Raw genomic sequence first — 72,089 nt, forward strand, 5'->3', positions numbered from 1 at the left:
TCTAACACACTCCTCCTTCTTTTATCTAGGTGTGGATCTTTGTGATTACCAGTTGAAGTTTCCACAGGGCTTCTTCCCCCCCCAGTAAAGGTGCCTGTCAGCAGTATCTGCAGGGCCACCATTCAATTTGTTTCCAATAAAAATGCACGTAAAAAGCTTTCTATTACTTTTGGCACCATCCAAAGATACCACAGAGACAAACTTTCATATCTGGTCACCTATGCCACAGTGGGCTGGTGAGGCATGCAGAAGAAAGTACCATGCTCATTCATCTCTGTCAAGAAAAGAAAATGGATCACATCTGCATGAAGGAATGCCCCATAGGTGTCATAAACCTAAACGCAGATGCTAGAACAAGGGAGCTCAACCTTTGCCCAAATGAGAATGTATTGGCCCGGGGTTGTCGACCGGGGGGTACTTGAGAAGGCCCTATGGGATACGCGTGGGTGGGCGGGGACAGAGTGCCATCATGCACCATCCTGCACTGCTGCGCAGGTGCTGCCCACCCGGCTGGATGTGGGGGGCGAGTGAAGCTTGCCCGTGGCAGTTGCCGCCACTCCGAATTTTGGCTGTGCGCCATCCCTTCCCCTGCTCCTCCCCACTCCACATCCAGCCATGTCCCCTCCACTCTGCATCCAGCTGCATGCCAATCCCCAGCGCCGCTCCACATCCAGCTGCTGGGGGTACGCTGCTCCATGTCTGGCTGCCGGGGATACCCTGATCCAAAAAGGTTGAAAACTCTTGTGTTAGTCACTTAGGAAAATCGAGGCCACGTCTTATTTGTGTTCACTTGAGCAGCTGTGTTCATCAAGAGTTTGGCCAATAGAGGCTAATAGTCCAGCCGGTTATGCTCCAGTCAGAGGCTCAAAGGTCTCAAAACAAAATCAAACATGGAAGGAACTAATGTAGTAAAGTTTGAGGACAACTTCAGGGCTGTTTGGCGGAAATTCACGTGCCTCATCTGACCTATGGATAGGGTGACCAGGACAGTCCCAGGTTTTATAGGCCATCCATGCATCCAGGCTGGTTGGTGAGAATTGAAGCAAAAGTCATGGATTGGCATCACTCTGCCTGCACATTTCTGGTCCAGCTCCTCCTGAGCAGCAGCAGGAGGCTGGGGAGGGGGAAGACTGGACTGTGCACCCCTCCTGTTTGGGGCAGGGATGGTTCCAGGGTGAGGCAAGCAGGGCTGGGGGTGCTGGGACCAAGGCTTGGGCACTTGGACAGGGTGAGTTGGGATGTCTGGCTGCTGCTGGCAGCCTCATGTCTTGCCACCGCCAAGGCCCTGGCTGCAGCGTGGTGGTCCCAAGCAGCTGCTGGCAGCAGTGGGGAGGTGCTGTGTGGTTGCACAGGGGCCACTCCCAGTCAGGTCCAGCCTCTGCACATGGGGAATGGAGCCTGGCTATGGCTCCATTATCAGGGCTCTTGGGAGCCATGGGTTTGGGGTTATATGTGTGTGCATCTGCACAGGGAAGGGTGTGTGGAGACACTGGTGGGGGAGGTGGGTGTGTGTTTGTCACAAGCCTCAGTGCACCGCAGCTTCTGCCCTCCCCAGGTGTGAGCAGCCCGGGCTCAGCTACCCCCTGTGCCAACCCCAGCCCTGGCACAGAGTGGCTGCCCTTGGAGGAGCCTGGTGGTGCCCCTTGAGCCTGCAGCACCCTGGCCCCTCCTGTCCCCTGTGGAGCACATCCCAGGGAAGCGCCAACCCCTGCACTGTGGAGGCAGCCACCAAGCTGAGTGGCCCCAGGCTACAGCACCTGCCCCTTCCAGCTCTGTACAGCTCAGGGCTGGGCTGGGTCCTGGGCGGGTTCCTCGAGAGCAATCAAATCACAACAGGGGGTCTGCTGTCTCCTCTCCCCCACCCCGAGCCCCAGCCCAGTCCCCAAGCCATGACTTCAGCAGTGGTATATGCTCTTGCAAGTGGGGTTGCAAGCACACCCTGAGACTGCTGTGCCCTCTGGGGCTGCACCAGGCTCAGTCCCTCCAGGGGGCTTCCACATGACTTCCTACACTAAACCCCCACCTCTTCTTCAGCCCTGCTCTGCTCCTTTCTGCCCGCGGGCCCATCTCCAGGACACCGATCATCATGGGGTGAGTGCTGTGCTGTCTACCCCATACTGTTTGCAGCAGAGAGGCTGAGCCCCAAGTGGCTGCTTTCTGGGCATAACCCAGGCATGCATGCACATGTGCACACACAGACAGATGGACAGATGCACACGCACATGCACATGCTTGCTCGCTCTCGCTCTCTCTCTCTCTCTCCCAGCAGGACCAACAGCTCCCTTCTGCATGCATGGTTTGCAAAGTGGTTTGGGATCCTTGCCTCTTCTCACATGTGTATGCACACCCGCCCCCACCCTGCAATTCTGGATTTCCTTACCCCCGTCCTGGATTTTCCTAAACATATGGTCATCCTACATATGGGCAGTACTTGGATCCAACTCCAAACTAGAAACACATCAGCAAGTGCAGGAAGACTTAAAAGAAGTTTAATTTTCTTTGAGAATTATGTGATGCCCAGCACATTACCAACTCTTATACACACTACCTAGAGGGACTAGGATTAGGACATACAGTCCTAATATGTTTCTCACCTGCCAAATATATGTATTTATAGTGGGGATCTGAGTCACATGCTGGAGTCAACGTGTGGAAAAAGTGCAGTAGTTTAGGGGAAAAAAGTCTGTATAGAAGTACTGTCATAATTATTATATAATATCATGGCCAAATCTTTACAGCTGGATACCATCAAACCAAAATTAAAAACTCATTGGAAGAAAAGGACAGTACTCGCACAGATTGCCTATAAATCTACAATAACTAGTTCTCCCTGGGCGTAACATCAAAAACATTTTTAGTGTCTCATTAGCAAGAAAATTTATTGCTCAACTGTTGAACTATGTCAATTTTTGAAAACATTGTGTGAATAATTCCAGAAAGCATGTGTTTGATTTGTATTAGTTTTGTGCCGCTGGATAGATAGAGTGGCTTTTTTCTTTCTGATGAAATGACACTAATCATGAAATTAAAGGGTGAAGCATGTCTACAGTTTTAACATAAGGTAAATTTTTATAAAAATGCTAATGCCCTCCCCCTTCAGTGAGCCAAACTAACATTAAGGAGCTCATATCCCATATGAGTTTGTTTTTTAATAAGTGGCTGCATGATGATTACAAAGCAATAAAAGCATTATTTTTCTTTTGTGCTGTTGTGTATTTTCCAGCTGTACCTGTTGGCTAGTTTTGCCATGGGAATAAATAGTCTGAAAAAGCCCCCCAAAGGAGGGTGGAGAGCTAACAATTCAGTGAAGTACATGGAGGACCAGAGCGTGACATGTCACAAGTATTGGCACTGTCATGCATATATCGATAACAATAAATGGATAGTTTTGGAGCCTCTGAGAAGTAGGTTGCTGCCTATGAAAGCCCATGCTCTCTGAACCAGTTAGTCCCCAAAGTGCCACTGTGCCCTGCCTTGTGCTTAATGGAAATAAATACACCTGGATTGCATTAACACTTATGCACTACTCAGCATTTTCTACTACAATTTCCCTAACAAATAGATAGGCTTGGATCTCATACCAATCAACAGTATCAGCTGAACTGTACAGCCTTTACTTTAGTTGGCTAGTATTTCTTCAGGCAAAATAGTCATAATCCCTAGCTGAGCTAGTGACTTCCATATGACTACCTACGTAAGTATTTACTAGCAAGTGACATCCATTCTTCCACAGAACACCAGCACAAAGCATGTATCTTGACTATCCATTTAAGTCCTCAAAAAAGTTTTTCTAAATTTTAAGAGTGACAACCAACCCATTAGTTGTAACACACAATATATTACAACACCTACATGAGGAAGAAGAGCAAATACTGCCGCCATTTTACAGCTTCAAAAACTGAGCTAATCCAGGAGATGAGTTGTCCAAAATCTAAGAATTGCAAGATTGACTTCTTTTTTTCTTTCAAGGAAAGGATCTTCTTCCCATAATGTGGCCCAAGTCAAGATGGAACGGCAGTAATTAATGTGACATGACTTGTGCTAGACTCTGCCCCTTCCAGAGGGGGATGAACACCTCAACTGCAACGAGGTGGTCAGTTATTCTGCAGGTTTGGGCCAGAAGTTCCCAAGGGAGAACCAGTGAGTACAGCAGGGACACCTCCCCCCTACACCCATCCAGCTGTACTGACCAACAAAGAGAGTGACCAATCCCCAGGCCATTTCAGTCCAGCTGGGTCCAGTGATTAGTATGCAAGTTTTGCCCATTATTTGGTGCATTTTTAAATGATATCGTTGCCCGTAACTTCTCAGTGTCAGCTATCAGGGGACATTATCATGACCTCGAGAACAGACTCCGATATGAACAAGTTTTCCACTATTCCTGAATAAGCATCAACACACTTTTATTATAGCCCCCATTACTGTAGAGCTTTTAGGCAAAAGCTTTATGCTCAACACTCGTTGCTTGAGAAATCCCTCTTTTTTGGTTCACGTGGGCGAGGTGAAGAAAAGAATTATCCGTCTTTAAGAGGGGAGGTGAGCTCCTGCCTGCAACAAAACTTTCCAGAGAACCTCCCTCCCTAGCTTGTTAACAACACAGGCCCCTGAGAACGGCTCTACATGACACCAGCACTACTCCTCCACTCCCTTCCAGGTGCGCAGAAAAAAATCTCTTCTGAATGCTCACACATAATGAGAAGCTACAGCCCTGCCTCTGGCCTTCACTTCAATGAAAGGGCCTAAGTTTTATGCTCCCTCTGATGTGGTTCTCTGAAATTAAGCCACTCAATACCAGTGGCAGAGCGAGGAAAATCCAAAAGCTGCAGTTGCTACTGTATGGAGAGACAGCTATGTAGTGTGTAGTATCAAACGTAGGTATGCACACTTTGTATGCATAATCTGGAGATCCTTGAAAATAGCCTACATACCTCCCCACACGCACTTAATTGCATATGTAGAGATAATATATATTGCGTGTGTTAATATAATATATACACACACATACCACAGTTTATAGATATACATGATTTGGTCAGTAGAGTTGCATTCTATACTTGATGTTTATAGTATATAGCATATTATATCGGGGTTTCCAAACTGTGGTATGTGTAGCTCTGGGGGTATGCAAGACAACTCTGGGGTGCATGCAGGAGAAATTGTGTAATGTCAGATTTAATTTCCTTATAACAACAATTGGCCTTTAAAGGGTTAAAATATAAAACATGCTGGTAGGGGTACATAGGCGGCTGGTAAATCTGGAGGGGGTACACAGTATGAAAAAGGTTGGGAACCTCTCCATAGATAATGGAAGGCAATGTGATATAGGAGGACGGGGCATTGACTTTGAATTCAGGAAACGTAAATTCTATTCCTGGTTTTGCCGTTCACCCATGGACTTGCCACCTCACCTCCACTCTCTTCTACCTTTTGCTAGGAACTAAGAATGGGAATTTGTTTGCAAATAATATTTAAAGGCAATTAAATCAGCAATGGAAAAATGTCCCGGCAAAGCAGCCTGCAACATATATTCTCAGCCACAGGGTGGCATCTGGCAGATAGGTTTGTGACAAATTGCTGCCGTTTCAATGAATTCAAAGCTGCTTTTGAAAACTTAAACTTAATTAGGAAATCTAGACCTCAAAGAATGCATTTTTGTTATGCTTTACCTTTGTGTGTTTTTTAAATTGGGCAGAAGTAATAGAGTAGTCATTTACGGAAAGGAGATAGCCAGCCAGTACTAGAGATCTGATACTCATCCATTACAATATGATAGCAAATGCATTAAAATTAATAGGAAACTTTATTACTAGGTAATGCTTAGCATCTACATACCTGAGTTTTCCCGAGATTGTTAAATTAAGTATTGTAACACATGCATAAATGAGGCAGCTCTCATTATGAATACTATACAGATGGGCAAACTGAGGCAGAAATAACTGATTTGATTGAACTTATGCAGCAAGCTACTGCCAATGCTTTGTGACTACGTACCTTTGGTCTTATAACCACTACCAAAGCATGCCTGCTGAATGTTTATTTAGTGTTTATCCAAAATTTACTAGCAGTAATTAAAACAGTTGGAAAAACTTACTTGAAGAACAACAGAAGCATTCTTATAGCCATATGCAAATGTTAAAGCTGGATCAGTCCAGGAGTCTGTCTAGCCCAGTGCTGAGAACCAGGTGCTTTGGACAAAAGTGAAAGAAATGCCTTAGTTCCTATCCGTTGTCTCTGAATACAACTGCAATCTTAGTTTAGAAAATACACCCCTTCCTTTGCACTCACACATCTGATTTTGCAACAGATGGCCTGAATTGGCCATTGGTTGGGTCACTCACTTAATCAGATATAATCATTTTTTAGAAATGGATGAAAAACAAGATAGTATGTTGAATCATTCTTACCATATTCTTCATAAGTCACTTTGCTAGCTTTTGTTGTAAACTCTTTGGGGCAGAGGATCTTATCTTACATAGCACAATTCTGTTTGTTGCTAATCAATAATCAATGAATTAACTCACAGGTAACACGCACTGGGGGCGTCTACACATGTGCTTTACTGCTGAGTTGACAAATTAGCTCTTCTGTAAAGCATCACCATCTACATGCGTGGTGCTATTGGGCTAGAGTAAACTAATTAACTCCTCTGTAGGATAGTATTGCCTAACACAAGTACTGTCCTATGGGAGAGTTGCTTACTCCACCACAACGCATGTGCAGATGGTGACCGGGCTGGCTGGGGCATGAGGGTGCTACAGTATAGAGGCTGGCATGTTGATCCGGGGCAGAGCAGCTCCGGGCTGGGAGGCTGAAAGCAATAAACTCTGGAGCGAACTGCACTGGAGTTTATTCAGGCACACTAACTGCATGTGTAGATGTGTCCACTGTAACCTAATCTCAGTTTCGCACATAATTTTTATAGGGACAGGTGAGGAAAAAATACAGCAAGACCAGTGACTAGAAACAGCTTGTTATTAAAGATGTCAGTAAAGTTTAGTATGGAATTTATTGCTGGGTTTTCATGGCAACTTCTGGATACGTTTCTTTATATTCTAACGATGATCTTCAGAGATCCAGCGAACAGCAATATCCTGACATTCACAATTGGGGCAGGGGGGAGTCTACTATTTGGAGTTATTCGTGTTTGTTATTCCGAATGAAGGTGATTTAAAGAAACCCACTTAGACATTCATGAGTATAATGAAGAGAGAGATAAATGTGCCATGCAGGGCTGTAACGAGCACTGGATTAACCTTGGGATGCGGTATGCTAGCTAACAGTGGTGGTTTTCTTTCTCTACATCACAGCAGAGGTTGGGTTTGGGCCTGCAGACCGTGCAGTTAGGAAGGAGTCGACACACGATGAACCGGGCTGCCAGAGCATACTGCAGTGTGTCACCTTTCCCCTCCCCACATGCCGTGGATCAGCCCTCTAAGCTATTCTCTCTCCTTTCCTAAAAATCTCATCCCTCTGGTCCTGGCGACTTCTCTAAACTAGTGCTCACTGAGCCAGCAGCCTCAGAGTCTGATGAAAACCTTTTTTAGCTGAAATGCTTCAGTACTGCACAGAAGTTTCACAGCACGGAATAAAAATCCTTGCAAATAGTTCAAGTCCAAATAGGCTAAGTAACCCCTATGTTAGCTTTTCTGTCTTGGCTCCCTGTAATTTAGAATTGCTTTACTGAAGCACTGACTAGACAGGTTTGTGGTGGAGGACAGTGCTCTTCACCACCCAAGTAAGGATTTATCTCAGCTGGCTGCCTCTCAAACACAGTGTCACCTTCTCTCTCTGCCAGAAGATGGAGTGTAGACATTTTCACCATTAAAGAATCTAAACCTTGCATCGTATTCGCTGCTTTTTCCACTCTTCCTACACTCGGAGGGAGGGGATGGTTGGGGGGGTGGGAATGTGGTGGGGGGGCAGGGAAGGATTTATAACCCTAGAAAACAAGGTCTTCTCATTTAGTTTAGGGTTCAGGAAACAACTGATTTATCCTAAAAACACTGGTCAGGAACAGACATTACACATATGCTGGTTTAAATGATCAGAAACTGGTTTAAACCTGTAACAGAACACAAGGTCACTGCAAATAAACCTGTTTATAAATGGCTGAAACTGGTTTAAGGTAGTATCAGGCTTAACTGATTTGGGTCAAACCACCAGTTTATGCAATGTCTGTCCCAGACCCTTCTGGTTTAAGTTAAACCAGAATCCCCCAGCATCCCAGATGCTTTGCAGCCCTGGGCTGGGCTGGGCTGTTTTCTCCACAGACCAGAGCTGGCCCTGCCCCTCAGCACTGCAGGCACAGTAGTGTTGGCCTGGCTTTCGCCTGACCCCTCCCCCTGCTGCTTGCTGCTCAAGTGGCAATTCCCCACTCCCTCCCCTGTCCCACAGCACGGACCCTAGGCATGCGGTATGCTAGCTAATACTAAGAGGTGTATGCATCTCCAATTTCATTGGGACAGGCAGACAGAACAGTGTCCACTTAAGGCTCTTTGGAGCTAGTCAACAGGTGAGCTGGTAATGCCCTTCTGTTCCTTCCTTGGAAAAAGCTGTGAAAGAGCTTGAACTAATGAAAGAGGCTTTTATTTTGTCGATGGGCTGTTAAATGCTGTGTTATCAGCCCCCTGCTGGCTCCCTTGCCTGTCAGGTTTGCAGACAGTATGAAGAAGCAGGGAGAGGGAGACTGAAAAGCTCAGTATCATCAACAGATGCATGCACTACACCCCTCCCCTCTTTGCATCAGAGTGGTAGCTGGGGGCTGGCAACACTCCCACCCTTTGAGCAGCTAGCAGGGAAAAGTCTCAGACAGTGCAGCATCTTGCCCCATGGGACCTGGCCATGCCCCCTTCAGTTCAGCGCTGTCAAAGGGAGGGCTGCTCTAGCACCCCCCCAGCTTCTAGCCTGAGCCACTGCAGGCATGCGCCTGCATTTCCCCAGTCCAGAGGGAATGTCTAGCCAGTTGCAAACTGGTTTAACCTAGGCAGGTTAGACTAACCCGCAAAGATTGAATCAATTCAGGCCCAGGCTTTTTCAATGTCTGTCCCTAGCCCCTCTGAGGCCTGACACAGTTATTAGAGTATTCACAACCATACTGACCTGTCAGTCTCATTTGCTTAGTTGCTCTGACTTGGACAGGCCTATTCTTGCACTAAAGTTGTTTCTCCCACTGATCACTATTGCTTATGACTGAGCTTCTAAGATTACCACCCTGATTGTCAGCAGGTTCCAGGGACCACGTACAACTCTTCCCAATGCTGGTTCCTGAGGGTACTTTTTTCCTATTTCATAGTCAGACCTGCAGCATCTGCCCACTTGCATTTGAGTAGTGTTCCAGTCCAAAATGTCTACTGGGAACTCAAGCAAATGTCAGTGGGAACTAGGCAGCACTTTCCACTATCAAAATTTGACTGTGCTTCAAACTGCATGTATAGCGGCAATAGTCATTGTTTTTACAGAAGGTAGACATTTTGGATTTTTCTGGACCAGATCTGCAGCCTCCTTGAAGCCATATAACTCCCATCGACTTTAATGGAACTACTCCAGTTTTCATCACTTGAAGGTCTGTAACCTTGAAAAAAGAATATTGTCTTGAAGTAACAGCCTTTATAGAGAGAGATGAAGAATAGGCATGCACAGACTGTAGTCACAAGGCATGCCGCTGAATGTGGTATAAAGCTGCTTGCCAAAGACGTCATATATAAGGTTGTTCCTCTCACAAGAGCAATGTGGAGATCACAGTCGTACTTTATCGTTATTGGCCTTGTAAGGGACATATTTTTCTTTCTTTTTCTTCTCCTCAGTACGCTTCTCTTTTGTCAATTCAGTTATTCCTATTTCTGGGTTTACTGAAGCAGTGTTGAATGGCAATGCTGCTGTTTGGTGCGAGTCCAAGAAGTCATTTTTCAATGTAATTAGCTTGGGAAGTAAAAACACTATGGACCTGTGTGTTTTTGGGTTGTTTTTTTTTTTTTCAGGCACTGGCAGGTTAGGTTACCCAATGAGTTAGGTTACCTGCAGGAAACCGGCTTTCAATTGTAGACCTGTGATAGCCTGGGAAAACTTGCCTGGATAGAAAACCCTTCAAAAATACAACCTCCAGTAACCCCCACCTTACTAAGATTGTGAGCCCAAAGGCAGGTTTAATTAAAAGTTCCTTCAAAATATACTCCCTACTGCTTTAAGCTACTGAGTTTCAAAAACTCTGGTGCTGAGCCAAAGTGGAAGCAGGCATATATTAAAGTGACGGGTACAAAAGATACTGTTCTCCCTTCCCCACCGATCCTTGCTCGTCAAGATTTGGGCCCCAAGTTACAGGAATGCTTACAAGGAAATCCCAGATCTTTAGCACAGCTGAAACCCAGCCCTGTGGAACAAGTCTTACACTACTGCCTGCTCAGAGCAGGTCTAACTACAGGGCTTTGATACCAATGGCTACTTGATCGCTTGCAGCTGAAGGTAATTAGCAATCCCTTGTTGTGGGGTTTGTTTTTTTTAATTTTGCTGGATTCTTATGGATAAAGATGCAGACCTGGACTTAGTCCTCAGAGGTGTTGGGTACCTGCAGTTCTGTCTTCTGTGGGAGCTGGAAGAGCTTGGTACCGGTCAGGATTTTATCACATGGATACTAAATGTAGCAAAATGGCAAAGTACTGCTCATCTTCTTCCGTGTGTGGCTTTTCTCTCCCCTAGCCTTGAGAGAGAAGGGTGGGAAGTCCTTTCTATCTCCCAGTTCCTTCACCCTGTTCCAGGTTGCACAGGACTGTAGCAATTATCAAAACACAGGGCAGTTTTTACAGGTGCTCCAGGGGTAGGGGATGGGGAGCTTTAATTACAGCAGCTCCAAGAGCCCCTCTAATTAAAGTGCCCACAGCATGCATCAGCATCCCCTGTGCTTCAGAAAGGTGGTGGCAGTGCTTGAACTAAAGGTCATCAAATGAGCTTTGGTTAGTGCCCCTGCTGCCATGTTGAAGTGCATGAGATGCATAGGCCGGCTGGAGTGTACTAATTATCATGCTCCAGCAGACCCGATTAATCGAGTCTGCTCTGATGCACCGTGATTATAGCCTGGCGGAGCAGCCTCCTGGCATGCCTACAGGCATCCACAGTGCCTATTGGCTAGCAATATACCCCTTCTTGGCACCAATTATTCCAGCAAGAAGGTGGAATCATCATATTTCTGGGCTCTGATTTAAATGCCACTGCAATGTAATCATCACTGCATAATTGGAAGATATAACCTACTATGCCTTAACTCCAACTAAAATTTGAAGTGAAGGCCACATTAAAAATGAATGTAAGGTAGGTTGTCCTCAGGTTAGCCTCACAGCCTAATAGGTACCAGCTATCAGCTTTGCTTATAAATGGGGTCATACTCTGCTCTATGCTGTTAATATGTTGTGGATTTTATTTCTATAGATTCATAATCACAGGTTCTGGAGTACCCTGTAATTACATGAGTTTACACTTGCAGGGACAAAGGCTGAGTAAATATTTTATTAGGCAAATTTTTATCTTATTGAAACTGAATACACATGTGATAATTCGCCTGGCAAGTGGGGTGTTGGATAGCGAAATAAATAAGAGAGTTTACAGAGTCTTGTTTGCAGATTTGCCCTTTTGAAAAAGTATTACATGTAGAATTACTGCAAATAAATTGCACTACTTTAATTATAGGTGCAATGCATATGACTTATGGGGGCCTGACACTCTACTTACCTCAAAGCATACCGAAACTCATGGATTAGAAACAGGCTCAAGGCGAGAAAACAATGAGTGAATATAAATGGTCAGGTTTTGGGATGCAAAGAAGTAAACAACTGGGTCCTCTAGAGGTCTGTGCTGAGATGAGTGCTGCTTAACATATTCATAAATGATCTTGAACAAGGGGTAAGTACTGAAGTGGCCAAATTTGTGGATGACAATTAGTCAAAGGGATAAAGACCAAGGTGGACTTTGAGAACTACAGAAAGGATCTTGCACTATTGAGTGAAGGGGCAACTAAATGGCAAACGAAATGCAATGTGAAGAAGTGTAAAGTGATGTACGTAACTGCACCTGTACCTACACTATGATGGGCTCTACGTTAGCTGTTGCCACACAGGAAAGAGATCTGGGAGTCATTGTGGACCATTTACTAAAAACATTGTGCTCAGCAGCCATCAAAATGGCAAACAAAATGTTAAGGATTATTAAGCAGGGAATTGTAAACAAAACAGAGTTTAATTTTGTCCCTTTATAAATCCATGATGTGTCCATACCTTAAATACTGTGCCCAGTTTTGGCTCCCCACACCACAGAAAAGATATACAAGAACTAAAGACTGTACAAAGTAGGGCAATAAGGAGGGGCTTCCATATACTAAAGAGGCTAGGCCTATTCAGTTTAGGAAAGAGACACTGGGGGAGGAACATGATAAGGGTTTACAAAATACTAAGTGGCAAAGAAAAGTAAGTAGGGACTTATTATTTATGTATCATCACAATACAGGAACTAGGTGTCACAAAATGAAACTAGTAGGTACTAAGTTTAAAACTTAACAAAAGGAAGTTTAGTTTCACACAGTGTGTAATTACCATGTGGAACTCATTGCCACAAGATGTTGTGGAAGCTAACAGTTTAACCTGATTTGAAAAGGAATTGGACAAATTATTGGAGGAAAGGGGCATTAGTAGCTAGGAAAGCTATGGGAGTAAAGGATACAGCCTCTGAACCAGAACTTTCTGGATCTTCGATGCTGGAGGCGGCTAGTGAGAGAGGAGCAGGGAAAAACCTCATCACTCGCTTTCAGCATCCCCTGTGCCAGTGTGTAACACAAGGGACTGGGCAAGACACCCCAGCGACTGGCTCTTCTTGTCATGAATGCCGCATGCCCCCAGAGGCTGGGGCGGCACAGTGAGCTCCCGCAGGCAGCCACAGTGCTGTTGGAGCTGGCGAGTACAGACCAGCGGTCAGCATCCACCCACAGATGCTGGTGGCAGCCAGTGGTGATCAGGGACTGCCTGTTGATGCCGCTGGCAGTGTCGGTGGTGGGGGGTGGCAAGCGGCAATTGCCTGCAAATGCTGCTGGCAGTGTTGGCAGCGCCTTTTTGTGGGGGGTACATGTGCACCCCCTATGCATCGCCAATGCTTCTTGTGTTTTGTGTTTGTATCATGTGCATATTTCACTTTGGTAAGAGTAGTCTGGAACAGCCTGCCAGCGGAGGTGTTTCAAGTACCTACACTGAACACCTTCAAGAGTAAATTGGATGCTTATCTTGCTGGGATCCTATGACCCCAGCTGACTTCCTGCCCTTTGGGCGGGGGGCTGGACTCGATGATCTCCCGAGGTCCCTTCCAGCCCCAATGTCTATGAATCTATGATGTTCTAAGCCTCCACTTCCAGTGAGGCTCTCACTGATCTTTCTTTTCTTGTTGTCAGGAGCTTCTGAATTGGTCTTCAGTTTCCTCCAAAAGGCTGTTCAGGTTCATATGCACAGTATTTATTCTGTCATCACTCATTTCCCTGCTCAGATGCTTGGAATCATTTCTACATATGCAAAGCAAGAAACCCTGGCATTTAGGTCGGGGGACCGCAGGGGACAATGTGAAATCCAGGACACTGCTCCACTTACCCCACCTCTCAAGTCAGCGGTGCTGCTGCAGACAGACAGATGCAGGGGCAGGGCAGCATGATGCAGCACTGGTATTACTATTGAGGCACCTAAGGAAGTTAATGGCCTGTTAATGACCCATTTATTGTTCTTCACAGGTGTTAGCAATCATCTCCCCTTTTTAATGATTATGCCACTAATCAAATGAACCTGTTTTAGGGAAATATTGTCTGCTAGGGCTTTTTATTTCACAGCTCCTGCTCTTCTTCCTCCCTGCCCTGCGCCTGGGAGGCTTGTTTGAATTTGCACAGGCTGGCCAGGACTAGCCTCCAAAATCCAGGTCTGTCCTCACCAAATTGGGATGAATGGTCACCCTACATATAGGGCTCTGTCCAATGAAACAAGCCTGTAGCCTCATCTACATTATCAAGTAACTGCATCAAATTCTGTTTTTAATTTAAACCATTAAAATGTAATGACCATTAAGCAAGACCATGGATGATGCTATACATACCAAATTCTCAGATCGCTGATCATGTGTTCTTATATTTTCAACTGAAACCTAAATATATCTGCTTTAAGAGTGGTATTTCTGTTGCATGGGGTTGCTGATCCATCTGTTTTCCAAGGTTGGGGTCTCTAGCTTGAAATATAAAACTTCTTCACTAAAGAATCCGTAAATGGAGAAGTTAAGACAGTAGAATGAAGATAAGGACTGGGGACCTATGTATACCTTTATGGACTTGTCCATACCACCGTAAGATTTCTTGCACATGCCTATTGGCACATGCCCAGCGCTGTTCCCAAAGTTGACATGTTCCATGTTTGCAGAGGTATCATGTGCACGGAGGGTGTGCCTGGCATCACTGTGGCAGTCTTTTGTGTGGTCAGGAAGCGGTGGGACATGCCCTCTGTGGTGAAAAGTAGGCCACATAGGCTGTGTTTAGCTGATCCTGGAGCCAGTGAGTCAAAGGGTGCTTTGGGATGCTGTTTATGACCTGCATCTGTGGAAAAGCTGTGAAGAGAGCAAGTTGGAGGTCAGGTCCATGAGACCTTAGAATAGCTGCCTTCTTTTTCAAGTGGATGGAAGCTTTTTCAAACAATGGGGAATCATGAAATGCAGCAATAATAAAAGCAGTACTTTCCCGCACCCACTATAAAACTTCTTGCAGAAGTTGTTTGAATCAAATGGCTGTCCTTGTCAGCCAGATAAATGGCCTTTGTATGGCATAACAGACAGAGCTGCCTGGAATCACTGCCCCCTGCAATGTAGCCAGTGCTTTCTAGAGAGAGCCTATTGGGAGCCAGGGACTGCAGAATAAGCAGGTCTCTTGCTGTCATTTTTGACTTTGTGAGGCAGCAAATGTCAGGAGGAGCTATCTCCAGCCAAAAAAAAATGTGCTTGCACTGCCACCCTATGGCCAAGTAGCTGAAAGCATGTCTTTTCATTCATCTGTGGTTAGGAGAACCCAGGTGGCTGTTTTCTTGCTATTATAATGTCTTGGTATATTGGTTGAAGGAGGCACTGTTAATCTCCAGTCTTCCTAGGAGAATGGACCATCTAAAGCAAAGAGTGGGTAAGATATTCAAATCTTCCATAACAGCTGTAAGCATCTATCTATAGGTGGTGCTAGTAGGTAGCAACAAAGCTAACAGTAAAAGATGTCAGGATGTATAATTATGAGGGGGTTGTGGCAGGAGGGAGGCAAAATGTCATGTAGAGGTGAAATTCTGCACTCTGGCTGCAGTGAAAAGGCAAGGGGGCACTACGTTTGGTTTATTAGCGTTTGGTGAACCCATGGACTCCCACACAGCACAAGATACAAAGACTTCACAGAGACAGATGCCCAAATGCAGAGCTAGACTCTTTTCTAGGTATAGCATGTGAAACAAGATCAAGGTCTCCAGCATAAGAGGCATGACCCTGCAGCCGTTCATCTACCTGATCATATGGGCAGTACAGCAAATGTCTCTCAAACTCCAGTGAGTCTATTCCCACTAGTTGGTGATGAGATAAGTGTTTACTATCATACCTTTACACTTATTAGCACTACAATTGAGATCAATTACATGAGTTTCCCAAGGCATACCAGGAGTCTGGCAGAGCCAGGAATTGAATGATTATCTTCAATGCGTTCCTTCTCTCGAGTGGAAATGCTGTTTTGACTTAGACATTGTAAGGTGCACACTTGATTCCTTGTGTACAGATATAGGACTGAAGATATGTCAAACTGCAGCATCAAGTACTCCACAGCATTCCCCCACCAGGCCTAAGCCTACCTTTAGTTGATTATACCCATACAATCCCAATGGAGGCAAAAACAGAAGGAGAACAGTGAAGAACTTAGGTGTAGGCTAGGACATGGTGAGGGAAATGGTGAAGGTGCCTCTTCCAGAAGGAAGAACCAGTATAGCCCAGGAGAGGGCACTTAGCCAGAAGTGGAGGACGTCGTTAGGACCATGAATAGGACCAAAGCCGAATCTTCTAGTGTACTCGCTTACAATAAATAGACCGTTATCCAGCCAGGAAGGGCTTTATTGCCTCAAAGGATAATATTTATAATCCAGACATAAAAACATGGTCAAAAGAAATGGCAAAAAATTCCCCCATTCTGGCTTTCAAATCTATCTTAGGACCCACCATCTTGCCATACCTTCCTATCAGCTGCCAAGCAGCCAATGCAACTTCTTATCCTTTACCAGCTCTGGGAATCAAGGAGAATACTGAGTTCTCATGTTGTGGCCTGATATCATGATCTAATATTATATAGTTCTGCCGCAACCTGAGATTTACAAAAGGTTAACAGCTTATTTTTCTCCCCAGTGAACACACTTACACGTGGATGGTTATTCCCTGTCCCTTCACTGTTCTTTGCCACTGACATGCTAGAGCATGCAGCTCAGCTAGATTTCACAATCTGCTTCTTAGTCAACATAAATCAGTTGTTGTCTCCTCTATTCTTTAGTCCTTGGAAATTGTCTTATAGATTTCATAGACATTAGGGCTGGAAGGGACCTCAGAAGATCTTCAAGTCCAGCCCCCTGCCCCAGGGGCAAAAAGTCAGCAGGGGCTGTGTGAAGTCTTCTGCTGCTAGTAAAATGTCAAAGCAAGGCCTCAGCATTTATGGAAAATATGTATTGGGATGAAGCGGAGCTTTTGGGGAGGCCAGTTCATGTGGACACTGTTACTATTATTCTAAATGACTGGTATGTAAAATAAAATAACAGTAGCTTGGCTGGCAAGAGAAAACCCAGGTGTTACTGACTTTTGATTGAAAAATCTGGATTCTGGGTTTCTATGCCCTAGGTCCTCCTCCAATCATCAGCACGTATACTGTGGCAGCACAGATAGGTCTTCAACCAGGGATCAGGTCCTAAGGTATACGCACAGACATATAATGAAAAGAGGTCCTAGTCCCAAAGACTATATAATCAAAGTAATTAATTTATCACATATATCTCAGTGCAGTCAGGGCACTTTTTTGCCCCTATGGTGTCCTAATTTCTGTTGGGTGGAGTTAAAAACATATGCAAACTTTTTGCAGGTGTTGGGACTGGATGGGCTGGAGAATTTTGTATGAGAGACAACACCTTTCCCTTGGTTCTAGTCTGGCTGTAACCAAGATTGCTGGCAGAGAATAGCAATGTTTGGCCCAAGAATTTGAATTGTGCCTAAGTCTTGCTAGGTACCATTCTACTACCCTGATTTCTAAGGCTGGTTAGAGCTGGTAAGACACAATTGTAACTTAGAGCAGCCTTTGATAAGCATCATGTACAGGTACCTGATAGCAGGCTCATGAAGCAATAACATTGCCTGAGGATGAAGTGCATCACAGTGATGCTCTGACATGCCTTGATGCATTCCCTGGGTTGGGGCTTGTGTGGGGAGATGGCCACACAAGAGGAATCCCTCAGGTCCTTCCAGGCCAGAGTTACCACCTGTTTGCATCACCATCTCTATGAACAGTACCCTTCAAATAAAAGGACATGGTTGGACTAGATGAGGTCCTCCTGAGGTCCCTTCCAGCCCCAATTTTCTATGATTTTGTGACATGAGTAAATTGACTTTAGATCTGGAATTATTGAAATGTGAGTGAGCTCCATGTCACAAAATCATAGAATTTGCCTCCTAGTGTGCTGTTCTGATAAATGTAGCTTGTTGGAGCTAATCTCTCGGATAAGATATGTTGACTTGTTTCTAGTCATGATTGTTGCCACTTTGGTTGTAAGCCACAGGTGCAAGTTGAGAGAGAGAAACTCCAGATATGCCCCGAGCGTGATCTAACTCTTGTTAATGTCAACAGGCCAAATACCGCTTTCAATGAGCTCACAGTTGAATTGAGAGCATGCCCCTTGACTTGAATGGGGCTCCTATGAATAGAGGGCTTCCAGTAGTTCAGTGATGTGTCGCCAATAAAGAACAGGTTGTGCTCTCCTCACTTTCAGCTGTACCCTTAAAATGAAGAGCTGTGTGAAGAAGAGAGAGAGCAGCTGCATTCTAGCACCTAAGTAATTTTGTAAACATTTTCCTACTTATGCATCTAATTAAAAAAAAATTAGCACTTGCAATATTATTTCATCAATTCATATTATTATTCTATTTGCAAACAATAAGCATTCATTATGAGAAGTCCCACTGCACAGAAAATACTGAGAATAGTTAAGAAAACTCAGAATTAATTTATGTGATTTGGTAATCGTTTTCAACTTCATTAAATACTCAGAAGCCTAATAATACATTATCCTTATCTTGATGCTAAATTTTAATTGCATGAAGTTTGGTCCCTCAATAATTAACACATTGTATATCCCACCTAATTCACAAACTAATTGTCATTTCCCAGATCTTTGTTACTTGCTAATTCTGCCAAGGATAAAGAATTTTACTGTCAAAACTCCAGACTAAGTGACATTCTACAGGCACAATAATGACAAAACAAGTTAATTTACTGCAAAGTCGCTGAAAGATGAGGCTTTTTTAATTGCATATTTGCTACCTTCATTAAAAAGGTAAATGGCGCTTCCGTTACATATTTGCCCATTTCTAACACATTAAAAAAGTGTTAACGAACCTGATTAAAATTAATTGAAAAGGTCCAAGATCTGCAAAGAGATCCTAACACCAGCAAACTTCTAATTGAAGCCAAGAGAGGGAGATCTGAAAGGGGTTTTTGAGTGAAAAGGAATTGAAGTTGTAGCTCTACTATGAAACCGAATGAGTCAAGAAATATAAGTATATATAAGTAAGAAACCAAATGAGTCAAGAAATATCAGTAAGCACCAAAACACATGGATCTAGATATAGAAAAATGCTTTCTCTTTGCATTCTTTGTTGCTGATTGTTTTATTCTTCCATCCTCCACCCCTACTCTGAAGAGCCAGCTTATGTCACCATTGCTCAAAAGGGAGAAGAGCACTTGGGTACAAAGAAGGAGATGGAGAGCAGCCCAGTTGTCTCTTTGGGGGGTAGAGGAAGGGAATGCATGTTTGTTAAGAATACAGGCTCCTGATGTGTTAGAAAAAGAAAGAAATGGGTCTTGACAGAAACAAAGGAGTGAAGAGCATAGGGATGCAAGAACAGAAGGAATAAAATAGGGGCTGAAGAGAAGAGACAGAAAAGGAGTCCATGCTGCAGAGAGTACAAACAATCTCCTGAAGCGGGCTTAGAAGCATCTGCAAATGAACTAGGAAATATTATTAATGAGCTGGGTTAGGCCTAGGAGAAAAGTCGAAGGAAATTAAGCAAATCTTGTTTGAGCTAATGTTGCACATGCCTGTAAATTGCCTCTGTTTTAATGATCATTCACAGGTACATGGTTCTGGACTAGTGGATCCCTGGTCTGATCCATTGTATCTGTGCATAGGTTTATACATATTGGCTTGCTTGTGCACTGAGATTTTGGCACAGTTGTAACAACCAACCTGCGCTATAATTTTTGGCGATCGGCTACTTCTAAAATCCAGGACTCCACTAGAGTGCACTCAGTTCTCCACGCTGTGCCAGTTTGCAGTATGTGCCTGTGTGTGTGTCTAAGTTGGGGAGAGGGTAAGTTTATGTGTACATTGGGAGGATGGGATTTGCTTTAGATAAAGGTATCTCTCAAACTTAATAGAATATTACATTATTCTGACTGTGGTGTTTAAACTCTCTCATCCCTCTGCCTGACTACCAACCCCACTATTTCAGGATAGTCTAATCTTATTAGAACTATTTGTTTCATCTTTGTTAATGACATACACTAGTTATCTTGTTGCCACTATATAAATGTAAAATGAGAGAGAAACATTATGAGCCATTTTAATTTTTTTTTGTTTTGATTTAATTTAAATGGCTGAATGAAAAATAGCTTCTTCTAGTAATTCTGCTGAAACTAACTCATTTTGATATTGGTTCTATTAGCCTTCTAATAGCATGAAAGCTAAAAAATTAAATCGTTCCACTTCCACATTCATAATTATGTGCAATTAAAATCTTTACATACCCAAAAGTCTTATATGAAGCCCTGAACCCTTCAACTGTCACTCTTCATTATCTCCAAGCCCAACAATTTTACAGTGACACACTGTACACAATGAGATGTGCTAAAGAGGAAATATTATATTTTACTGATGTATGTGTTCTTTAATTTCTCTGAATTAGCTTTTTGATATGGATGCTAATTGTTTTCTTTGAAAAGAGTCGCCGCGGATATGTGATTTCTCTATGCCTGTTGCTCTTCAAAAAAAATATAGTTAATTGCAGGGAAACAGGAATTTCTCTCTCTCTCTCTCTCTATATATATATATATATCAGCTGCCTATCAAAGGAATGAATCTTAATCCAACTTTCTGACTGCACATTAAAAAGAAACCTTCACTGTTTGTGATCAGCACAGGCTAGTCAGGGACTTTAGATGTTTCCCCCTCTTCATTTATTCATGAGGTGAAATGATTAATTAAAACGGGACATTTGGTGGTACAAGTCACAATTCTTCTTTCCCTCTCCCCATGAACTTCTAGGATATTCAGAGAGACCCATTACTAAAGTACAGCCTCAACTATATGGCACTGGCAACTTATCTCCCATTGCAACCAGGGACCTTGGGACTCAGCCGTTATTGTTTGGCAGCCATCTCAGTTATATTCAAGTAAATATAGTACTCGTACAAGATGAGGTCACCCCCCCCCAAATCAGCATGGGGGAAAAGCCTCTTGTCTTTTATTTGCATACGAAGTGGAGGGGGGGGCAGGCAGCTGATGCAGCTCTGACTCTGGCCTTGAGCCTTGGTTGGGGCCAGAGTCAGACCTACAGCAGTCTCCTGTCCACCCACTTCCCACCCCCTTACTGTCAGGCACAGCTTGGCTCTGGCTGGGGCTAGGGTCTCTCCTGGGAGAGCACACGGCTCCAGGGTCTGGCTCGATAGTAAGGATGGGGTGGGGAGGGTGTATGGAGCTGGGCAGGACAGGGGGTAGGAAAGCTGCAGAGGGAAGAATTTGGGGCAGAGGGCTAGGGGGCCACCAGGCACCCCCCTTCCCCCACTGGTTTCCCTACTGTGGCATTGGCAGAGGGGAGCGGGGTGGTGGGGGAAGGAAAGACAACTCTCTAGTACTTAAATTCCATACCTGGAAAATGATAAGAAAAATTATAAATGTTCTATATATAGAATCTAAGTATTGTGGGGTTGTCTTGTATTCAGAGTCATCTTATTCTTGAGCAAATATAGTCCAAACACTGGGTGAAGACGAGGGAAGTGAGACCGGTGGCTGAAGTTGGGCAACCCCAAGTACACACAAGGCCAAGGATGATAGGGGGCGAATCTAAAGGTGGGCATGGCAGCTTCCCTCTTGAATCTCTTTATACAATGATCTACGGAGAAGAAAGGGAAAATCAGCCATGCTGCTGGCAGCACCCCCCTTGTCATGGCCTTACCTCTAGCTTTGTGCGGAAACACGTTAGGAGTTAATAAAGTCTGTGCCCATTTGGGGTTATCCTCAGGCTTCCTGCTTCCTTACTGAGTTGAAGAACAAAGATCCCAGTCGAGTCAGATACCTAACGTTCAGCATGCGAGCCTCCGTGCTGAACTCCATGGATGCACAGGAGAGCTGTAGGGGTTGGGGGCATGGGCCTGTTTGTGAATGATGCCATACCTTCATAGGGTCCTGGACACGCGGGAGTTAGGGACCACAACAAGGGGTTGTCTACACAAGGATGTCGGTGCTCAGTGGGCTAGAATTTGCAGCCCACTCTGGGGTTTGCTTGGAGCCTGAGGAAACAAACGCTTTGCCCCAGATTACAGTAATCTGAGGCTATTTCCACAGGGGAAAACCTCTTGGTACCTTCCTTTCTACAGAGCCTCTCCTCTGGGTTTCTGTGTGGGAGAGTCATTCCTCTTGTATTATCATCTAATATAAATAAACTATGCCAAGTGGCTTGTTTTAACAACACTTACTGCACTCCACCCACCTTGAAACACCCTCTTCAAGATCTAAGTGTTTTGAGCATTTGTAAAGAAGTGTTATCCTAACAAGAGTGATAATGAGTTGGATGCAGTTGGGAATCAGGTACCTGAGAATCACTACACACTTAGCGAAGGCTGTTATTCCCAGACTCATTCTTTTTCTCTTTTCAGAATTAAAAATAAAGCAGGAAAGAGATTTCTACAAAACCAACAAAGTTATTTTTACAAGAGTCATTTTGCCTTGTTAACTGCATATTCATTTACTTCATTGTCCCCTTAACTAAAAGAAAAAATGTCTGATTTTTTTATACGTAGAAGAATGCTGCTTTTAGGTTGCTGGCTTGCATCACTTCCCTAGCATCTACACAGAAGCAACAAGCATTGCTATGAATCCAGGGTTGGCCTGTGTTGGTTGTGTTCTGGATGCTTTACATTGCACTGGTGGATGAAATGGGCCTGGAGCAGCAAAGTCTTTGCAGTGAGGATATATCAGAAGTATTTCCTGAAGTAGCTCATGGGTGGAAAAACAAGGGAAAAGATGATGACGGAGGTATAACAGATATGCCACAGAGAGCACGTGCATGCGTGCGTGTGTGTTTGTCGGAGCAAATTCTAAAACCAAGGACCTTCAGAGACAGCATCTAACAATTTTCAGACTGATGCTCCAGATCATACACTTCTGCTGATTTCAGCTGTGGCACTATGCCACAGGGAGTCTTGCAGTCTCTCAGGTGATACAGGTTTGACAGGTAAAAACCTGATGCCTTGAACTGCATTGAGAAGCGTAAAGCCGGTGCAGATGTGGACCGCACGTCTAACGTGATTCCATTGTGCGGTTGTACTCATAGGTGGGTTCCAGCATTCTGGGTTATTCCTTCAATAACTTTCTTAGTGCTCTCATATGCAGATAACATGTCCTGTAGCACAAGGTATGTGAGCACTTGGAGCAGAGTAATGGTTGTCCATGGGCTCATCTACACGTCGCCCTCCGGTCACGTAGTGACACGCTATGTTGCCATACAGTACGCTATGGTGATGTAACGATCATGCAGGTCTACAGAAGATCGCCAGCTACATTGACATAGCAAAATGACCCCCCAGTATAGCATGCTGCTACGGTGATGCTACCTGTTTCGTGCACGTGGGGTAGTAACCCCCCGTACTGCCCTGTTCTCTACTGCTTTCAAAAGGAAGTACTGAAGCACGGCGCCGTACCAACATTGCCATTCGGCAATGTGTAGACATGTTCCACGAGTATTTTTGAGGATTTCTGAGAAGAGTTAGAACAAAGACACTCAAGAGCAGTTTCATTTACCCCTAGTAGCATCAGCAGCAAAGCTGCCATGGTCACCTTTATCAAAGGCTCCCAACAAAGATAAGAATCAATACATTTTATGTTCATCCATTGCTAAGTGGAGATCCTCAATTAAAACCAACAGTGCCGCTTCTCTTCTGTACCTAGGCCTATAGCCAGATTGACTGGAATCAAGGAAAGCTTGAGGAAAAAAAGAAATTGCTGCAGTTGCCTTGCCTTGCCTTTCTCAAGGATTCTCCCTAAAAGAGGGAGATGAGATGCAGGTCAAAAGTTAACCAGATTGCCAGCATCAAGTGGCTTTCTGGAGCATAAACTTCAACAAGATTTTTTCTGGCCTGAACTAGCTAGGAGGGTCAGGGATCATGCTCACAAAATGTATCTCACTCTTACTAGTTTACCTCCATAACCTGAGTGAATGACATTTGCTGAAACTTAGACAGGGAGGACATAGCACTTGTCCCCTCAAAATGTAGTTTGATTTCTAAAGTGGCAGAAAATTAATTTGAAATCTGTGCAGGTTTATCTGCAAAGTAATGTGAATACTCCATCAAGAGAAAGACCTTGACACTGGCAGAACTGGAATCCCGATGCATTTTATGGCCAATTTTTGTATAATTAGTGATCATAAAATTAGCTTTATGTAGTTCCAGTATGGTGCCATCAATTTAGAGCTTGAAGAGGAGTTTTATTTGTAGATTACTGAGGATACAAATTATGTCATTAGAGTGCAATCATCTTTATAGCTCCTTGAAACATCATCTTCATTATCACTTCATTTATATTTGTGATGGTGAGCAGATGGTACCAATGTCATACTTCAACATGTATCATTCCCAAATGTTGTTTGAAAACACAGTCAGAAAGGTGGTAGGAACATATTCTTCTCCTGATGAGCCTAAATAATTCACATTGCTGCAATGGGAGCTACAGAAACACAACTGGTAAGCTGACATACGTTTCTTGTGCTGGCTACAACAAATATTGTGGGTACTATACGAACAGGGGGTATTTCTTGTTTATAATTTCTCAACCTTGAAGTGTATTTTTTTTTCCAGACACATAAATTACAGACCATTAGGCCATATTCATACTTTAAGTTACAGCCTCTTTGCTTATCTCCTGGGCATAATGTTCAGCAGCTGAAGTGACCCCCCCCGGTTAGCATTTCTGTGCCATAGCCAGCACCTCACCTTCCTAGTGAGGATGGGGCCCAGAAATGTGGGGAAAGTGTGCTCCATAGTTGCAGCCCTATACCACATTAGAGTCCACAGCACCCCTAAACTAGAGCCACCATTTGAAGCTACCTTTTAGGAGCTTTAAGGTATTTCAGTGCTTAAGCTAGCCCTGAGAATCCTGAATCCGGACTAGAACTTAGCACCTTATTCATATGCTGCCAGGGCAAATCCAAAAGAGATCACGTAAAGATCAATAATTCTTTTGAATTCCTGCAAAGCCTTATTGAAACACTGCCATGTTCTTCAGCAAACAGAAATAGAGTAATAGAATATGGCTTTTGTAACTTTTCCTTCTGTTTGTTCCTTCCTCGGGTTTGAGCAGTGGCACCATAGCAATCAACAACAGAACAAAGTAGGCTCAGAGCAAACACACTGTAATTTTGCTCTGAATCAGAACAAACACACTCCAGACCCCAAGCCCCAAATCCAGGAGACACAGACTGAGCGGAAACTCAAAGCACCTAAGCAAGCAAAAACCATAAACCTACTCATTCCTTGTTAAAAATAAATGCAAGACAAACAAGGACAAAAGAAGCCTGTGCACTCTTTTCAAACTAGTGCAAGGCCTACTTCCTACACCTCAGATAGCTCTCCCTTTCCTGTCTGCTAAAAGCATTCTACTTCCTTTGATTTCTACATCTAGCTGACCCTAAAAAGGCCAGGGGAAGGATTTCAACACTTACCAATTTGCCTTTAAAAAAAAAACCTGGCCCTTGCTCCCTTAGCAAGAAGAGGTAAGAAACTCATCAATTTATAAGCTACCAGAAAGGAATGTGTAACAAGCACTGAACTGGAAGTGAATTACATCTTTTCAAAGAAATGGCCCCTTGCCGTACCCAGATCGAGTGATGGGCAATTTTATTAGTGTTTTCTTTGTGTAATTATTTGTTGTTCAGTTCTGTTCACATCATTCATTTTCAATTGACTCCAATAGTATACTGTTCTGATCTTATAATATATTAAGGTAATATACACTAGAGATGGACATATGAACCACAACGTTCAGAGCACTTCAGGGATCGTGAATGACGCGTGCCCCCGGAGACTTGGGGGGGGGCGGTATGGCGACTGCCTGCAGGCTGTGGTGGCGGCGGTGGCAGGGGAGCTCCCGCAGGCGCTCACAGTGGTGTTGGCGGTGCGGGACAGGGGTGGCGAGCACTGGCCAGCGGTTGGTGACCACCTGCAGATGCTGCTGGCAGCGCTGACGGAGGCCGGGGGCGAGTGGAGACCGCCCGCAGGTGTCGGCGGTGCTTTTCACAGAGGGTGCACCGCCAATCTCAGGGAGTGCACGTGCACCCGTGTGCACCCCCGACATGTTGGCAGTGTCAGGGATGTTTGCTGAATTGACCAAGATTCAAACCGTTCATCCCACAGAATATGCTGGCTTTTCCTCTAGGTGTAATGCCTAATGCAATTTTGCCAGCTTCCGCCAATGTGGAGTTTAGCCCAACAACAGCTATGCACATGGGGAACTGAGGGAAGAATTTGTTCTTCAAAATAAGATTTGATATGCATTTCTCCAGGAAAATATTCAGTTATTCCACATTTTTGAGGGAAGACCACTCGTTGGGAGGAAGGAGTCTTCAGATGTTACTTTTACTAAGAGATATGGAAAACTACAGTGGCAAAAGGCTAAGCAAGATGTATCTTTTCCTGAGGCTTTCAGGGAAAGTTCCTGTGTTTGGTGCCTACCGTCAAAATTACATTGACATTTTTCGTTCACATTCTGCTGCTGAGGAGGAAGCACAATTGGAAGTCAATGCAACAGCAAACAGACTTCACAAAAATTATCACATTTCGTGTGATTCCCATAATAAAAGCACAAGCAAGCGTGGAAGCCCTTTTCAATTTACACGAAGAGACTTGAGGTCTCTTGACAGTCAGCAAAGAGCCAATGTTTCTGAGTAAACTTCGTTGGGAAAACAGATTAAAAACTCCAGAGGTTTAGCTAAATCTTATACAGGAAAACAAATTGTTACTCTCATGCTTTAGAAACCTAATTTAGTGCTGGTGAATAATGTATGTTAGTAACATCTGCATGTGATGAATTTTGCCGCCTCTTTTCACGACGTGCTCACAAAGTTTTTCTGAAATTTATTATTCATGATTTTTCCCCAAATATAAGAAATCCTAGGTGGCTCTTTAAAGAGCTATTCTCTGTAAATAGCCAAGACACTTGATGGGATACCCGAGTTGCACAATATTGGGTGGCTCTAACATTTCGAACCAGGTTTTTAGTGAGAATCTTTGCAATTGTGAATTCAATATTTGCTTCCCAGTGGTATGCAAACACTTCTGCTAGCACACTCGCTTACCAGAATAACTGTGGAAAACCAACATGAAATGGGCAAACCACTATTTGAAGTGAGATCATTTAAAGATTCAAGCTTGCCTGCATATCATTTCTGTGATGCTTACCATGATAGTTTGTTTCTGCTGTTGTCTGCAAGTAAAGGGCACGTCTGTTATGGTGAACCTACTTGTTTTACTCTTGGTCCCACATTGCCACCATTGGGAAGGTCCCAGGATCAGAGGTCAGCTACAGAGGTAGTCTGATCATCTGAGTTGTGGATGGCTAAGTGTCTATAGACACTTCAAAGCTGGACTCTGGAAGAGATTTGCTGCCTTGGAATTTAGCTAAAGGGCAATTAGACTTTACATTATTCCTTCATAGACATCTGTGAAGCTAGCGGGTAGCACATGCCTAAAACAGACTCCAAAAGGAGTCCTGGCAGGGGTTAAGAGCACCAGTGAAATAACAGGCATACACTCTAATTTCTCAGGCTAGGTGCACACAGAAACAGCTCTATGCACAGCAGTTGCTTTTCGCTGTTGAAAGCACTTTATTGCTATGACTTAACAGAAGCGCATGGCTTTACAGCACTCTAAAATGGGTACAGCATGTTAAATTTAACCCTTGCTAAATGAGGTATTAAATTTGAAGCACGGTATTTCAAAGCACTTTAGCAACCTATAGCACTGTAAATCAGGGGTTCCTAATTCCCGGGCTGCAGCCCCGTACTGTGCTTCAAGGGGTTGGCTGCTGGACTGGAAGTCCAGAATCGACCAGCATACTGAGTATAAAAAAGGGTTGGCTGCCTGCCCACAGTATGCTGGTCACTGCTGGTCCACAGTTTGCTGGGCCGCAGCCACTTTCGGTCTGTGGTTTGGTCCATGGTCACTGCTGGTCCTCAGTTTGCCGGTTCACAGTGTAAACAGGTTGGGAAACCTGTTTTAAATAACCTCTGTACCCTGGGCAAATTTCTGACCAGCAGAGGAGCCCCAGGAAGCTGCTTCCTAGACTGGAAGGTGCAGGGGGGCTCAGAGGCTCCCCCTCCCCGCCAAACACTGCACTTCAGTCATGTTTAAAAGTGCTGTGACTTTATAATGTTATAAAAAGTGCTCTAATTTACACTGCTGTAAAATGTGCACAGAACACTTCTGTATGTACCTTAAAGCTGTAACTGGACAGACATTCACAGCTCTTGGAGCACTTTAAAAATGACAGATTGTGCTCTAAGTTGATGGACACGTGTTAAGCTAAAGCGCTTTCTGTTAGACAACTTTATCGAACATCTGTGCCAGATCCCATTGAGGATTAACTTAGAGCGTGATCACTGCCATCTCTGGCGACACCGTTCAGGGCTGCGCTCTAGGCACTGGCTGAGCTCGTTTGCTCTGCCCAAGCACCAGGCCAGCCCCCTGAGACCCTGATCAGAGCCCCTGATCCCAGCTCTGCCTCTTCCCTGTGGCTAGCTGCATTGCTGGCATGGTTTACACACAGATAAAGGACCTCCACCTCCCATCACCTTCTTTCTCTCCGCTCCCACTGATACTTACAGGGTTTGGCTATATAACTTGTTTACACCAGTAAAATCAGCCTTAACACTCGCATCTAGCCAATGAACAGACAGACGATATAAACCCCAGCACCAGAGTGTCTTGAATCTAACATAAAGTTACCTGAGGAAAAAAGCTATAATAAAAATGGAGAAGTATAACCTGGACTGGGGAGGTGTCCTTTGTCTACCCCAGACTGTTTGCAAAAGAGCTCCCCTGCCCATCTAGTGGCACGGCACTGAAAGAACATCTACTGCCGCTAGTACTCCGGGACAACTGCTTGTGCGTCCGCTTGGGATTGTGGTATAACGTACTGCAATTCATTCATAGATTCTTAGGGGCTGGAAGGGACCTCGCAAGATCATCGGGTCCAGCCCCCCTGCAATGGACAGTGGACAAAACCTATTTAAACTACACTTGTGTAAATGTTGTTTAACACAGGTGTAGGAGCCACCTGTGGCAAGGCTCCTCCTAGCTATTGCTTTTTTCTCTTCTTCCTTAATGTCCACGTTTTTTTTTCCTTTGGCTTATCAGTGCCACTGTATTTTTTTTGTCATGGAGTCGCATCCTCATATCGAGCCATTCCTTCATGAGAGAACTCTTGCCATTTGTCATACCGGTTAAGCAGGTGAAGCCCTGTCCATTTCTTCTGGGCACGAGAGAGTTCAATTTTCTCATGCAGTGGAGCCCATGCTCATTCTTCTCATCTCTCTCCTGTTTCAATTCCACTCTTCCTTCCTTTACGGCAGTTCTTCCCCCTGTTCCATAAGAAAATGACAATCTAGGATATTCAGTCAAGCTTACAAGTTCATCTTGCTCTTCAGACAGCCTGTGCATCTCCTTCCGTTTCACTTGAGGTGAGTTACAACGTGTGAATTCTGCATGCGAGCCGCATGGGAATCCAAGCCATATTCCCTCTCTCCCTTACTCCTCCAAAAAACCAGACCCTTTCAAATTGCTACACTGGGATTGTGTTACCTTTTGGTAACTTCATTTAAATTTGAGCCTGACACGGTATTACGGGATTAGACAGTTAAACTTTACAGGGGGGTGGTTCTGTAACTTTTAATATCCTGTTACCTGTGCTGTGAGAGAGCAAAAAATTTTACACCAGATGCTGAAAACAACCAGGGGATCCTTTTTTTTAAATGGGTTACTCACAGAAGCAGTAACTGCCACAACTCCCACCATTCACACTGGGGGAGGTCTAACGATGACAGTATTATTTGTCTGAGCATAGACTGGGAAAATAAGAGCAGGGATACAGGCTCCAGGCCTGCAAATTCCCTATCAGTCAGGGATACCATTGCCTTACTTCTATTCAAAGGGTTGTTTCAGTAACTGCTGCTTAGGCCTGAATCTTGTGGGGCAGGATTTCTCCTGACATAGCTGTTAGGTTATGTGCTGTTTGAGTATATTTAGTCTGAAAAAAGAACATGTTCCGATTAATAGAAATGCTGGAAGAAGTTGATTCAATTGTATCAAGAGGGTGTGGGACAACAGGAAATCTTAAGACACAGTTGACTGAATGTGTGGATTATTATTTTAAGGCGTTTTGAACAGTGCAATCTGAGGCCAGTATTTGTCCAGTCAAGTACAGTGAGATGAGTTATGTTTGCCGATCAATTCATAATACTCATGATTTCATGCACGGTAACAGAAGAAACTGCGCTATTTCCTGAAGAAGTTGATAGGGTGTTGCATGGATGGCGTTGGAAAAGCAACATTTAAATCATTTCCCTAAAGTAATTTTATTACTAGATATTTTTAACATATCCCATCTCAATTTACTACTGGCTCTTGCATGCAACTCTTCATTTAGTTATTTGAAACTAGTTTATCCAAGTATGCAATGACTGTGAGACATTTACACAGCAGTGTCAGATGCTATCTGGGAAATAAGTAGTACATTTTCAGGCTCAGAAAGTAATTTTTGATGACACCCTTAAATCAACTTCATGGTCAGTTTTCTCATTTTGAACAAGAACTGGGATTCCATTGTGATAACTGCGGGCTGCATGTTACTTGATCTAGGGTAATGTAGAATAATTACTAGCCCATTGCACTTCATTACACTACTGTAATAGGCAGCAGGTCAATGTTTGAGCTACAGCTGCTCTGAAAATTGAGCTGACATCGATACTATGATAGAAGTGATAGCAAAAGTCTCTCATGCAAATTGTTGGAATTAGCATCTACTCAGTGGGTTTTGAAATGCAATATGAGACTTGGATTGGGACACCTGTTTTTTGTTTAACATTTTTTTCTTGGATACAATAGGATGATCATGAAATAAATTAGTAGTTCAGTGCAATATGGCTTGTAAAAAGGTCACTGAAATGCCAGAGGATTCTAAATACCACAGGACGGTTTGACTAATAACATTCTGCAATACACAATCTCAGACTATCTGATGGTGGTTTTACAGTATTTGGATGATTCGCATATTCATTTACATATATTCTTCAGAATATGAGAGAGCAGCACCATTCTGAATATCAGACCTTTATACAGAAACAGATCTACCTAAGCTGAAGCAAGTGAGATAGCTATCTATATCTATAGAGATATCTATCTAAAAATAAAATGGAGGAAAATGTAACCTCTGATAATCTCCTGAGAATTTCTTCTGGCCTGGGATGGATCTGCCAAGATCTCTGCACAGATAAATCTGATGGAGGCCTTGACCCCTGACACCTGATCCTCTTCGTGCCACAGTCCACTTCTGCTGAACATTTTATTGCGTAACAAACACCTGTTTTCCAGGAGCTTATCAAAGTGTTTCGCTTATCACATGCTCTTATTAAGCTACTCCATGCATTTTGCAAATAAGCGTGTTCCCTTAACTATTGCTTTTTTTCCTGTGTGATCACACTATATCACGTCTGACACAACAATAATCTTTGAACACTCTCCCTGAAAAGGTTGTGAAAGGATCTTCTTCTGAAGGAAGAACCAAACCATGATTTATTTGACTGGTTGATATGCTGTCCTTTCCCAAAAAAGGCTCAGGGCAACTTACAATACAACAAAGAATGACAGAAACAGAATAAAATAGTAAAATAAGAAGGTACAGTAAAACAAATTCCTTCTCCCAACCCCTCCAGATTCAAGGCAACCCACCTCACCCCACCCACTCTACTCCCTTGCTTCCTGGCCAGGGAAGTCCTGCTGCTCCTTCCTTACCATTGCTTCCAAGGATGCATTTCCCACTCTTCCAAGGGGACCATGGGTGTCTCACCCCAAGCCTCTTGGGGACGGGGGAGCAGGGGGTGGGGAGGGATATGGCTGTTTCCAACACCCACTCATCCTTCCTTATCCACTCAGCATTATTCAAATTAAACAATAACAAGAAGTAGTACAATAACTCTCCCCCATCCCCTGTCTTTTGTCTCTTTTCTGCTAAAGGGCAACCCCAAAGGATATCCTTCAATGGTGCCTGGCCCAGGGCAGCCTGCAGTCCCCTTAAAGCACTAAGGCTTGCCCAGCTCACCTTCTTTCCAGCACAGGCAGCCATATGATGCTGCTCAGTATCCTAGCCCCTGCCCTCCCCACTAATCCAGACTCAGCCCCTAGAGAGGGGGTGGCAATGTTAGCAGCCCCTACCAAACTGGGAGCTGCTGCTGTCCATGGGAGCTCTGGAGGGTACTATCTATTGATAGGTATTGCATTATCATCATAATATTACTAGTAGAGCTGCCTATAAATGTGGGCAGCAGAGTTCATAAAAAAATTGTAATTTCAATTAAAAAATGAGACTGCGAGTTTGGTTTTTCTTATGACAAATAGAAAAAGTTTATGGAATTGGGCATGCACCTTAAAATGTTCATTTAAGCAAAACCACAATTTCAGTCAGAAAAAAGTTTCATTAGAAATTTTTTGGGCCATCCTAAAGATTAGTTCTCAATCACGGTTGCCAACCCAAGACAATTTAAAAAAATTTTTTTTATTGACAATCTGCAAACTTTTTACTGACCTATGTTTTACATAATGTAAATGTAACCTTTCTGCTAGACCTTGAACAAGGACCACGTTCAAACCGTAGTAAAAAATGTTGGTTGTCAATGAAAAGTTTGCGAATAATCAGCATAAGAAAAGATTTTGGGGCTGGCAAACCTACCTGATTGCAGCAATGTTTTTATACTATGTTACTCCCACCCTATGGATTCCCTATTCATCTCCATACCCTGGTATCCCTGATCACACCCTGCACCCTTCTGCCCCCCTGCCCAACCCACACCCCATCTGCAGCTTCCCCTGTCCTAGAACAGACCCCAAGATGACTGATGTCTGCTTACTTGCCACACAGCAATGGCAGATGCAAGGCAACACCAGCATCAGGATCAGCACATGCCTGGGGTTTGGAGAAAGCCACAAAACCCTGAGAAGTGTGCCCTTTGGGGTACTATACTCCCACTCAGACATCAGGTGACAGTGCTGTATTCTGTCGGTGTTTCAAGAATGCATCCAGTTTGTTTTCCAACCACAGAGCTTTAATGAGCTCTGTGTTTTTATAGAGAAGATATTGCAAAGCTGTTTTTGCTTCATGTTTTTACAGGTGGCACAATTTTTTTACAAAATGTAGGGACGGGCATTTTTAGCTTGGTTATTTACAGTGTCCATAAATGTATGGAGACTTGGCAACCCTGCTCTCAACCTTAATGATCCTTTTATTGATGATGTTCAGGGAAAAAACGGAGCATAGCTAGGGAAAACTTGCTGTGAAAAGTAACACATTCCACAAGATCATGTTAGAAATGTCCATATGTGCTGCCTGGATTAATCCTCTTTAGTGGTTTCTTGCATAGGGTTCCCTTCTAGGCCACCTGTTATGCTCCCCACCACCACAATTGTATACTATCTCCTATTTAGAGGCCTTGATTTAAAGCTAAATGTGCTCCTCTCTGTGTGCAAACAACCAGTTCAGTTAATGGGGGCTTCACCTTAGTTGCTCTTATAGTGAATGCTCTTTCACCACAATATGAAAGGAGTCTCCTTTTCACTTGAACAAATACAATTGAATGAACTACAATGTGATTGAGACAACTTTCAGAAGCTGGAGAAATAATAAGATAGGAAGCTGTCCTTTGATATTTCACACCCTGTAAGTAAGAAAGCAAAGACATGCTATGATACATTGGGGCTTTGAGGTGTTGTATTAAATGATAGTTTTATTAAGTGCATTCTGCTGGCATTTGTATTATTAGCTTCAATACATGCATATAGAATGGGACATTGTAAAAGTGTGAACTGACATCCAAGATTGTATACACTTAGGAACATACTGTATATCGTCAACATGCTGTGTAGGTTTGTCTGACAATTTTTAAGTCTCCTGGATGGATCATTGCAACAATTTACTACTGGTATTGTATTAACTTCTTAGAAATTTCTCTAAATATTTGAGCACGGATAAAAGTAGAGTCGTATGAAGCATCCTGTAGAGGGGAGAAAGTCAAGACTCAAAGTTCATGGCTACCTGAATGATTTTAAATACAATTAGGCTATTTCTAAGATTTTTGCAATTCATAAGGGGTGAAGAGGAGGAGGCAGAGACAGGCAAAGCAAACACAGCTCCTTGGCAGCAAAGAGAAAGCAATCCATGATGGTAATGTTGTTCTAGGAGATTAAGTAGGTGAATAGTCATCCCGTCTGATGTTATAAATGGGGGGTGGACAAAAGTGAGTTCTAATCTGGACAACACCAGTTCTACATAAATACCAAGCTGGGAGTTTCGCTATCTGTTCCAAGTCCCTACTTTACCAACCAAGGTGAATACAATTTAATAAATAACTATATTTATTATATTAATAATATAATATATTAATTAAAAACATCACAAAAATGGGGATGCATGGTCATCAGAAAAATGATAGACCTAGCCAGGTAATCAATCTATACATGTCTCTGTGATTCTTGAAAACATTTAGAGCTACCTATAAAAATGATCCTTTGGAAGTAGAGTACTCCCTGGCGTTGTGATACTGAAGGACGGTTAAACATCAAATTAAATGGATGAGATCCTCACCTGTGCACACTAGTATTGCTCCATTGAATTCAGGTGAGAATCTGGTCTGATCTGCTGTGATTTTAGCAGCAACCCAATCAACCTTTTGGGGGTGGGGGCAGGAAAACAAGTAAAAAGAAGTGGGGGAATATTTTTGGGTTTGGAGATGTAAATGTCTAGAATAATCTCCTCTATGGAAAAGAGAGCGCTCAGACTTACAGAAAGGTGCAGGAATATTTCCACAGAATGCACAGAAACCTAGGATCTGTTGAGAAACCAGGGGTCAACCCCATGAATTTTGATTTCTCCAGATAGAAACTTGCTCTTATCCTTTTCTATGGGACCTTCCTCTGAAATAATGGTATGACTCAATTCTCTCCTTCCCTACAACTGTGTGTAAGAAGTACTCTTCCACAAGTATTCTTCTTCCAGGAAAAGCCCTGACTAACAGTGACTCTGGCAACTTGGCACCAGCAAGAGAACCTAGGGGGATACTGATGGGTCTAAGAAATGAGCCCTACATGGGAGCCCACTGCATTTGAACATAGCTTCCTTACCTTGAAATCTGTGGGCTTAAGTTTCCATCAGATCTGAAATGTAAATGCCTCAGTTTACCCAATGGAACTATTTATAATACATTCCACAGCCTACAACCAGCACATTTTCTACTCCCCAATTCTGGCCGAGGCAAGAATTGGTCTCTCTTAATAATGTTGCTTAATTAGCTAGGTGCATAACGTAAAATGTAACCAGATATTTTGTTTGCTTGTTTTCACTGTAAAATATTATCAGAACAGCTTTGTATGACACAAGTCAGAGCCATTGATTGACTGTATTAATTTTTACTCTGCTAAGAAGAGTAAATGTCATCCCTGGTGTTTAGCCCACATGACTGTGAATACAGTCAGAGAGTTGTTCTACTGGATCTGAGGATACTATTTATATGTACTCTTCTTTTTCCTTACAGAAGCTAATTTTTTCAATGTGTTCTCATTTTAAAAGACTGATAAGTGTTTCAGTTAAATTGTGAGTTACCAAGGAATGTAATTAAACTGCCTTATCATATCACTTAATGTCCTACTAAAGGGTCCCCCTGTTCGTTTTGTCTGAGAAGTGAAGTTAGCACAAATGCAACTCAAGAGATGGAAAAGGGGTATAGCAGATCTGAGTTTGTGGCCTATGGTGACATAGGATGGGCAGAAGCTGCTTTAATGGGTCTCCCATGGATTCCTTCCCTATAGTGGGGATCCCCCGGTAACATGTAACGTGTCTAGAGAGAAATGGTTTGCTTTCAGATAATCCTGCCCCCAAGAGGTAACTTCAGACAACTTCTAATCATGGAGAGAGGCAAATTTAGTGCCATTTTTCCAGCTTCTGGATTGGAGAGTTTTTGACCCCTTGTGTTCATTACAGCTTGGCCATGATAGAAAATGGTCACATCTGGACATTGTATTCATTATAACAAGTGATATTTAAAGGCAGAATTTTAGTAGTTTCAGGATCCATACTGCTTGCAGGAAAAAAGTCAGGCAGTTTTAGTGGGAGCTTTCCCCTCCAAGGTCTGTAGAATAAGGCCTCTTACATCTGTGCTGAGTGTTTATGGGATGTTTCTTTTACAAACTGCAGTTGTTTCTTATGACAGTTGTAAAATAACACAACTTCCTGCACCCAGGAAACTATGAATGTATCAGATTCACTTATTATTAGTAATATATCAATTTGGAAAATCCTATTCTTTTGTGTCTTTTAAAAGTAAGCTAAGAATAAACACAAATGAACAAACTACAGTCTTTCAGGCCTAAAGATAGCTAAAGGGGAAAAAAGGCAAGCGTATTTTCCCTCTGTAATGCCATTTGTGAACAGAATGTAAATCAGACTAGCTGGATAATTTGCTGAAACCCATTGATGTAATGTTTCTTATGTTGTTCTAACAGGGAAAGAAAGTAGAAAATGTTAGAGGGAAAGACAATGTGCAATTATGTATAACTACCAGCACCCTAAGGGGCATATTACCAACAATGATGGTAAAATATTGGAGGCTTTTCTTTGTGCTGCAAGATAATTGACTTAGAGTTGCACTCTAATGAAAGAAAAAGCTAAGCTCAGGAGGAGAATATAAAAACTCAAGCAGTATATTCACTGGAGAGAATATGTTGACATTGATTTCCAAAATCGTATCAGTTTTCAACGTGTTACTCTTATAATATTTATCTTGTAGTTTATTCTTCACCTATGTGACTTAATTTCAGTAAATATATTTATTTAGTATATTTTGGTGTGATAATTTGTGGGCCTTGATGTCATTGCATATCCAATACTTTTCTGACAATGTTTATTTAATTTAAATTATTCAAGGTACAGGGTGAAAGTGTTTAAAATATCATTTGTGTAAGAAACATCTCAGTTGGTTGAAAGGAGAAAGCAAGCTCTCTGTAATGACTCCATCAACCCCATCCCTTGTCAAATATGCTACACATCACATGAGAACAGTAGCTAATATTACACAATAAGCAACAATGTGCAGGCACCAATCTCAGGACAGAATTAGGACTTTAATTTGCATGTTAACTTCAAGGAAGATTTAAAAAAAACATGGCCAGGGTTGATTGCTCACAACTGAGCTGATCTTTTTCATTATGTTTGTAACATGCATGTGACTGGTTTCGATTTTTCTTCTAAATAAATCCCTCATTTCTCTTTTTTTCTTAAAATAACAAAAAAAAATGTTAACACTAATCAATTATCCTGTGTATAAATGAACACTCAAATTACACTATTATACATCCATAGGTTTGATGGCTGTAACGAGACTGCTTAGTGGATGGCATTGATTAAATAGTTAACTGTATTTATCATAACAATTCCTCCTCTTTCTCTTTTTTTTTTGAGAGAGAGAGAACTAATCTTTCCTAATAGATCAGATCTGGGAAAAATCAGACAATACTGGGGAAAATACAAGTTCCCCCATGAAGAAAAGTATAAGCAGTTAATTCTCTGGTAATGCCGAAGTTAATTTATGTATTTTTTATGCTACTGTTGTTTTTGCAGGTCATTATAAAGGAGAGAAGAAGAAATAAAATGATTTAATATTGCATAAAAAATGTTATGAGGTTCAGTTTAACCAATGAAGACTTAAATTGCTGAATTGTTGTTTAATAGCGCACAGAAAATTTAAATGAGAAAATTGAAGGTTCTCTATAAAACAAGATGATATCAATTGCTTATGTGGGATTTGCTATCTAGTGGTTTGACTGGTTCAATGGATCAATTAATTTGATCCGTGGATCCATTAATTTGTTTCCTGCCCCAGTGTATACCGCTTAGATGCACCGTGTTTAGGGGTAAATGATGCTGTTCTACCCTTAACAGAAAACATCCAACTGGATTGTCATTCTGTGCTGAGCAAAGGTGCATAACATGATCATGAATTATATAGAGCTGAGGCAATGGTTCATTCATCCACTTTCAAAATGTCTGATGTTAGAACAGCAGAACTGAAAGCTGACTGCACACTAACTTGGATGCTGGGAGTGAGGAGCTTTAAGACCCTTTGCTAGTGAGATGCCATAATATGCTCGGAGAGTCTTGGAAATAGATCGTGACCAGGTACGGGAGTAAGTCCTATACGGCTGCTTTAGATGACGCATGGATTGGGCTGCGAGTCTGTAAAAGGAATGAGAGAACAGGTCCCATTTCCCCTTTAACCTATGTGCTCAGGCCCCATTTGTGAGCAAAAGGAGAGGAGGGACCTGAAGAAGAGATGTCCCGTGAGCCCTGCAAAGAGAGTAGCACTGCAAAACTCCCTCAGCGGGGTGATTGTGATTCATAATGATGGTAAGTCTACTTCAACTTACTTTGTTTAAGGTTGTTTCTATACTGGAACTTCTAGAGTAATCAGGCCAGCGGTCTATAGAGTTTTGGGAGTCTGTATCTGTGGGTATTGGTCTATCTTTTGTAGTTACAATGAATTTCCTTTTGCTATGTCCCATGCTACTAACTGTATTATTTTATTTTAAAATATGCTTGCCTTTCCTTCATCCATACCCTGCGCTTGACAAGGTCTCATGTTCCTAAGCTAGTCCCTTAAAATTAATTAATCTAGAGTGCCCTGGAAGCTCATTTGCAGTCACTGTTAAAAACGCACAACGATAATGGTGACATCATCTATGGGTTCCCTTGTCTTGGGCTCTGTTTTACAGTCTCCCGTCAGTCAGCCAAGGGTGATGGAGGGCAGTACAATGTGGCCTTTGAGGGGCTTTAACATCTGTTGCCTAGAGGGACAAGGACAGGTAGGGACAGTCCTGGGCATCTGAGAAAGTTAATAAGGTCTAGATTCCCCTGTGCTGAAACTTTCTCCATCAGCACCATTTGTCTAATAGGATGCACTCCATCCTGCTTCCAAGGGACCTCCCACAGTGCAGTATTTTATTCAATATCTGGAGAGATCAAAATATGATCTCCAGGGTGGAGTAGTGATACAATTGCATCCCCCTTTTGTACCATGCCACCCTGAGAGCAGCAGCTGGGAATTTATTTTTAAGTCTCTGAATCGGGTAAGAATTCCTCCTTCCCCTCTGTGCTCAATGGCACTTTCCCTCCCCTCCCATATGTCCCCGTCGCTAACTGCCACCGCCATGGTCTCTGCCTGATCTGGGCCAGGGAGCGCTCCAGAGCTGCTCTTTCCCCACCTCAGCTGGGCTGCATGGGAGGTGTGTTTAGCTGGGGATGGTAGCAGTGGCAGCAGAAATAGGCAGGTTTCTCCTCCTTGCCTGGTCCCATGGGTGTTTTCCATCAGCCTGGGAGCAGGCGAGAAGAGGGGGAAACCCATCTGCCACTGTTGCTGCTGTTTCTGACCAAACCTGGCTGCCCTGCAGCCTCCCCGCAGCTAGCCCAAGGGAGGAGTGGCTGGACAGCAGGAGGGTCAGAGGTGTAAGCAGAGGGGCCTCTGGGGCTCCTCCAGCCCCTGGATCATTTGGGGACAGTGGCAGCAACATGTGGAGGAGGGGAGGAATGGGAGAGAAGTTGGGGATCCTTAACTGCTTCAGGAACTTAAAAAAAAGTCCCCAGCTGCTTCTCCTTCAGCATGGTCTGCCTGTCCCAGGATGGGGTGAAGCTGGAAATAGGGTATGCAGCCTTCCTATGACACTGGTCACTGCTTCTGAACCCCCCACCCCCCCCTCCATTTAAAAATCCTGGATCTGCTCATGGTAGTTTCCAAACCACATGGGCAGTTTGGTTGTACAGCTACCCCACAACCTGTGGGAACAGAGCAACTTGCCAAGCTCAATATAAGTTACAGTTTGACTGAGCAAGACCAAAGGCCCAGTCTCCCTTCTCCTCTCCCTTCCTCCATTGATTGTACTGCTGAAGGGCCTAGCAGAGGCTTTGCAGAGATAAGAACTAAAGGAACTTGCTGCTGGTATTGGACATGGCGACACTGAACCTTGTCTCATTTTGCCTGCTAGCCTAATTTTAGTCAATAGTCTTTTCCTCAGGCATGGAGAAAGATACAGATCCTGATCTGATACTGGCTGAGACACAGCATCTTGGAGGAGATTAGTGGCAGGGGGGGAGTGATATTGGTGACTTGTTCTGAACATGAAAAGTTACCCCTCTGCCTCCAGGCCCTTATCAGATTCAGCGGCCTTCTCTCTGTCTTGAACCTAAAGACACATTCAGATAAGATTGTATGTCATTTTTCACGCCTAGGAAAAACTTTGTTGTCTATATTTGCCCATTATTTTTTATAACTCTGTAGTGCACACACACGCTCTTACAACTTAGTACTGGCTAGTCAAGGATCTCAGTGTGATTATGTGAACACTGATAATCAATGCCTCGCACATAAGATAAGGCAGAATTACTATACTGCTTTTATAGATAGGAAAAATAAAGGCTTGTCATGTCAGCTCAGAAAAAAACAAATCCCCAGAGTCTCAGATCCCTGTGCACTTAAGTTTGGATCCTGCCCCATGGAAAGGTGAATCAACATTAATATTTTCAGCAGCGCATTGAGACAAAGCAGGTTAGTGTTTATTTTCCTCAAGATTAACACTTTAGTATAGCTTTCATGGTATGACTGTGATGGTGATTGTCAATGACTCCAGCTTTTTAAATATTTGTGTCCTTAGTTTTTGGCCATGTGAAAATCCATTTACTAGCTAGTTAAACTGGCAAATAAGATGTTAAACACCTGAGTTCTAGATATATTGGTTAATACTAGAGCATACAAAAACCTCTAAGGATGGAGAGTCCACCACCTCTCTAGCTAGTAAAGCAGTGAAACAGGTAACCCAGAGGTGGTGGCATCTCCATCCTTGGAGGGTTTTAAGACCCAACTACACAAAGCCTTAGCTGGGAAGATGTAGTTGGGGATGGTCCTACTTTGAGCAGGGGGTTGGATTAGCTGACCTCCTGAGGTCCCTTCCAACCCCAGTTTTCTGTGATCCATGTCGTACGTGTCAGGTGCATTGTGTAGGATGGTTTGGGACTCTAGTGCTTAACCTTTGGCTGGTGGGATGAACCTGACCCATGGAGCTGTATCATCTGGCCTGTGAGGAGCCCTGCAGGCTGAGCAACATGGCCCCAAGTACCAGATCATGCTGTGCACAGGGGCACTCCATAGCCAGATCTGACTCATGGGTCCAGGCCAGCATACACACATCTGCGGTCTGATCCCGTGCATTGACCTGACCCTGGATCCAACCTGCGGACTGACCCGACTCATAGGATCAAGCCCAGGGACCAACCCAGTACCACTCATCCAGCCCATGGTATCAGAAGGCTGAGCACCAATGGTTTGGAATAAGGATTCATAATTAACATCCATTATTTTTCTTCTCCCTACACCTCTTTAATTTCCATAGGTAAGAGTAAAGCCAAGTGTTTTCACATTACATGTCAAAATGTAGCATTTTGATTTTGGTCCATATCCAGCCATTTAAACAGTGTATTTTGTGCAATTCATTGTTTTATTTATGATATTATACAATATATGTGTACACACATGCTTTTAAGGTGATGCAAAGGTTAATAAATTGTTCCAAGAGTGCTTCTTGTCTGTGGGTTCCAAAAATGCTAATCAGCATAAAATCTGTACTTTCAGCATGTATATGATTGTCACAAGTATGCATAAAAATCTGGAGGTTTGCTGGTCCTAAGTGAAAAACAAAACCTATGCAAATGTGTTGCTCAAGAATCAAGTTATTCAAAGGCAGTCCAAAACTTCTGTGAATGTAGCACTAAGTCTCTCATTTTAGAAACATTGTTGGATAACATGAGGAGATGCCAGACTAATACAGCTGCATACCCCTCTATCACACAGTGGCCAATTCCCAGTGAATTCTGCAATATAGTGACAGTAATGGAAAGCAAAATGATCTCTAAATAATGGTTTAAGATGGTTACTTGATAAAGGGCACTGCAATAATTATGATCAATGGAGCATGGATTCAATATATATTGCCCATTTAGATGCACCAGATTAGCTTAACAGCTTTCTTTAATGTTCTGAGTATTCTCTGTGTGTGTGCGCGCACGCACGCACACACAAGTAAGCGAGTGAGAAAGCGAGCGCATGAGTGTGTGTCTATGAGAGAGAAAGAAAGAGCATTGCAAAATTTAGTGTGTTCTTGATTATTTAATACTTACCAATGTAGATGATTGCCATGCTGCAGAGGGAAATTGAGCTTTAAAAGCTATAAGATCAACTGTGAAAACAAAAGACAAAAGGTGTTTTCAGGGGGCTAAGTTCACTATATGTGAGTGTGCGCATGTGCGCTCATACACACACACACACACACACACACACCCTCCCTCCCTCTACAAGAAACAGGTACAAGGACTATAGAGTGGTATACGGTATCACCAATCAATACTCTTCATATGTTCCTCTTAACATTTAGGATGGAACAATCCCATGCACCAGTACAGGCTGGGGGCTGACTGGCAGAAAAGGCCCTGGGGGTTACAGTGGACAATAAGCTGAATATGAGCCAACAGTGTGCCCTTGTTGCCAAAAAAGCTACTGGCATACTGGGCTGCATTGGTAGGAGTGTTGCCAGTAGGTCAAGGAAAGTGATTCTTCACTTCTGTTCAGCCCTGGTGAGGCCACATCTGGAGTCCTGTGTCCAGTTTTGCACCTCCCACTACAGAAAGGTTGTGGACAAGTTGGAGAGAGTCAGGCGGAGGGCAACAAAAATGTCTTGGGGGCTGGAGCACATGACTTGTATGGAGAGCCTGAGGGAATGGGGCTTATTTAGTTTAGAGAAGAAAAGACTGAGGGGATTTAATAACAACCTTCAACTGCCTGAAGGGGGTTCGAAGGAGGATGATCTAGACTGCTCTCAGTGGTGGCAGATGACAGAACAAGGAGCAGGTCTCAAGTTGAAGCAAGGGAAGTTTAGATTAGATATTAGGAAGAATTTTCTCACCAAGAGGGTAGTAAAACACTGGAACAGGCTACCCAGAGGTGGTGGAAGCTCCATCCTTGGACGTTTTCAAGACCTGGCTAGACAAAGCTTTGGCTAGGATGATCTAGCTGGGGTTGATCCTCTGAACAGGGGAGTGGACTACATCGGGGTGGGGAAAATGCATCCCACGGGCCAGATGTGGCCCACCAGACCACTCTATCTGGCCTGCGGGGCCCCTAAGAAATTTAGAAAATTAATATTTATCTGCCCCTGACTGTCTGTCATGTGGCCCTTGATGGCTTGCCAAAACTCGGTAAGTGGCCCTCCGCCCAAAATTATTGCCAACCCCAGACTAGATTATCTCCTGATGTCTCTTCTAACCCTAATTTTGTATGATTTCTATGTTTTTTGAGATTTATTATGATGATACTGCACTTTTGGTTGTTGGGTACCGTGGTTTGGGAGAAAAGTATAGAAGAATTGGGGGGTTGCTGTAAAAGTGGTGAGGATTACATCATTTTGAGTTTTTATAAAACCTTTCATCCCAAAGCATTTAATGAATATGTATATCTCAGAATATCCAATTAAAATATTATGGTTTTAGTCTTTTTTTTTTTTTTTTTTCTTTGTCTAGGTAAACCAAAGCAGGAAAAAATGGAGTGGTTTACCAAATGCAGCAGAGCGACTCAACTTCTACCTGGATGTCAGGGGTGCAAATCTATTAAAGTCAATAATATTGAACCTCAGTACACTAGGCTAAATTTGATCTCAATAGGAAGTGACACAGCTGGGTTAGATTATAACAAATACCATGTTCTTATGGCAACATTCTTATACATAATATTCGTTTATGAGAGAAGGTCAACTGTTATCTGAACCTGTTTGAATAGAAACCAGACAGTGTTGGGGCTCTGGGTGCACTGGAAAATGTATGTCACATAGCATGGAGTTGAGAAATCACTACTTTACCTAAAGTCTTTAGAACTACGAGTTTCTGCAGTAACATGTGGTATTCACTTGCACATACATTACTGAATTAGAACAATTGATTTAATATTTTTTTCTGCTGAGTTCAATGGGAAATCTTCCACCAGCTCCAGTGGGTTTTGGGTTCTTTCTATTAGACAGTATAACAGATTTTAATGTTGTGCTTTTGGTCAGACCACATCCACCTGTAGACATTCAAACAACAGCTCTGCCACTCACTTGCTGTGTTGGGCAAGTCACAATGTACCATACTTTAGTTTTTCCGTTTGTGAAAGGGTGTAGTAGTATTGACACAGGGAGTGTCTACGTCTGCATTTAAGCGTGCCTAAATTTAATGTGCGTTAGCCTAATGCGCATTAAGCAAGTTTAGGCAGGTATCTACATATGCAGGCATTAAAGCGCATTAACAATGTGTGTGTGGACTGACTTGGGACTAAAGTGCTTTTGTCCCTAAAGTCAGTCCCAAGTCAGTCCACACACACAGCATTAATGCGCTTCAGCATGTCTACATGGGTGTTAATGGGCTCTAACAATTTGCACCTAAAGTCACCATTTTTAATGCACGTTAAGGGTACACACATGTAGATGAATGCCCTTAATGCACATTAACTTAGGCTAATGCACTTAAAAGCGTCAAGTGTAGACATGCCCATAGTGTACTGGGATATTGCAAGTCAATAGAACTTCCCATGGAAGGGCATGACAAGCATTCTGATCGTTCACAGGTTATTCATTTGTAGGAGGTAGATGGGTTCAGTGCTGGCAGCCTACAGGACTACTCAATAAGTCAAAAGTTAAAATAAAAATTTTAGCGAATATGGCTTGCAGTGGCAACACTGAGCGTTTTTCATCTATAGCTCTCGAAGCACTGCACCAGAAAATTAAGCCGCCTCTTATTACTCAGTGAAACAGTTGTTGTTTCAATCTGTGTCTCTGTGACCCCTGTAGAAGGTTCCTCATGCTAGGCTGATGGGCATCTGAGCCTGGGTAGACCTTTGACCTTGACAAGTCAAACAATGCCCATTGAAGCCAATGTGAATGACTCGCGCATCTCTCAAGGCAGGATTTGGCTCCTCCATTTGAAAGAGCATATCTATTTTTAGGTAGCATAGTGAATGGAAAATACAGCAAAAGTCTCCAAGGCCTGTTTGCTGATAACTGTAAAAGACAGGCTTGCTTGCTTATTTATTTATTTTCAAATTTGTATGGAAATATAAACATTCCTGGGTAGAAACTTTTGTCCCGCTCCCTAACCTACCAAGCCTTGGAGAGAATATTTACAAAGTGCTTTCTATATATATATTGTAATATATACAATGGAGGAGCAGACAGACCCATCAGCTGTAGCCGAGCAAGTGAACATCACTCCTGGAATACATTACAATGCTATGTACTGTAACTACAGTCAGCTGAATGATTCTTGACTGAATAGAAGCAGCAATTCTGTAGGGGCGATAAAATAGATCAAGTCCTATACTGCAGGACTACACGATTCTTTATGTAGATCACTTCAAGCATCATGACTGAGGACCAAAATAATGATTTCCTTTTCAAAGCTATTCTAAGTAGTGGTATTTGTATGAAACCTGGCACTATTTTTATGGGAATGTAGTTAGCCACAAGCATCTCTGGCTATTCACTCCAAAATAACTGACAAACTAAATCAATATTAAATTAAATGCTTTAACTGTAATAGCATGCTCCTCTTCTGGTGAGTGGAAAATGACGGTGATTGTTGAAATGATAGTAATGTGCGATATACAAATATTTTGGGTGAAATATATAATCAGTTAATTGGTTTATTAAATTATAAAACCTTTGTTTGCTTGAAAGAGCAATAAAACTAACTGAATGAATATTCACCCCTTTGAAGACTTCTTATATTAATTATGTTTATGCATCACTTGCAGCAGTAATGTTAGACAAAGAAGCTTTATCTTTATATGCCATAGCTACATTGTATTGTGGTACAAATGATGGCACCGACTTTGTGTCTACATAATTACTGAAATCTTATCCCTTTTGTGTTTGCACATCATTTTCAGTTTTTTGGAATAGTTAAACTCCATTTTACTTTTTAATAACATTTTAGAAATCATTCTGATTCAGGTAAACAGAATTTGATTGCTTTGATGGATTGAAAATGGTTAGCTCAGCCAGAGCTTATTTGATTTGTTTCTTCAGGGATTACAAAGAATAGGATTTTATCTCCAAACTGACAAAAGAGGCAATCTCTGCATTTTTGCCTATGAAATGGCAGATCCACTAAGCCATAGTTCCTTCACATAGGAAATGTATTAGTCATGGGGTTGCTGTTTTGTTCATTTTCAAAGTTTTATTCCACATACAGGGCGTTGAGCTCCTTTGTTCTTAAAATTTAATATGGAAAAAAATACTGTCAAATGCAGTTTGGGGAGAGTTGTTGGCCCAGTAGATTTAAGAAAGATATTAAAAACAAACAAACTCATTTCTTGCTAGTAATGGACATCTTAGGTAAAAGCTCTTCAGATAACGCAATGGACTTAATAGCCTGAAGTACCTAAATGTTGATTACTTGCCAAAGTTCACCCTGAGAGTTCTCCTGTGGGTTTCCTTACAGCTACACATCCACGACCCAGTCGGATAACTTGGTTTTCCCAGTACCACTCTTCATTTTATCCTGTGTGACATGACATTTGTAAAGCAGACAGAGTCAAGAAAATGTCAATATACAGCATTGAGATGATACAAGACACTTCTAATAATGTGTTTGCAAGTGTTCTTACACTGTCCAGCAGCACATTCACTAAATCCTCGTCAGAAGCGCTGCCCATCAGCAGGGATCTTCTTGTTCGATTTATTTCATTGGATTAGTAGATTGTACTACATTGTTTAGAAAAGTGGGAAATAAGTCTGGCCTGCATTTGTGATTGAATAGCTTACTGTTTGTCCAAGACCTGTTCAGGGGGTAAAAATGAAAAAGAGGGAGAGGGAATCTATATTAATAAAAATATAATTATTGGGGGGGGTCTGTAGTGCTGGATATTGGGCAACCACAAAAATGTATGCCTCCGAAAAATTCCTGTTATTATTCCCGTTTCAGTTTGGTGCAACTGCTGTACGTGGAATTTATGCCCTGAAGCTGCAGCACGTGATTAACTTCCATCTAGACTGCACACTTGCTTAACCAGAACACTTTTTGCAAGAGTTAAGGCCCAGTCATTACTGAATCGAGAAAAGAAACCAGATGTCCTGATTCTTGGTCCTTTGCGCAGTCCCTCAGAACGCAGATGAAATTCCTGTGTGTCCTGCTAGACTAATTCATGTTGGTATTGTACACAGTCTCTACTCGAGAGGCCCAACACTAAAGTGCATATATGAAAAATTATTATAGAAAACTAAGGCTGGAAAGGCACTTCAAGAGGTCAACTAGCCAGCTTACCCAAACCCAGGCTGTATTTCATCCCTGTTGGATATCAAATCTTAGATTTGGTAAATAAATGTCAATGATGTGTATTCTTTAAATACCGTGTCCTCCACATCAAGTGGTGTAGGTCAGTTTTGCTCTATTTACTCCAGGAGATCTAAATGAATTTACAGCAACTGAGGTTTTATGTGCATTGTCATCTTTCATCCTTTTCAATATATGGATATGTACATATGAAACCGGTTGGGGCCATTTAGATGAGATTAGGGAGAAAACAACCTCGGGGAAATGCTGACCTATCTGGAATGTCAGTTGTGCCTATCTTGTTCAGGATTTCATGATCTGAAAGAAGGGTTCACCCTCGTTCTGCCTTGCTTTCTCCTATCCAATATCAGGCACTGATAACAAGGCTTTTTTCAGGTAACAGAGATTTATACAAATTGGGTTTGCATATGGTTGCATTGCCTCCTAAACATGGAGAAGGCTTCATTTAAGTAGCTTTTTAATTGGTAGTTGAAAAATGTGGGTGGTCAAGCTGAGAGATCTTATTCTCTAAACCTGCTGGGTACATTACTCTCTGAAAATACATTCCTGTCTGGAAGGTCTTGGTTCAAGTTTTTAGTCAATCACCACTGTTACAGTCACTACTAACTGACACCAATAACAGATTCAGTGCAGAAATCAAGGGCTAATGTTAATAGAGACTCAACTATTTTCCTACAACACCAAGCCAGTTTTGAGGCCCATCAGAAAAGCTAGCTGTGGAAACCTGAATTGCCACTGTCCATGGTGTCCCAAATGCTTTGCCATCATACTGACCCCCCCTGGCAAAATAATACATTTTATATTAAAGTTTGTCACCCCTCATATAGTATCATCAGCATTCAAAGTGTTCTGAGATAGATCAACTGAACAAATGTGTCCTTGTTTCAAAGGGCTTTTCATCTACAGCAGTGGTCTTCAGTGTTTTGAAGTAGGAGATCATCTTTGGCATTTAAAAGCAACCCAAGATCTACCATGCACTGCCCCCCGCACCCTTCCCCTGATTGGCAGGTAAGTCTGTGGGGAAGGAAGAGGGGGGCAAATTGAGGCAGAGGGAGAAAAAATGATTTGGGGGTGCACCTCCCCAGCAGGTGATATGCCACACTTCCAAAGTGCCACACCTTGGAAGACCACTCCAGGTCACAAATGTAACTTTTCTGTCTCCTGTGTTTCCTGAACTGCTGGAAATCAGGGGTGGGTATGATAGGGTGGTCTGGATTCTCCAATGCTATCTGGACAAAGAGAAGTCAACTGCTTTTGTTGGAGGAATAAGCAAAAATGTTACCTTTAGCATCTGAATCCTTACTGCAAAATTCTGTTTCCATGGAGAGAATGATACACCATGAAGGAGTTAAAGCTGGCTGCCTTTTCAGGCAACTGGCTCAATCATGCAGTCTTCTGTGTTTTACAAGGCTAGGTGAGCTCATTCATGAACATCAGTCAGTTCATTGCCAGTGCCCTGAACTCCCCCTGCTTAAACCTGAGATTTGAGTTGCATAACTCTTTGACTTAATCCTTTATTTAATTAAGTGAAGGTCAGAACTGGGGTCAACTAGACCAGTGAACTTAATCCAAGACCCACAGGTTATACAATACATGCTTTGGGGAAGTATAATTGTAGATAGGAATCAAGAGAAGAAAAGACAATATAATTGAACAAGTTATATGATAAAAGGGGAAGGTGGTGGAAGTCAGGACTTTCTAAGACGGTAAGGCACAGGGGCTGTATTTTGCAAAAGTAGCCACTAGATAGCAGAATGGGCATGAGAGTCTCACATACTTTGTTGGGCCAAAAGAAAGATAAACAATGGAAAATACAATATGTATGACTGTGTTCAGCTGGTACAAATGTTTCACAGTAGAGAGAGGTTTTTCAGCTGCTATTCAATATGTTATTTCCTGCTGGTCTTATCGTAGTAGAGCTTTTTCAGCAGGGTGAAAGAGGAGCTTATTTCCTAACCACAGAGATCAAACCTTGACTTTTTTTGTCACGAGAAAATATTTCTTAATGAAGGAGCAGATCGTCAGCTCAGTTCAGAGGAACGCCGGGCCACATAGCTTAGCAAAAGAACCCCAGTTGCTACCCAGATAGAAAGCTTGTCACACTGACAGCAGGATGGTGGGTTAATAGCAAGAGCATTCTGGATGTACTGACACTAATCGCAAATTTTAAATGGAGAATTTTCTGGTGTCTACTTCATTCCTTGTGTGTTTCTGTCTGAAGAAAAATTCTAGCTCCCATTCTGAATTGCTCCACATGCACCTCACCTAGCAGCTCCCCTTTACTGGAGCCATACTGAGGTGTGACAGCCATTCAGAACTGATTGCTGAGTTGAACGGTAGATCACATCCTACTGTGCTGATTGGTTAGCACCCACACGCTAGGATTGAAGGAAGCTACCTGTTGTTGGGCTGCTTGCCTTCGAAGGATTACTGAACAGTACATGTACTATCTTGCAACCACTTCAACTAGGAGGTTCAAAGCAGGGGGTTCCTACCAGAGACTCTTCAGCCTGGAGAAGTGAAGGCTCAGGGGGGACTTGGTGGGAGCCTACAAGTATATAAGGGCATCAGGAACTGGGAGAATATCTGTTCACCAGGGCACCCCAAGGGAAGACAAGGTCTAACAGTCGGAAACAACTGGAAGACCATTTCAGACCGGATATAAAATCTTTTTTGCCGTCAGAGTCTGGAATAGACTCCCCACAGAAGTGATGCAAGCACCTACTCTGGATGCCCTTAAGAAGTGCCCGGGGTCATCTGACCCCAGCTGGCTTCCTGCCCTTTAGGCAGGGGGCTGGACCTGATGGACTCACGAGGTCCCTTCCAGCCCTAACGTCTATAACATCTATGAAATCTGTTTTACTGATGGCATGATGCACTGGTTTTTGACGGACTATTTTTCCATGCTCCTGACAGCCATGCCCCTGAGGATCCCATAAGCATTCCCCTCCCACAGCTCGTAGACTTTCATCTGATTAGTGCATACAAATGACACCGCTAATTCTTTTCTTGACACTGCACAGCTATTATACAGCTGACTAGGTATCAATACACTTTTTTTTGGAAGGCTAATTCAGATGTCAAGATGTCAAATACCAGCTGAATCAGATCCATAAAACTTGCTGCTGTTGGTTTTTTTTTTATTCAACCCAGGGCAAGGCAAAGATCCATCCAAAATTTTGGGTGGGCACCTGGAAGTTGTTCTTTAGTGGGGGGTGGGTGGGAGGTGAAATGGCACTGTTCTGTTTCAACTTGAGTTTCGAGATTTCAACAGAACAGCGTTTCGTTTTGAATTTCATTTCGATTCCATTTTGTTTCGTCGAAATAGTGATGCTATTTGGATGTTTCACCCATATGCTATAATGGGGAAGCTTGAAGCAACCTTTCTCATCTGGCAGGCAGATTGGGGGCCCACAACCCCAGGAGTTCCCTTCGCCTGCACTCTGATTGGCTTCCCACAACTTGACTGTGGGAGGTGGGGCCAGCCGGGGCTGCGCTTGCCACCCAGCTGAGCGACATGGGGCTGCAGAGCCGCTGGGAGCATAGCCCTAGTTCTCCCCTGTCTCCCACCGCCTGTCTGCTTCAAAGCTTGAAATGTTTTTAAAACTTTTGAAACATTTTGATTAGCCTTGTTTGGTTTCGAGGCTGTTTTGAAGCCCTTCGTTTTGATTCAATTTTGCTGTTTTGAGCTCAAAATGTGTTCAAATATTGTTGAATCGAAACAGCCGGTGAGATTTCAGGCAAGCCCTACTCTTAGCCCTACATCTTTATGCACTGGCTAAAACATTAGACTGCCAACATAACATGGTCATGCTCTTCAGCTTCCATCCTGAAAGCGTTTACTTATGGGCCTGCCTTTACATATGTGAGTGACCTTATGGGGCACATCGAGATAAGCAAGCACATGCAGTTTGCAGCACTGCAAACCACGTGTGTCACATGTGCAGGCATTTGCCAGACTGCCAATTTGCAGCGCAGTAGGATTTTTTAACACCAGGAGATCCCAGTGTCAAAACCACCTATGCCAGAAAAAAGGTGAGCAGTGCACATGGTGGCACCATGTGCCACCCGAAAACAGAGCTTAGCCGTCCAGAGCCATACTCTGGTTTCTGGCTAAGCTCCATGCACCTGGATTGCCACTGCTGGAGCCCTGGGAGGCACCCAAGACCCAGGGTAAGGCTGCTGGAGCCAGTCCAGGTGCCAGCCCTGGCCTCCTCTACCTCACCCTGGGTAACTTGCTGCACACTGGGGACAGAGGCACTCCCCGGGAGCAACCATCAGTGGCACAAAGATTTGTGCCATTTTAGTTGTCCCTGAGGAACGTATGTTTCTGCTCATGGGGATGCACCCATGGAGTTTAAAGTTCTTAAACCTAAGCATCTTCAGCAGGACTGGGTCTTAAATGACAAATGCCGCCTTTAGAGACTGAAAGTGTTTTGTGTGTTGGCCACCTGGACCAGTACAGTCTAGAATGTACAAAGTGCATTTAGGACTTGAGGCCTTTTTCTAACTCAGGAGGTGTGAATGGCACTTGGCACATTTAGGAAAGGACGTTCAGTGTATTGCCGTCTTGTAGCCTCACTCAGCATACTAAAATTCATGGGAAATAAGACTTGCTTCCAAAAGCACAGAACTTAATTATTGGAAAACATTCCAAAATACCAACTATAATTGATACACATTACAGATTAAAATTGCTTGCCACTTTTTTTTATTAAACTCTATAACAGAGCTATAGTTGAGCTATAGTGGAAAAGTGGGGGAAGAAAATCTTAAACAAGGATTCTCTTTCTACAAGTCTCAGCCCCAAGGGGAAAAAAAGGATTTTTCAAAAAAGTGTTTTTAAGTAATTAACTCCTGGGTTGAGAGATGTTCATCCTGCTGTGAATTTTTGATGACAGTGCTCCTGCTAAACTGCTGAAAATATTTTTTTTTTTAGTGGAAAGTCTAGCAAAACGTTAAATGTGCTGGTGCAAACAGTGTGACTATAGTAATAATTAATATTTAAAAATCTACATACACCCAGGGGGGCTGTTTGATCCTACTGCAGCTCCACACACCCTGTTGATTGTGTGTTGATAAAAAAAAAAAAAATGAAATCTATATGCTACCCTTGTTTGCAGTATGCAGGTTAATCGTTTCCACATCACTTGCACTTTAGTCTGATGAATAAAGTACTGGACTGGGACTCCAGACAACTGGCTTCAGTTCCTGTATCTGCTACCAATTTTGCTTGGTGACCTTGAGTAAGTCATAGGATCACAGCATCATAGGAAAGTAGGGCTGGAAGGAACCTCATGAGGTCATCTAGTCCAGGCCCCTGCTTGAAGCAGGATCATCCCTGACTAAACCATCCCAGCTAAGTGTTCATCAAACCTGCTCTTGAAAATTTCTAGGGATAGAAATTCCACAGTTTCTCTAGGAAGTCTGTGTCGAGGCTTGACCGCTCTAACAGTCAGAAAGTTCTTAAAACCCAGATTTTCTCTACTGAATCTTGAGGTCATTTTTCTTAGTCCTTTCACATATGGCCACAGAATAAAGCCCATCTCCATCCTCTACATAATCACTTTTTAGGTATTTGAAGACTGTTTTCATATCTCCCAACTAAATAACCCTATTCAGTGTTTCCTCATGAGTCATACTACTTAGATTTCTAATAATTTTTGTCACTCTCCCCTGGACACTTTCCATCTGTCCACATTTTTCTTAAACGGTGGGGCTCAAAACTAGACACAGTACTCCAAGTAAGGCTTTACCAAAATCAAATACAGTAGATGAATCACTTCTCTTGATTTGCAAGTGACACTCCTGTTAGGCAACAGCATACTGGGTTGTATTTTTTTTTTGTAACATGAGACCACTCTTGGCTCATTCAGCTTATGATCTACTGTAAACCCCTAGCCTTTCTCTGCACTATTGTAGCTTAGCCAGTCATTCCTCCATCTGTCACTTTTTTCTCTGTGCTTTAGCTTCCCTATGAAATATGGGGATAATGATAGCTACTTCCTTTGTAAAGTCCTTTGAGATCTCTGAGTGAGAGAGGCTATAGAAGACCCAGATATCATTATTAAATGCAGGCAGTATGTGGCTAGCATACATATGAGAGAGTCCTCTCTATGCACAAGAACCATGCATCAGTTAAGCCCCACTGGAGTTCTTACAATGGGCTGTAAGTCAGCAGCCCTACCTAAATTGCCAACCCAAACTGTTCAAAACATCAGGTTTCAAGAGCCTTGTTCAAAAAGTTTACCTGAAAAATTGCAAAATCTATATTGATGAACTCTCCACCATTTCTTTTGGGTAAGATGGCTGTCCGGGAAAAAACCCATGAGCTTTGAGTAATCCTGAGTTCTCTGCTCCTGAGCACTGCATAATTTTGTTTGGGTCACCTGACCTCTCTGTTTCAGATTTCCTGTAAGTTACCAGTACTGACCCACCTACCTCATACAAGTACAGAGAGGTTTAATTGAGCAAGATCTATGTTGTGCTTTGAACTTGAAGTTTATCCCTAGTGTATAATTGCTCTGATGACTAAGAATACTGTCATAAATCAGCCTACATTTTCTTCAGTAGCATTGGGCCATGGATCTTCCCATAAAAATCTGGGGTTTTTTTCACTTCAAAGCTCTACTAAAATTAATAACAACAAATCCACTGAATTCACAGTGTGAATAAGTCATGTTAGATAGAAATGTCCAAAGAAATCAAACTGATCTTGACACCAGTGGAGGAACTATGCTGAAGTTCAAACCTACTGATGACACTTATGTGCTTATGGTGATATTATGATAAATTTTGAAGGCATGTCCATCATTCTAAAATGTTAGCTACTCCCAATAAAATGGGATATGTAGCAATTGTACAGTTCCCTGAGAGCTTAAAATAGACTTGATATGTCATTAGAAACTATATCAGAGGGGAGAGTTCTCCTTTTCCAGAGAATAGGTGAGATGGCATCACAGGACTTCCCTACCTCTGCTTTCCATGTTTTGCACTTGATACAGCCATGGGTTAAGACAAGTGTCAGAAAATTATTTCCTAATGAATTTATTGACTGATCCTGATAATAGTTGGGCATATAGTAGACAAGCAAGGGAAGAGCTAGCAAGTTATAGAAATTAAATTTTCAGGTACAGGAAAGCATTAGGTAGCTTTTTGTCACCTCAAAGCCCTTTCAGTCTCTCAAACCACCCAACCTGTTTAGTACTCCAGAACTGTCACTTATCCAGACAAGACTTCATCCTCCAGCACATGGTGTTTCTGATGACATCCACAAAACACCAGTCACAATCTGCAGAGACTGAAGACGTGGTCAGGTAGATCTACCCATGGAGAGGAGATGGAACTGGCCAGCCAAGTGGATACTACACAGCTGCACCAAAGAGCAGTCTGCTGATTCATAGATTTCGTAGACATTAGGGCTGGACGGGACCTTGGAAGATCACTGAGTCCAGCTCCCTGCCCAAAGGGCAGGAAGTCAGCTGGGATCATAGGATCCCCACAAGGTAAGCATCCAGTTTGCTCTTGAAGGTGTTCAGTGTTGGTGCTTGAACCACCTCCGATGCAGGCTGTTCCAGACCTTGGGGGCTCGGACAGTAAAGAAATTCTTCCTTATGTCCAGCCTGAAATGGTCTTGTAGTAGTTTATGACTGTTCGACCTCATCATCCCGTGGGGCGCTCTGGTGAACAAACGTTCCCCCAGATACTGGTGGTCACCCCTGATAAACTTATAGGTGAAGAGCCCCATGGCTCTCAGCCTGTCATCGTAAGATCTGTTTTCCTGACCTCTGATCATGCGCATGGCTCTTCTCTGGATTCTCTCAAGCTTCTTTTGAATCCTTTTTGAATTGTGGAGCCCAAAACTGGATGCAGTACTCCAGCTGCGGCCTCACCAAGACCGAGTACAAGGGGAGAATGACGTCCTGGGATTTGCTTGAGAAGCATCTATGGATGCACGCCAGCATTTTGGTCACTTTCGTAGCCACAGCATCGCATTGCAGGCTCATGTTCATCTTGTGGTCAATGATGACCCTCAAGTCTCTTTCTTCCATAGTGCTAGCCAGCGTAGCAGTGCCGAATCTATAAGGATGCTGCAGGTTTTTCCTCCCAAGGTGGAGAACCTTGCATTTTTTGGTGTTAAACACCATCAGGTTCTCACCCACCCATTTGCTGAGCCTGTTCAGGTCAGCCTGGATCACCCGCCTATCTTCTGGTGTGGATGATTTGCCCAAAGTTTGGTGTCATTGGCAAACTTGGCCAGTTCACTTCTGACTCCAGTGTCCACATCATTAATGAAGATGTTGAACAATATGGGTCCAAGGACAGAGCGTTGGGGGAGCCCACTGGTCACAGGGCACCATGATGAGTGACTTCCATCTATTACTACCCTCTGGGTCTGACCACAGAGCCAATTTTCCAGCCAGTGGATCATGGTGGACCCAAGGCCACAACTGGCCAGTTTCGCCAAGAGGTGATCACGGGATACCAGATAAAAGGCTTTTTTGAATTTGAGATATATGACATCAATCTCTTTTCCCTTGTCCAGCTGATAGGTCACCTGGTTGTAGAAGAAAATGAGATTGGTCAAGAAAGACCTACCTGCAACAAACCCATGCTGGCTATCTCTTAGGATGTTGGTGTCAGCCAGCCCATTAAGGATGGCCTGTTTAATAAACTTTTCTAAGATCTTCCTCGGGATAGAAATCAGGCTGATGGGCCTATAGTTAGCCAGATCCACTTTCCTCCCTTTCTTGAAAATAGGCACCACATGGGCCTTCTTCCAGTCTTTGGGCACTACACCAGAGTGCCAGGAGTTTTCAAAGATCCATGCCAGGGGCTGGGCTATGACGCTCACCAGCTCCTTGAGTACCCTGGGGTGCAGATTGTCAGGGCCGGCTGACTTGAAGGTATCCAGCTTCTCATGGTGTTCCTTCATGAGGTATTAATGGAGGGCAAGGGATCTCCCTGTCCCGTAGCAGACATGGGCGTCCCATGGGACTGATGAAAGACTGATGCAAAGTACCCATTTAATAGGTTGGCTTTTTCCTGGCTGTCAGTTGTCAGTTGCCCCATCTGGCTCAGCAGGGGTTCGATGTTGCCCTTGCTTTTCCTCCAGCTCCCCTCTGGATCTGATAAAATGGCTGAAAGTGGGCAGGTTTTGATCCTGCTCCACACTTCGAAGGCCTTTCAGATGGGGTTTGCTTCCATTGTAGGATGCCACTGGAACTGTGCAGCCGCAATCACGTTGATTTCAATGGGGTTGCATGGGTATTTCTCAGGCACAAGGAATTTGCAGAATGACAAGCCCACATTCTGTCCTAAGTCTCCTTTTAAAAAAGTAGGAGTACTAAACTGGGCTTATACGAAAAGCAGACTGCCACCTAGCAATCAATGGCTATTTAAAGAAACAAAATCACCTGATCAGCCATGTCCTACTCATTCCTCTGAGAGAAAAAAAATTAACAAAAACATATGGAACAAATACAACTGGTCTGGCTATGTAATTAGAAGAACCAGTGAGTGAATCGCTGTAATAATAACCAGTTTAATTATGAATACAATTAACCAGGTAATTAGTCTATACTCTGCCACGGATAAACAAAATTAATATCCTGCAAAATCAACAGCTCCTAAAGAGGTTTATTATTAGTTTACTGCCAGTCACATGATGTTAGGACATGTTCACATTCCACATTTCTTGTGAACAACGGGTTTTTTGTTCTGTTTTCACTTTCTAATGTTTTATTTCAGGATAGCCAGCTGGAAAGGACATTGTTTGCTGTGTTTCTAGACCTCTGGCACAGCTCGAGAAACACTGTCACATACAGATGCACTGAAATAACCCTCACGCCGTACAAGATCTCTAACCCATGGCCAGTTTAACTCTGACTTTAAAAAAAAATAAAAAAATAAAAAAAATTAAGCCTGGTTATTCACAGAACTCAGCTGCTCTTTGTGTAACTCCTCTGCCTTACACTATTCCTACAACATCAGGTGCAGCTCTGCCCAGGCTCTTCCTATCTAATTTTCGATCTCAGGAAGTGACCTGCACTATAAGTTAAGTAAAGCTGGCACAATCCAAGGACATCTTTGTTAAGAGTCAGGGAACACTCATTATCATCTGTCCCGCCTGCCAAGGCTCACTTTGCTACTGGAGTATCTGAATAAGGTCACTGAACGGTCATGGTTCTTGGGGGAAAATGCTTTGGAGCTAGGGATGAGACAACACAATTACAAGCAATGTGCAGTAGATTCTCTGTTGAAAAAATGTAAAGGTTTTTTGAGCAGGTGAATGTTATGGCATGGCATTTGAGTCTCCTGCAACATCCTACATAGTATAATAGAGCAAATGTTATAGATTGAATGACCTATGCATTCTAATAATGCTTGGAATGATTAGATTGCCTTTGAAACCATATACTCAAGAAAATGTATAAGAATTAAGGCCAGGATTTTATATCGGATGACCAGTGACTTTGAGACACCTCATAGGGACCTGAGTTTCAGAAAATACCCAGAAATCACCCTCTGAAAACCAGACACCAAAAATCAGTTGTCAGTAGATGAATCTACAGGTGCAAATAATTTGGGAGCAGTTTACTCTAAAGTAGTCTAGAGTATACTTTCTCAGGTACATGTCTACACACGCAGGGATGCAGGACCAGATTTGCTGCTCCTGCTCCCTGCACCAGGTCCCTGCAGCAGCCAGCGGCAGTTCTAAGTGCTAGCCCAGGGGCCAGGAGACAGCTGGCTCCTGGTGGGAGTTAGGACATTGCTCCCTGCCCCTGGAAGCTGCCTGCTGCCATGGTGGGCTCTGGTAGGGATAATGTTCCCATGCCCTGGCAGCAGGGAGCTCCCAGGCCCTGCTCCATGATTTCGGGACCAGGGTTCAAAGTTCCTTATCTCCCAGGCTGAGCCCTGCAGTTAGAGGGGCCAGGCTGAGAAACCCTTATCTCCCAGGTAAAGCCCCACAATCGCAGCACTAGGGCTGGGAGGGAAGAATCTTCCAGTGCCGGCCCCATGACCTCTGGGCCCAGGCTGGGAGGTAAGGATTTCTTGGCTCCAGGTCTGTGACCGAGGAGTGGGTGCTGGGAGCTCCCTGCTCCCAGGGCATGGGGACATAGTCCCTGACCAGGTTCGGATGGTGGAGCCTGCCCCAGCAGCAGGCAGCTCCCAGGGGTAGGGAGCAATCTCCTGCCCCCTGTTGCCTGGCTGACCAGGGACACATTTGCTCCAGGTCAGGTGTCTATGTATGAGCTACTGCGCAATAAGTAATCTCAAGTAAATTCACTACTTGCATGTGCAGGTAGTAAATTTACTCATGATTAGAGCAAATTACTGTGCAGTAAGCATCTGCATGTGTGGACCGTGATGCTTATTGCTCTAATCTCAAGTAAACTGTCTCATGTACACATGCCCAGTTTGAACATCTTGACCCAATTTGTCTTTGTCTTCATACAGTTCAGTGCATTAAGTAGGTTTTACAGAAGTCCATTTTCAGTTGGGGAATCTGAGACAGAGAGAGGTGACAGATCAGATTTCCAAAACAGCTTACATTAATTTTTACCATTCACTTTTGCTTTTGACAATAGGCTGGGAGGGGTGGTGACAAGGGGAGGGGGAGAGAATTGAGGAATCTTAAGGTATCTACAAGTACAAAACCTCTTCCCATGCTCTCCAGCTACTTAAGGAAAAATTCCACCCCAAGTGACTCATCCAAGGTCTCATCACAAGTCATTAAGACTGAACACCCATCATTTGTCCTCAGCTGCAACCACAGGCCCTTAGCTCTACAAAGGGTATGCTCCTCTAAGATACCTCAGAGGATAATGAATAACTAAGCCCGGGGTAGCTGTTATATAGTAATGTATAGATGTTGGGCTTATATTCTTCAGAATTATTACTGACCAAGATAACATTTATTTTCTCTCTCTCTCTTTCTCTCTCTCAATACTGCTTGTGATTATTTTTTTAATTTAAGCAGCTGACAAATAAATTAAAATTAAATCATAAGCTCAATGGATTCTTACCAACTCTGCTGAAAGGGATTCAGCAGGTTCTCAGTAACAGTGAATTCTGCCCTACTGCAGCATAGGCACCGTGCACAGAAACCTTACATGAAGCATAATTTTATGGAATCCCTTAGCACCTTCATCAATGTTAGCATAAGCAAGCATCAGGGACACATTTGGTAATAAATACTACAAGTTCCCTCCAGTCTGCTCTGTATCCCTCCTAGTCAGCTCTGTCAGAAATGTGGTAGCGGCAAGTACATTATAGCATAGAAAGAAATCACTAATCCATTATGTTTGGGCAGATGCACAACCTCATAAACACCTGCTCTCTCTCTCTATTCCCTGCTCTTGAGGGCACTGCAGAATGCAGATTTTTAGGTGTGGAGACTCAGGTCAAATTCTAACTGTTTTTATGCCAAGAAATATAACCCAGAGGGCTGTCTGCAAATGTGTAAGTCAAGAGACCATGCCAAGTCACACTAGCAGATTCTGACCCTGAATTTTTGTATCAAAAGGTATCCTATGCTGGACACTTAAACCGATAGCCACAGATCACAGTTATGATCTGCTACTCTTCCTTTGTAAGATATGGTGAAAGTGATCTTTTAGCAGCTTGCTGCGGATCCAAAACCATTGGTTCAAGCTTCACTTTGAGTTTATGCTGGCAGCCAACCCCACTTGACCCAGGGTAAATACCCCAAATTTACTCACATAGAAGATGACCGTGATGATAGGATGACTCCCCAATAATTAGATTCTATATATGGAAAACGTGTAAGTTTGTTACAGTTTTTCAGGTATAGAATCTAATTATTGAATGTTTGCCTTGAACTTGTCCCACTCTATGATACAGCAGGGAAAATAAATCTGGAGGGTCTGGTAGGCTCTTTGCTTTCCTCCAACTTTTCCCCCTGGAAGCCCCTTCCCTGTCTCCTTACTGTGAGACTCTGTTCCCCATGAGCACATGGAAGCAAAGAGAAAATTTGAAAACAATTCCCTTGAAATTAAACATAACTGTAGCCATTTGCAAATAGTACCCATAACATCCAGAATTGATGCATGTTCCATTTTTTTTAAACTGCTGCAAGTTTTAGCACAGGTGCTCTATAAACACACTTTTGGGCAGAACTTTGACACCTAGATATATTTGGTGCATAATATTAGTCCAAGGCCAAAAGATTGTGATTTACCACATCATTGATAGGTCTGGGCCCCACAAAGTCAACATTTAAGCAATGGTGACCCCACAGCTCCAGCATATACTAACTGACTGCCCTCTATATGGTCCACCAGAAGGAGTGAACAGCCTGAAAGATTGTTATTGATGGATCTACTCTTAAATGGGTGGAGGTGTCGACTTTCTGAAGGCATATGCAAGAAGCAGCTCAGCACTGCTCAGTATATGTGTGTACTCCAGATATCACCCCCCCCTCACAAAAGAGCCGTGTTCTAATTAACCCCCCACCCACTTCTGACTGGAACTGGATGTTCTTGTCACAAACCCTGGGATGCTTCAAAATGTATAAGAAATGCAAAAATCTAGAACTCTTGGTTCACAAATGATACCTTTTACTGGCCACCTAGGGAATTGCAAAAAAAACCAAAAAAACCTTTTTCTGCAAGCTTTTGGGGTCAAATGCCCTTCATCAGGCTCTGAGAAAATTAAAGAAGGTAAAAAGTCCCCATAGGTAGGAAATAAACTTCATTTTTGCACAGAGGGAGCTGGAGATGGAAATCTGTCCCTTCACATCCATGAGAGAGTCTCTGTGAATTGTTCTGAGTTGCTTTTTGTTGTGTAGATAGGATTCCTTCCCTGGACATGTCAGATGGCAAGCAGATACCAAAAATGTATATGCAGATGAGTTGCAGGGCAACCTGGTCCGACTTCATCTTATGGAGGTTGGGGCCACACAAATCTTGTGACAGGCTGAGAGGGGGCAACAGAGGGATTCTGGGTGAAGTGCTTGGGGCCCCTTTTGGTGATGTTTCGGCACACCTACACAAGATGCTTCATGTGCAGAAGACTAATTCTACTGCATATTAGCACGGCAAACCATGCTAATGCACAGTAGACTTAGTCTAACATTCATTAACATCACTTAAAAAGCATTCATCGGCACTAATGTGCAGTAGCACTGATTGCAGCTCATTACATTAGTACCTGTTATTACAGGTACTAAACTTTAATGCACCATAATTTCAACACATTAATGAATGTGTGCCAAGGTGTGTAGATGCACCCTTTGACAGACATTTAAGGCTGTTGAAGAAACAGAAATAATTGGAAATGGGGAAGAAAAGCACTGCTCAGCTGTGGGAGTGAAGAGGAAGTAAAAAGGTATTCAGGGTAGTGGCTCACCATGACTTTAAAAAGTGTTGGTTCTCCAGGGAACTGCATGCAATCAGCACTATCATGTGTGTTACTCAGGTAGGGTACACTGGCTTGTCCTTGTGTTGGGTTCCCATCAGCATCTTGGCTTTTGTCTAAGATCAAGCATTTTTGGCACAAAAGGGACTGTGTTGGGGGTGCTGATTCTGGCCCTCCCAGTGCTGGCTGGGTACTATAGTAACTCCAGGACTGGTGCCAGTTTCCTGTGGAAAGCACACCCATCTCTTTTTTTTTTTTTTTTTTTTTTTAAGGACCACACCAAGACAAAAAAGGTTCCTCTCAGTGTTTTCAGCACCAGGGAGGCTGTTGGCTTTTCTAAGTTCTGGCCTGGTATTGTAGTACCTCCAAGCCTGGTGCTTGTTCTTTCCTGGGGTAGCAACTGCCTATTTTTCCTGAAGGCCTACAAAAAAAGGGAGTTCCCAGTAGTACGTTTGCCCCATATGGGCTATGTGTTTTATAGTAATGTGCAATGATGACTGCATTTAATCAACTTCATCATTGATTTCCATTGCTAAGCACATGCTGCTTTTGGCAGCAGTTTAATGATAAACAATGTATTTAGTGAGATTTCCTTGTATGTGATTATAAAATGAGGAGCTTTCCCCCTTTGCCAATTGGGGGAAAAACCTCATCTTGTATTCAAGTAAGTATGATAGCAAGGCTGGGAGGTTAAAGGCAGCCAAATGATGCTAGACCCATCACACCTTTGCGGGCTGCTAGCTGCAGAAATTGGTGTTCTTTAATCATGCCAGTCTTATGGTCCACCTATGCTGGGGCACCCCTTTGACTAGCCTATAATCCCACGAGTAGAATATTTCATAACTCAAATATACAAGAGTGAGATTTTCTCTGCTCTAGCGACAAGGTCAAATTCATTCCTGTGCTGAGGATGAGCAGAAAACCATTTCAGTTGCACTGATGGGCCCAAGTGGGAATTAGCAGAGGGCCCAATATTGACTGTCAGCATGGCAGGATGAATTTCCTTCATAATAAGAATGAGCACAGTTTTGCAAAGTACAATTATTACTCTAGCAAATGGTGTTTAATGGCATCAGTGGTTCTGTACTGAACGTGATTAATGATTTGCATTAGTAATGGCTGCAAGATCTGGACCTAGTTCCAGAAAAGTCCTGGATGATATATTGAGATATGCAGGCCAGATGCAGAAGACAAAAATGTGCATGCTTACTACATTAGAAAAACTGCCATAGAGAAGAACGCTCATGCTTACTTGGGTATTGCTTTTATGACACCCGTAATATCACCACCAGTTTGTGTCATCTGCTCTCAATATAAAATCAACTTGTCTTGGAAGAGCAATACAATCTGGGTAATTGCTTTTAAGGAGTGGGCAAGGATTATAGAATTCTGTGAATTGCCAGCACAAAAAAACCAAGCTGAAGTATTGCATCACAAATATGCCTTACCCACATAATTGACAGATATAGTTTAGTTTCAATTATTCCTTACCAAACTTCTTGGCATACTTATTAATGACCTGTAGTATGTTTTGAAAAGTAATAAATCCTGGTAACATGAGATCTCACCATAGTATTTTGCTATTAAAACTTCTCTGAGATTTGGGGAGAGATTACCAGAGTTTCTATGTGAATTATGGGGTGTATGGATTAGTGACATTGAAATTAACAAGGGTCTATTGTGGTCTAATCAGTCTAGCCAATTTTTCAGATTTTTTCTCCTTTAACTTTTTCATTACTGAATCAGCACAAAATTAATGTCTACAATGATTCTGCATCTTTCTCATGAAAGGTTCTGAGTAGTTTGGAAGAGAAAGGACTTGTAGTGTGTCTTTTCTATTTTTTGAAAGATAAATGAATTAATGCAATTGCAGAATGCTATATTCCTAATTTATAAAATTAATATTCATTTTTCTAAAAAAAAGTCATTTTTGATAAAAAAAAATTTCTAACTAAAATATATATGAGTAAACATTATGCTCAGTGGAAATTTCTGTTCTTCAAAGGAAAAAAGCCAACTTTTCTATTAAAAAGATTCCAGTTCTCATAGAATTAAATCAGTTGTTATAAGTTATACTAAAAATAGCTCTTAAGAGCTCAAAACTTTCTACCAAAAATGTTCTTGCCTATTTTATTTTTGATTTTCCATGAAAAAGAGACAAAAAAAAAAGTGAAAACAAGAGACTTTTTAAAATTTATCATGAAAAAACTGGTGTTTAACTTTACACAAATATGTACACTTGTGACCACTGCCCATGATTATCCCTTGTAACAGGTTGAGGTTGCTATATACATTAGTGCCCCCCAGTGACCTTTGGATCCCTGCTTAACTGGTTCCTGGATTCTCCTCTTTTCTTCGCCTCTAACGCTCTTGATGTTTCTTGGGAGAAATTTATGGTTGAGAGGTTACCTAGGATCCCAGGGAAATACTTGTCCCACCTTTATACCTCTCTCTCAGCTAGCCATAGTCTTGGGTGCCTTATGGCCAGTGTCTATGGACTCTCAGTACGTTTGTAGCCTTAATGACTATTCACAGCCTCCAGCCTCTCCTACAGCCATACCCATGCCTTTCAGGTGTTACCAATTAATTGTTCCAAAATTAATTGTTCCAATGGGCACTTAGCCCAGAAGTCCAATATCAGGTTTCCTTGGGCCTCTATGCTCTTGTTGGGGCTATAGCCTCCCTGGCCCCTGCCCTCCTTCTCCAGTTGGGCTTTCTAGCCCAGGTCCACCATGCTGGGCCCTTCTGAGGCTCTACTGGGACTTCCTCCACCCCAAAAGGCCCAAATGCAAACCACAAGTCAAAAAAAACAACCAAAAATTAGGCTTACACCTTAACTAAGCACATATCCACCCTGGGTTCTTAAATGCTGTAACAAAAAAAGGCACACTGTCACTTTTTAACTGAAACAGCCTAACCCCCTTGCAGGGCTTCCTCCCACTGCAGATCCTCTCACGGAGAGCTAATCCCCCTCTCTGCTCTCCCACCTTGGTGCATGCCCTTATTTTGGTGTAGCTGTTATCACTTGTGTCCAGTGATTCTCAAGCCCCCACATGCTTGCTTTTTACATTGGTGGGCTGCCCCTCTCCCCCAAGGCTGCCTCATCTACAGCCTGTAGACTGCCTGTTAACTCACACAGCAGCCATGCTAATGAGCTTATCTTCTCTGCATAATAGGAGTCCCCAGTACCCTGTTACTGATCCTACTCCCTGCATGTTTAAAATTAAGCATGTGTTTAAGGCCTTTGTTGAACTACACCAACGTCTCTGTTCCTAGATGAGGAGCTAAAGGCTATAGCTGATTTTGAGTCACATCTGAAAAGGCTTTGGTCTGCCTCAAAAACCCAAGAACTGGTGTTAGGTCATATCACCAATTTTGCTGTAGTCTGATCCATCAATAGAGGACAGAAAGTTTGGCTGGTGTGGAGAGGAGGGTAAGAGAGTTTCAAAAGTCCAGTCCAAGACAATTCCTTGATCCAGAGCCTGAAATCAGAGCTCCAAGGTATATGGCTAGTTTATGTAGGTATACATGTTCCAGTACAAATGAACTGTGGTAGGAAACACCAAAAAGTGTTGGCTGAAATTTTTGTTGCTTACTGTTTCATGTAATATGCTCAATAGCCTTGTTGATGATGTATAGTAGAAGAACAAGTTAAGGGTTATTTGGAGAAGTTAGATGCTTTCAAATGGGTAGGGCTAGATGGGATGCACCCTAGGTACTGGAAAAATTGGCTGATTTAATTTCAGAGCAATTGGCTATCCTCTGAGAACTCATGGGGGTTGGGTAAGGTCCCAGATGACTGGAAAAGGGCGACTGTAGTGCCCACCTTTAAGAAAGGGAAGAAGAAGGAACCAGGAAATAATAGAACAGTCTGCCTGATTTCAGGATCTGGAAAGTTCAAGAAGCAGGTCCTCACAAAAACTATAATAAAGCACAAACAGGAACCTACATTAAAGCAACAAGATGATCAGGAATAGTCACCATGAGTTCATCAGGAGCAATTCTTGCCTGACCAACCTGATTTTGTCTTATGATAAGGTTCTGTGGATGGGAAAGAGCAGTGGATGTTGATATAGCTTGACTTAAGCAACACTTTTGATACTCTATCCTGCAACATTCTCATTAACAAGCTAAGGAAATACAGACTAGATGTAAGTACTCTAAAGTGGATACATAACTGGTTGGAACATTTTTCTCAACCAGTATTCATCCATAGCTCAGTATCTAGTTGGGAGGAAGTATCAAGTGAGGTTCCCCAGGGGTCTGTCTTAGGTTCAGTATAGTTTAATATCCTAATTCATGATTTGGATAATGGCATCAGTTACATGCTTAGATGACACCGAGTCGGGTGGAGTTGCAGACACTCTGGAGAGTAGGGGTAGGATCCAGAATTGCCTGGGTACACTAGAAAAAATGGTCTGCAGTCAATCTGATGAGAGTCAACATGGACAGGTGCAAAGTCCTGCACTTGGGATGGAATAAAGAAGCAATGGCCTCAAGCTTCATCAGGGGAAATTTAGGTTGGAGATTAGGAGGAAATTTCTGACTATGAGGGTGGTCAAGTATTAGAATAGGATACTTAGAGAAATTTTGGAATCTTCATTCTTGGAAGTTTTCAAGACTGGGTTGGACTGACATTTGCCTGGGATGGTTTAGTCAGGTATGAACTAGATGATGTCTTGAGGTCCCTTCCAGGCCTACTTTCCTGTGATTCTATGATGGTCTCACCAGGCATCCTCAATAGGCTTTAGGAATGTCCCGAAGCAAACTGTAATCCTTCAGACCAAGGGTCAGCAACCTTTTACTAACATGGACCACGGCTTGCCACCTGGGCAGTGCTGCAGGCCACCATTCCCCTCTGGCTGGCTGCTGAGCAGAGGCTGCAGTGAGAAAGAGCAGCCCTCCATGCAGGCTGGTGCAGGTGACTGGAGCAGCTGGAGATGATCAGTGTGCCATTAGCAAAATGCAACCAGATCAACTGGCTAGAGCTTAACGCACCCTTATATATGGCTGGATCAAATCCCTTTGTGGACTGGATCTGGTCCACGGTCCATACGTTGTCAACCCCTGCTTTAGAAGGTCATCACCAGTTAGGTTACCCAACTGCACACGCTTGAGGTAAGACAGTGAAAGGAAGTACTTTTCACATCATTCTTATCATTGTTGCTTTATAACTGTGATGTGGTCCAAAAGCTGTTAGAGTATGTAATTCTCATGTCCAGTACTTCCCTGAAATGGTTTGATAAGAGGGGTTAGCAAAACAATAAGATCTTTGAACAAATTCTTGGCAAGCTTGGAAGCTAAGCATTAGATTTTAACCACCTAGATTTATTATTATTATTATTATTATTATTATGGCAGCTGAAACAGCAGTAAGGCATTAATCTAACAAAACGTATCATGCGGCAGTGGAAAGTTATCCAGGGGTCTGAATTAAGAATGATTAAAAACTGAAATTGTATTTAATAGTAATAGTCTAAGTTTTGACTTTGGAGGAGACCATTCCTTTAGATATTTTTTTCTCGTTTAACATGTCCCTTTCTTCAAGGGACAGTGGGCATAATTCTAATGATCTTTGCCACTGGTACCCAGAATATTATTATGCTGTTTTTAAGAAATGTCCTTAATGAAAATAACATTTTTCCCCTGGCTTTTTCATTCTACCTCAGGTTTCTAGAGCAATTTACTCTTCAAAATCATATTAGGAGATCTATAAGTCCCTTACTTTTAGATGAGGTTTAATGATGTCATCAGTAATAATAATTAATAACGCTTTATGCTATTATCAGTTAATACTATTATAATGATTAATGAAAACAATAATGATTACTAGTAATGATTGTAATGATGACAATAATAATATAATTGCCAATAATGTACACAGTGTTGTAAGCATTGTTTTGTTTTTGATTTGATAACAGTCTTTGGTATCAGGCACTGGGAGTCCTTGAAGTTCAATCTAGTTTGTTCAGGTAGGATGAACTTTGGCAAAGGTGGCTTTATAATTTATTTTGGGGTATGACGCTAGTGTATATATAGTGCATTTAATGTCCTAGGGCAAATGGAATAATTTTTTTTCCAAACCAAGCCCTTAAACCAAAGAACCAGAAGTCCACTGACATTTGAAATAAAAATTGGGATGCCTGTAATGGCTTCAATTTTGGCTCCACTCCTATAAATTATGCAAAAAGTGTCATTCACAAGAACAGTCCAGAATAGCTGTTGCCAACTGTAATATAAAGAAAGATACTACAGAAACTGAGAACTGGTTATGGCAGATAGCCTGTCAAAGGAATGATTTATAATCTGGAAATACAAGCAGTAAGAGAGGCCCACCAGCTAGACCTGTATCATCTGAAGCAATCAAATCCCGCAAATATAAAGCAATTTAGTATTACCATTTCCAAGTGTTCCCCACAATAAGGACTCTTGTATGCCGAAGTTTAATATTCAGAGCAGAAACCACAAACTCTAACAGCCGCGCCTGGTCAAGATAGCTAATAACAGTTCCCAGGCAATGGCACTGTTGTAATAGTTTTGCTCAAAGCAGCTGGGGATTTACTTGTATGTCAGCTTCTACGTCTGAGAACTAGAAAATGATGGTGGGTCAGACATCCATTTGCTTTATATATTGATATAATTTCATCAGAATTTATGATGTGGGAATTATTGCACTGGCAAGAAATGTAATCTAACCTTCATCTCACACAATGTAGTACAGATATTATGTTTTTGAGAAAAAATATACTGACTTGTTGAATCAGATTACTTCAAGTGCATTCCTAATGGATTTCAATATTCCCTTGGATAAGCCAGTACTATTTGCATTGTATTTATTAACTTTTTAAAAATATATACAGGAGCGAAAACCTCTTCTGACACCGTATGTTCTTTCATTTTGCAAAGTACAAACATGCATTTGTTCATTAATTTTAATGTCTAAACTTCTGCAAGGGTAACAGTCACCGCATTTATTCAACTACCAGTTTGTTGAGCATGCCTCTTGACTGTACAGAGATTTAAACACGTGCATCAAAAACTGTACACCACCTTCTTTTAGTTCCTTGAAGAGACAGCAAATGTTTACAGTGTTTGAGTGTCTAATTGGGCTATGTGATGTAAAATAAGATATAAATGGAAGGACTGCATCAGTGGCAGGAAGAGTGTGGTCAGGGTATTTAGCAGTAACAGTGCCTAGGTGGCTACTACCAGCAAAGAGAGTTTAGAATAACTTGGAGACTGCTGTCCACTGTGATGCAAGGGTAGGGGAATGAATGCAATGACAGGGTTTTGCACACTACCCGTACCATTCTGTTGGTAAGCATCCTAATACAGAGATAAGAGTGTACAGCTTTCAGGCTGTATTCCTTTGTCCTATATACTGTTCTGTCTCATCAAGCACCACCTCAAAGTAGAGCTCTCTAAGCTCCTGCACATAATCAAACATAACACCGTGTAGCAGGAGTACATTTTAAGAACACACTCCCTGGCTGTACCAAGTAGGCCTCCTGAGGGACTATTCTATTGCCCCGGTTATGATCATTTAATTTCATTACAACTATTTTTCATTACTAATCTGATGTGTGCTGGAAACATTTGCCCATAACCAGTCTGCCATGGAACCTAATCAGGCAAAGTGTCCATCACTTGCAAATTGAGGTACCTGTGTGTTGTAATGAACTAGGCCGGATGGAAGTTACTGCTATTTATTATTTAATTGGTGCAATGCCCATTTATATTATTGTTGCTTACAAAGCCGAGGAAGATACCTAAGGAGGGTAATGTTATGAAAGGGCAAAAGATACTATTGCCCTCTACTGGACAAATGCATAGGGTTTATTGCAGCCACTGAAGCCTGCATAGGTATACCCAAGCTACCTATAAATACTTTAAATGCTACCTTTAATACTACCTTCAAAACCTTAAAGCTATCTTTTCAATAGTGCTAGCTCAGGTACTAGTTGTAGCAGAGCTGCAACAGCACAAAACATAGTGTGGGCTAACCATTTACCCAGCTACTCAGGCAAGGTTTTTCAGCCCATGAATTACTCCACATTTCCATAGCATCATTGTTAGCTGTACCCAGGCTAGACTGCTTGCTCAAGAGCTTGCCCACACCGCAGCCCTTAATGTAGATGTCAGTACTACATATTCGTAGTTAAAGGCCAAAAGAGACCATTAGTCTCATCTCTACATTGCAGTATATTAAAATTCACCTAGCTACCTGTGTATAAAGTTCAACAAGTTGTGTTTTGTATTGGGCTAAAGAACAGCATCCAAAGAGGCATCTGAAGTCATCAAGAAAAAGAGCATCTCCTTCTGTTGCAATAGTAAATTACCCTCACTCTTCACATTCTGCACTTGGTTTCTAATTGAATTTTTTGGCTTCAACTTCCAGACACTGCTCCTTGGTAGTCCTTTCTCCACTAGATTCAAGAACCCTTTGGCAATTGGTATTTTCTCTTTTTTAAAGACCCTAGTACACTACAATCCAGTCACCTCACAATCTTGTTTTTGAGGTCTCTCTGGAAGGCTCTTTCTTCAGCTTATGAATCTCTTTTGTCATTTTTTTCTCACGTTTTCCAGTTCTTAGTATCCTTTTTCAGTATGAACCACCACAGCATAGACAACGTGCTGATATGAGTCTCATGAGTGCTGTACAGAGAAGTAAAATCTCTTTCTCTCCTTCTGTTATTACTCCCTTGCCTATACACTAGCCCTTTTATCACAGCGTTTCAACAAGAGCTCATCTTCTGTTGCATAACACCTATGATCCTTAGAGCCTTTTTAGATTGCCCATTGAGGACACCTTCTTTTAGTCTGTCAGTTACAGATTCTTTCATCATGTGTGTCGTTGATATTGTATATTGGTATTTGAAATCAAGATGTCATATAGGGCTAAGTCCAGTTCTTTACAAAAGTCAAAGTATGTCACATCTCCAGAAATACTCTGTCAACCAAACTGGCAGCCTCAGTTACCTCTTCTAAGAATGAAATTAGGTTTGTTTGACAAGACTTTTTACCATATAATCATGCTGGGTGCATCTCCACAAGACATTACTGCTTAGTTGACTAATTAACTGTGCAGTAAACATCTCAGTGTCTATATGTGCACCCCTATTAGGGTGCACAAAACCAATGCATTCTGCAGCAGGGTAGTACCTGTGTAATACAAGTACTACCCTGCTGCAAAGTTTTTTGTGTGTGCAGAAATGCGTGAATAGATACTGTGCTGGCTGGGGTACAGGGTGCTTCAGTTTGGGGTTAGCCACACTGAAGCACGCTCCTGACCCAGCCAGCCTCTCCATAGCACATGGAGCCTGGCCGGAGCAACCCGGAGCTGGCAGGCTGAATTCCCCGATCAACTGCCAGCCCATGTTGCTCTGACCAGGCTCCAAGTGCTGCACATGAATAAACTCTGGAGCATATTGCTTGCTCCCAGGTGTGCCATTTGAATGTGTGCCTGGGAGCAAAAAACTCAGGAGCAATAAGCTCCAGAGTTTATTTGAGGGCATTGATTGCACATGTAGATGTGACTGTTGACAGGTGCTAAGTAAATACTCATCCTTTAATACTTTATCAGTTGAAATGTGCATAATCTTTGGCATCATTTTGCCTATCCAAAAGCAAAACAAATATTTATTGATCACTTCTGCCTCTTTTTCCAATATTATTAACATATTTTATCTCTACCTTAAATAACAGTCCTGTACAATTGCTAAGATCTCTTTTGTTCCTGATTATAGTAAAACCCCTTCTCTTGTTGTAAGTATATCACCAAAGATTTCTTCCTCATGGCATCACCTTCCCCATCATTTTTTTTTTGCATTTCATAACTTGTTGTTCATAATAATTTTCATATATTACCTATTCATTCCTTTGCAATGGAACGAGAATTGGTGTTACCTTTTGCCTTATATTCTATCAAAATACACCATGTAAAATTTCAAAGCAAAAGGTCATTAGAAAACAAAAAATATATTAACCCCCACATTGGGTGAGATGTTCTGCCCTTGCAGTATATTTTTCCCTAATTTGTCTTGAAAATGAAATATAGGCGAAATCAACACAATCTCACAAAGCACTTTGATTGCAAAAGAATGACATTTTATGACAGAAAATGGTTCTATAAAAGTTTCTTTTAACCAACTGTAGTTTACTTATTTATAGTGCAGGGAAATTTAAAGTAAAATAATTTTGAAAGACATCCTCATATTAAAGAGGAACATAAACTATGTATCATGCATTTCTTCATAGATTTCTAGGGTCAGAAGGGACCTTGTAGATCTTAGGCAGGAAAGAGTGCTGGGCTTAAGTAATGCCACTCTCCACATGACACAGACAGCACAGAGAATGAACACCAGCAGGAAGAAACGCCGGGTCCTCGTCATAAGGGACTCCATCCTACGAGGACTGGAGGGTCCCATCTGC

At 42.6% G+C, this 72,089-nt stretch overlaps 2 long non-coding RNA genes across 2 annotated transcripts in view; both read left to right on the forward strand.

Annotated features, from left to right (window-relative positions):
- The first annotated feature begins 10,330 nt into the window (after window positions 1-10,330).
- Window positions 10,331-57,119, forward strand: LOC149860075 (uncharacterized). Its single transcript, XR_016443513.1, has 3 exons — window positions 10,331-10,458; window positions 48,167-48,284; window positions 57,027-57,119. It is a non-coding gene; the product is annotated as an uncharacterized LOC149860075 (long non-coding RNA).
- Window positions 57,120-71,765: 14,646 nt separating this feature from the next.
- LOC149860076 (uncharacterized) overlaps window positions 71,766-72,089 on the forward strand; it is a 17,064-nt gene continuing 16,740 nt past the window's right edge. The window contains exon 1 of the long non-coding RNA XR_016443638.1: window positions 71,766-72,089. This exon is cut by the window's right edge and continues 829 nt beyond it. This is a non-coding gene — a long non-coding RNA (uncharacterized LOC149860076).

This window comes from Crocodylus siamensis, chromosome 7 (genome assembly GCF_052110815.1).
Source record: "Crocodylus siamensis isolate JL-2025a chromosome 7, ASM5211081v1, whole genome shotgun sequence".
Classification (NCBI taxonomy): Eukaryota; Metazoa; Chordata; order Crocodylia; family Crocodylidae; genus Crocodylus; species Crocodylus siamensis.